Source organism: Chanos chanos, chromosome 14, assembly GCF_902362185.1.
Source record: "Chanos chanos chromosome 14, fChaCha1.1, whole genome shotgun sequence".
NCBI lineage: Eukaryota > Metazoa > Chordata > Actinopteri > Gonorynchiformes > Chanidae > Chanos > Chanos chanos.
In genome coordinates, this window is record NC_044508.1 from 21,866,487 (window position 1) to 21,938,575 (window position 72,089).

General features: G+C 40.6%; 1 protein-coding gene across 1 annotated transcript; it reads left to right on the top strand.

The window, feature by feature from the left end:
* Positions 1 to 19,638: 19,638 nt before the first annotated feature.
* kank4 (KN motif and ankyrin repeat domains 4) lies at positions 19,639 to 39,486 on the top strand. The gene is made up of 9 exons (XM_030791147.1): positions 19,639 to 19,654; positions 19,808 to 22,273; positions 26,982 to 27,075; positions 30,628 to 30,855; positions 33,254 to 33,338; positions 33,546 to 33,765; positions 38,343 to 38,485; positions 38,843 to 39,043; positions 39,327 to 39,486. Exons 1-9 carry the CDS (start codon positions 19,639 to 19,641, stop codon positions 39,432 to 39,434), a joined length of 3,561 nt encoding a protein of 1,186 aa, XP_030647007.1. The 3' UTR covers positions 39,435 to 39,486.
* Positions 39,487 to 72,089: the final 32,603 nt, after the last annotated feature.

A 72,089-nucleotide genomic window follows, 5' to 3' on the forward strand; every position in this document is an offset into this window, starting at 1 on the left:
GAAAAAACACTTTGCTTTACACTTACAATAAACCTAATTCTACAAACCTAATTGCAAACAACTGTACTGTGTGTATGTGTGCCTGTATGTAGTGTGTGTGTATGTGTGTGTGCATATGTCTGTGCGTGCGTGCGTGTGTGTGAGTGTGTGTGTATGTGCCTGTGTTGTCCTTCGGAGGGCACTTATTAACAGATCCACTGACATGAGCAGAAATAGGGTGTGTCTTGAACTTCAAAGAAGATTATCAGAAATTTTATTTTTGGCAAGTCTGTGCATTAACGTACTTCCAAATTCCCTTAAAGAAATCTGTTACTCTGATGTTCTTGAGAAAAATATCTTTGTGCATGAAAATCTGAGTTTGGAGTAGAGAGGCCATGGTAATCCACGGATGGCATAGAGATTCTGTGTTGTAGACATTCTTTGGGAAAGTAAAGCTAAGCGATGTGTGAATTAAAGGCACAGGGGGAAAAATCGAGATTGGTCCATACTTAAAATTTATCAACATAAACCCTTAGCCCATTTACTGTTTGCAGGGATGCCAGAATGTTCTGCAGTCGCCAGGTTTGCTCAGTAACCCTAAGGTCACATTGTGCTGCACTGAGCAGCCTAATGGTGCCAAAACGATTAACCACTCCCACTCACCAAGGGCGTGAAATCCACCTCATTTTATTTGCATTTAACTATGGACTAGAGAGTAGCTTTACAGAATGCTTATGCTAAGATTCCAAATAAAACTGCCTGAGGCTATAGTGGGGTTTTATAGTGAGAGGGCTTAAGACTGAGTGCACACGCAGAAGGTACTTACAGTATAGGGTAAAGACAGTTTGTCCATTTTAGGGCATTAGGGAGAAAAAAAATCTATGACGGGATGGCCTCCCAAGGTGTCTGGGCTCCATGCAGCAACCAGAGCCATTTTTTGTGGTCAGTAATTTGTCACTGGATTCATAATTTAAGAAGGGAATTAAAACTCTCAGTTATATTTCAAATACACAGCATGGTTACCCTGGGTTATGATAGCCATTCAGGAGAATAGGTAGTTTGTAGTATAGACCAGGCAGTTTGCAATACAATAAACAGACTGGCAGTAAAAAAGACATCTCCAGTTTTATCTAAGACAGTTCCCTAACACTGTGCTCAACCTGCACAGAGCTGACTTTGAAATGCCAACAGACAACTGCCAACAAATCAGATCTCACCTTACAAAAACTCAAAACAATCACAACCAGTGAGACACCGTCAGTGATTTGATGAAAACATTCAATGGGACTTCGTCAGGCTGGTGGCAACTCCCCTTAACGTTGGGATTTCTCATTGCATCACATAAGCAGACTATGACACACACAAACACAAACACACATGGCCCTCACCGTATTTACACAAACACACTTAAACACACTGACTACCACACACACACACATGCACAGTTACCAAGGCAGGACCTACATGCACACAGCACTTTGTACACACTGAACACTAATTATATTACCTTTTCCTTACTGTTTTGCCACTATTTTCCTCAATATTTTTGCTATTCTATTGTTGTTTATTCTATTGTTGCTGCAACTGTCAAGGAGCCAAAACCCTCTTATACATGTATAATGAGATGTAACAATAAAAGGAATCTTGAATCTTGAATCTCTAAGCAGAGTCTTCATCCTGAACGTGCTTTTCACCATTTTGATAGACTCAGCATGGACTTCCAAGTGAAACAATGACATTACTTTTTGATCTGCTGGCTGGCATTCATGAACAGATTGCAGTCGTTTAAGAAAGCTGTAAATGATTAAATTTGCAGCAGATTGAATCCCTGAGGATACTGAGGATGAAAGGCTGAAGGCAGGAATTCTGAGGATGACAGGCTGTGGGCAGGAATTCTGAGGATGACAGGCTGTGGGCAGGAATTCTGAGGATGACAGGCTGTGGGCAGGAATTCTGAGGATGAAAGGCTGAAGGCAGGAATGCTGAGGATGACAGGCTGTGGGCAGGAATTCTGAGGATGACAGGCTGTGGGCAGGAATTCTGAGGATGACAGGCTGTGGGCAGGAATTCTGAGGATGACAGGCTGAAGGCCATTGTGAAAGAGGGCACACAGGAATTCTGCTAAACGGTGCTCTGATGTCAAATCAGCATTCAGATCAACACGTGTGTGAAAATACATCTCATTTCAATGAAAAATCACATGAAGTCAAAACACCAGTCTATTCTAACAGACCCATTTGAAGGGATTATTTCAGTCGGCTTCAACTGAGATCAAGACTGATCTGCAGGACGTCATGAAGAGCCATTAGTGTGCCACTGTGTGAAGAAATTAACATTGTAGAGCGCTGGGAAATGCCTCTTGAGCTTTTATAGGAGAAAGTGTAGTTTATTTCAATTTATGTTACTTCTAAGATCTTCTAAAGTCTAATGACATTTACTTAGCTTGAGACATGGCACCCTGTGAACAACATGATTTATGTATCATGCTAATGGTGTGCTTGCCAGTTGCTTGGAGTTGACTAAATGAACAGTAGCCTAATGCACAGGTGTCAAAGCATGTGTTTGTGTGCACAATAACAGGCCCTTCTCTGTTCATGTTATGAGTTGTTATGAGTCGACAAATCTCACTGAAACTGATTAAGTGTATATGTAAAAATAACAAGACATATCTGGAGTTAGCCAGTAGGCAGACTGGGTCAGTGTAAGAGCAGATAGAAAACACAAACTCAAAGTAATAAAATGGTTCAAGAGCTGGAGATGTTGAAGTCTCACCTTGTGGGTGATTGCAGGGTGGGGCCATGTGAAACCAGACTCCTGATGAAGGACCTGGCACATTCCAGTCTGTAGACTTTTCTTGAAGGGCTGTTCTGCCTGGCAACATCTGTGTGGAGCTTGCTTTGCAATAAAAAATACTCCCTTTCTAGCTTGCCTTAGAAAAACACCTGTTGGCATAAATCAGTGACTCATTTCAATGTCGATACCAGATTTGATTACCAAAAAAGACACACCATGCTCCTTTCAGTTTCAGTTTCAGTTTCAGTTTCAGTTTCATTTATTAAAGTTTGAAAAGGTAGGGTGCAGCAGCATAACAACACAGTTTTTAAAATAGTGAAACCTGAAATGCATCAAACATTACAGCCATCATCATCATAAACAGAGGCATGAAATTAAGAATGTAAACCCAAAAATAAATGGGCCATTTAATTAAAACAACTTAAGAGCATGAGGAATAAAAGAGAGTTCATGTATTTTGGTTCTGCTCATAGGCACTACATATTCCCAACGCCAACGAAGTGAGTAAGTGGATGTTGAGACGGCAAGCAAGAAAGCATGCAGGGGACATGAACTATCCTTGAGTATGTTAGTGACGGTGCACAGGGTGGCCTCATCATGCCTTTCACTCAGCGATGGAAAAGAAGAGGATGGAATGCCGCTGATCCTGCAGCAACGTTTTTGTGCCCTCTCCAGCTCCTCGGAGAGGACTTCTGTCAGGCCACCCCAAACTGGACTGGCATACTCAAGGATTGGACGAATGAAGGTCAGGTGTATTTGTCTCAGAAAATCACATGGAAGACCAGCTCTTTTGGCAACACTGAGGTAGTGGATCCTTGACCATGTCTTTGAGAGCATATACTTAATGTGGGCATTCCATGGCAAATCAGATGATATCTGAAATCTGAGCAGCTTAAAGGTGGAGACTCTAGTGATGTTTTGTCCAGAAATTATTAGGGATGGAGAAGAGGGGATATGAACCTCTCTCCTGGCACTGATTACCATATCCATGGTCTTAGCTCCATTCATTGTCTGTGAGAACTTCTGTCCCCATTCAGCTGCAGAATCCAAGGCCTTCTGAGTCAGGCCAGGTAGAGACCCCATCAGGAGTTCTGTGATTGAGAGGTCATCAGCATATTTCACAGGGACAACAGAGAGAGGCAGACATGAATCCAGACTGTTAATGCAAATGACAAAGAGCAGTGGGGACAGTAGCCCCCCGTGGGGGACACCGGCTGGTATTGCACAGGGATCAGACACACAGGAACCCCACTGCACCCTTTGCACTGTATCACTCAGATAGCGCCTCACAATGAGCCAGAGGCAGTGTCTGACAGACACGTCAGCCAGTGTATGAAGCAATTGACAGTGCTTTATTCTGTCAAAAGCACAAGAGAAGTCAACGAAAACAGCATGAATGTCCATTCTGGGGTTGTTATTAAGTGCTTCATGCCAGTGATGGGGCAATTTGGGAACTGTGTCCTCCAGAAGGGCATCCCTTAGGATCCCTTCATACATTTTTCCAACACAACTGACTAATGAGATTTAACGATAGTCAGCTGGAAAACTGGGCTTTGCTTTTTTGGGAACAGCTTTGACCAAAGCTTCTTTGCAGTCAGCTCCAGCTGCCTTCCCTGCATTAACTTTGCGGAGTCTAGTTTTGACCTGCCTGATGCTGAGGAGAGGTGTAGCACCATTCTTCAGCTTGTGAGTAACATCTTCCTCAGATGGAATAGTATGGTCCACTTGGTCCCATAGTGAAATAAAGTGCTTAGCCAGTCACATTCAAGCTGCAAGATGTTGGGGTCTCGAGGAACCACAGCTCACCCATCATCATCCATTCCCATAAGTGCTTTAACAGACTTGAACCACTGTTTTGAGCTAGAGCACAGTAGCACCTCCACCTCATTCTTATAGTATCGCTGCTTGGCTCCTTTGATTTCTGTAGGCAGTTTTGTCACCAGAATAAATTACGTGCTGTCTCTCTTTTATCAGATTTTTTCATCCAGGGCTTGTAATTGATACTGCTTGTAGTGGGACAGGTTTATCTAGGATGGACCCAATAGTGGAAGTGAAACCTTAACATCAGGGTCAGTGGCCTCATAAATGGGGGATATATCAGTAGAGTTCCTAAGCAGGCCCAACTGCCTCATCACCTCAGGTGTGCATTTTTGGCAAGTGATGTACCTTATGGGCTTGGAGAGCCATTTACCAGTATTCGTTATGATGGTTTGATGGTCAGAGGTGCCAAGGGGAGGCAGATGCACAGTTGGAATACATGAAAGAAATGCTGGTAAAATTGAATCAAGTTGACTGGCTTTTCTTGTTGTACCAGCCACAGCTTACTTCAGACCATGTCTGATGTAAACGGTTTCAGCATGCTGGTAATTGTATTCGATGTTGCCAAGGCAACAATCCAGATACTGTGTAATTAGTGTATCTGGTTTGGCTGTCACTGAGGAGCATGGTGGAATATACAGCACAGCAGTGATGATGCAACTTAGCCAATGGGGAAGATATTTAGGTCGCAACCATACCAATAAGGCTTCATACTCATCCTCCTCCAAGTGAGTCAATCTTTTCAGTGTGATGTTATTACAAGCATACAGTGTGACTCCTCCCCTGCTGTCCTCGTGATCGCACAGATGTAAAATGCATCCAGGGAAAGTTACAATAGAGTCTGGAATGTCAGCATTTAGCTAAGTCTCTGACACGGCGAAAACAGCTGACTCACTTATATACTGTATAACTCATCACATTTGTGGTATAGTGAACGCATATTAAAAAGGAGAAATCCAGTCTTTGCCTGGTCATCTGTGGTTCGGTGCCAGCTATGATTTCACAGAAAGTTGGGCATTTACCAACAATTGTGCGTATTGGAGTTATTGGATGAATAACATTTTTTCCAGCTTTCTTACCCCTTGGGTGAGATCTGAATCATAGTTAAAATCAATAAATAAAGCAATAAATAAATAAATGAAATAAAATAAATAAAATCTTGAGCCCAGACTCACACGGCTGTCCTACAAGCGCCACCTAGCGATGAACAAGAACATCTACATAATGACAACATAACGATACATAACATAACATACATAACGATGAACACCTCCACATGAACAAGATTCGAGAGATTACTTTCATCTTTCCATGGGTGACAAACTGAGTGAGAGACAAAGTTACCTTGCTTTGTAGTACAGGCCCCTGGATAAGCCAGTTACCTTGCTTTGTAGTACAGGCCCAAGGATAAGCCAGTTACCTTGCTTTGTAGTACAGGCCCCTGGATAAGCCAGTTACCTTGCTTTGTAGTACAGGCCCAAGGATAAGCCAGTTACCTTGCTTTGTAGTACAGGCCCCTGGATAAGCCAGTTACCTTGCTTTGTAGTACAGGCCCAAGGATAAGCCAGTTACCTTGCTTTGTAGTACAGGCCCCTGGATAAGCCAGTTACCTTGCTTTGTAGTACAGGCCCCTGGATAAGCCAGTTACCTTGCTTTGTAGTACAACCCTCTTGCCTCCATTTCCAAGCACAAGAGCTGCCATTTTACTGGCTTCCATACTTAATGCAGGTAAATCCACATACAAACGTGTATTGTTATTGTTCATTTGGAAGCCAGATTGGATATGTGTCACTTTCAAAAATGAATATGAATAGTCAGACACACACACACACACACACACACAAACAGACACTGAAATTGCTGGAGCCTTTTTGATGCAGGACAAACTTCCTGTCTATTTTTTGTGCTGAATGTTCAGTAAAATAAGAACTGTAAAAGGGAAAAAGATTTTGTTGGTGTCTTTAGATATTCAAACAGCATTGTTTTGCATGTGTATCACACAGACTTATTATTGGGCTCTTTGTTTCGTTTTACTAAAAATAAGCATTACCTAAACAAAGATGGTCCCCTGTGGGCAAATTTAAACAGTTTAGGTTTTTTTTAACTGAACTTTTTGGATTCAACTCAGACCTGGAGCTACATTTTTCTCCATTGTTTGACTCTAAATCGAGTTTGTTTGGGTAGCTGTCCAATGATTACTATTTTGCACCAACTGCAGAAAAGTACTGTTTGGTCAAATTTGGCTCTAATTCAGAGAAAATTTTGCTTTAATTCAGTAGACATTTGTCTGTAGGTGTCATGCATTTTAAATGAAGAAAGGAAGAAAATAGAATAGATTTTTATATTGTTGTTTCTTCATTTCAACCTCTCCTTGCGTTGGTTGTTCTTCTGGGGCTTGGAGTTCCAGGGAGGTCTAGGACCCAGCAACATTGCTGACAAAGGCTGCTACCTTATGTGTTCCAGCAATGTTCCATTCAGTTCCAGGGTATCTGATCACTACTGGGATGTGCCTCTTCAGGTACTCAGTGTTGGCAATCTTCTAGCATCCAGTCTCACCCTGTCTTGTTCTGGGTTGAGTGCTCTAACCACTTAACCACTGTGCCGGCTTGCTCAGCCTGTTTGTCTACCTATAGGAGAGTAATGATGTCTGTGAAGCTCAGTAGGTTGTTTCTCTCAGTTGCCCTCTTCTGGTCCACCATCATTCCTTCACCACATCGTCATCAAGGTATCAGTTTAATCGTGATGTCCCACCCTTCATGGATTTCTGTGTCACCCTATCATCTTCATGAGGCTACATGATATTTTTCTATCGATTAACTGAGTGTAACTGACAGTGCACCCGCACCAGAATCTTCTTCAAAAAGTATTGTGTAAAAAAACACCAATTATTTGCCATGTTCTTATCACCATGAACTTACCCAGCCTTTCCAAGAGAGAATCTAAGTAAGCTAAGACTCAAGGTTTGGCACCATATGTGTGCGTGTGTGTGTGTACGTGTGCGTGTGTGTGTACGTGTGTGTGTGTGTGTAAGCAAGAAGCAATTGCTGTTGTTGTTGTTTTTATGTGTAAAATAATTTCCTTCTTGTATATAGATTAAAGTTTGATGTATACATGTATTATTATTATTGTTAACTAAACTTTTTGAATTAAATATAAATATATCCACACGGTCTTTCAATGGTAGCCTAAGTATACAAAGAAAGAAAGTCCTCAGTTAGTCTGTTTTGGGAAGATCTGTTGGTCTGTATATATCTATCTCAGATCTCAGCCTGCAGGCATTATACTCCACTACATTTCACTAAGTGTTAGAGCCACATTGTATCCTCCTCTCTCCTACTTGGTTGGTATGCGGTTCACAGTTTCCCTTTGTTTTGTATTTTTGTCTTTTATATTGTATTTGTGCAGTACCAGGTTCAGGAGTGAATAGAAATATGCCATCTCAACAGACCTTTATCAGATACACACACACACACACACACACACACACTGCTCTCTTCCTCTGGATATCTGTTCAAACCATTCATAACCACATCCTTTCCTGCCATCTTCTTCTTTCTCTGCTTTCTCTATTGTTCCCAGAGCCTATTCTCTGATTTAACCAGAACCACAGCTCAGTTATAGCTCTTCATCCCTAAGTCTTCCTCTTTACTGGCCTGGACAGTAGTGAAGTACCTAATTCATCTGTGGATGTCTCTCTCTTTATAGTTTGATGCTGGACTGTCAGTAACATGATTATTCTGTGTCTTTGATAATTTCACTACACTTCAGCATTAAAAAGCTTTAAAAGGACATCTTATTATGAAGAAAGTTACAGTAAAATGTGCTTAAAGAGAGCCGTGTGACTAAATAACCAGGTTCTGTGAGAATCTGGATTTTATGGCAGTTAAAAGTGGAGCATATCAGCTGCTCTAAGACATCACAGACACAGACTGTAGCAAATGCGCCTTAACAAGGCATAAGCAAGCTTAGCTTTTAATCTCTGAAATCTCATCAGATCCTCATAGACTCATGTCCTCAAAAGGAGCACATTACACTGTAAACATCTCTGAGTAACATCTGAGGGTCAAAAAATTAAAAAAAAAAAGACAAGCAAGACAAAAGAGAAGTTTGGGGAATGAAAAACAGGTGCTCCACAGTCAGAGATAAGACATTTAATTTACTGCTTCCCCCTTTATACAGCAAATGGCAAAATGCAGTTTACTTTGCTTGAAACAGTGCAGTTGTTCTTTCAAAGAAAGAAGCTAGCTCTGTATGACCACGACTTCTGCAAGGGATAAGACTTTTAGACACTTACGTTCAAACTGTTATAGTGCTATGGCAAAGAAGCATTTACTGCATATTTGTCAGGGCTGTTTTGACTCAGTTACAGCTGCTGTTTGCACCGCATTCAGCACTAAGCATGGTATTGCGTTTCAGTTAGGGTCAATTTCATATGCATTTCACTCTGATCAAGTAACATAATTAATGGAAGCAGACAAAAGGATAGCAGGGCTGTCAATAATGTCCAAATGCACATGTAAAAGATGAAGGACTCATATATCCCTCTTTTACTGTCTGATGAGATGGACTGGTGACCTGTCCAGGGTGTTTCCTCACCTTTTGCCCAATGAATGCTCGGATAGGCTCCAGCACCCCACGACCCTAATCAGGGTGAGCGGCTTTGAAAATGAATGAATGAATGTGTTAACAGAGCTGTGTGAACACATGAGGTCTTCACACAGAGAACAAAGGCAGTGTCTTTCACAACTTTAGTTGGTAGGATGTTGTAGTATGACCTATTTCACCAACAGTGCATTGATAAATGTGCCAGGGTTTCCCTTCAGACTCCCATACAGAAACAGAGTGTACTTGGTACTGCTGTCTGAGTGGACTGTCAGTGAAGATATAACATCCTTACCGTCCAATGCACAAGTGGCACATGTCAAATGCAGCATATGCTTTAAGACCAGCTAAGAGCAGCACAACTAAGAACAGCACAGCTAAACACAACTACAAACTGTCAGGGTTCCTGCATGAACTGTTTTCTCTGTTGCGCCCCTGCTGGTCATTTCTGGTGTTAGCTGTCATTTGCTTTTGTTTTTTTGTCATGTGCTTTTGTTTATTTTGGTTTTCCATGTGCTCTGGCCCCGCCCCTCATTTATTGTGTCATTGTGCTCACCTGTCTCTTGTTGGAATTGTATTAGTCTGTCTATTTAAACCCTGCCTGTTCTACCCTTTTGTTTGTCAGTTCGTGCTGTTTCCCCCCAGTGTGTCATACTAGCCTGCTGTTATTCTGATTGCCTTCTGTATTTGACCTCTGCCTGCTTTTGACTGTTTTTTGCCTGTTGGATGTTGCTTTCTCTGCCTTCCTGTCTTTCCCTGCGCCTGCTTTTAAACATTCTGCCTGTCCCTGGAATTTGCCTTTGTCTTCTGTTTTGGATTTGTTCGCCTGCCTCTGACTGCTCTGTGGTATGACCTCTGCTTGTTTTTTTGGTTTCCGCTTTGTCAAGTGTATTGAAAGATTGTTGCCTGGCACAATAAACATCTTTAATTCATTCATTGGTGAGTCTGCAACTGAGTCCTAAGTTTTCCCTGACAAACGGTACAATTAATGCTAGGTTTCCACACAGCAAGACGCCTTGTGAATTTTGCGCTGTGAAATTTCGCATGGGGGCTGTGGTTGCAAAAACAGCAAGCAAGTCACCTAGCTCAAGTTCGAGTGCTTAAATGAACGTCTACAATGGTCTACTTGCCTCGACCAGAGCCATTGTACTGCTCTGGCCCTGACTTGGCTAATGTAACATGTAAATAACAACCCCTGTTGATGTACACACAAATGGTTGCTTATACGTCTTAGAATCACATACATGTTTTCATGCTACATGTAGCATTTAGCCTCCACTATCTTGGTCAGACTTTTTTCATTACTCCTGCCTCTTTAGAGAACGTCATGTACCAAACACATCACATGCTAAACTGATTGGTTCTCCTGTGGTTCTCATTTGCCTGAAGTTGAAAAGCCGCTATCTCAATTTCGCATGTTTCTGTGAATTTGCACCAATTTCGCAGCATCAGTGCGAATTTCTCACCCATTCAACCTCAATGAGAGCAATGTGAAATAAACCAGAGACTGAAAAGTGAGTTAGGGCAGATTAGAGACTGTTTGAGGGGTTAATGAATGACTCCTTGAAAACAGCAATGATTATACTGCCGAGTTCACATATAGTTCAACCGTGTTTCCAGGCCTGAGAGAGAGAGCGAGAACTGTCAGTTGGCTGTACTGAGAGACCTTTTTTAAAAAAATTATTAAAAAATACAAAGACAGAGAGAGCATTGATATATGGGTAAACTCATCTGAGGCAGCGTCCCTCGTGAGTTCAATTTTCTGAATTCTGTCTCAGATGAGAAAGGAGAAAATTCTTCCAGTTCAGGAGCACCTCCAAGAGTACGAGTGCTATTTTTCCACACTCTTCAGCTTAGTATCATGTAGTTCTACTGTTGGTCTTTTATTTTTCACTCCATTTTTCTGGGCTGAGGCTTTGATCACCTGAACCTGCTCCCCCTCTTTCCTCCTCCCTCTCTGTCTCTCTTTCCCTCTCTCTCTGTCCCTCTCTCTCTCTTTCTTTCTCTCATTGTTTTTTTTTTCTTGCTTCCTCTTAGCCTCTCTGTGTTTGTGTCTCTCCCTTGTTTCATCTTTCCTTTGCACCTAGCTTCCATCTCATTCATGCCCATTTTCTCTGTTTTACTGTCAGGTTGGAGAACAGAGGCAGACATGTAGATGTGTGTTTGTTTTTGATTAAGCAGATGACAAGACAAGCTGAGCAGTTCCTAAACATGACAGGTGAGGGAAATCCCCCCCCCCCTCTCTCTCACACACACACACACGCGTGCGCTTTCTCTCTCTCTCTCTCTCTCCCTCCCTCCCTCCCTCCCTCCCTCTGTGGGCTTTTAGTTCAGCTCATCCGTGTTGATGTGACAGACTGTGTGTATGAGTTTGTTTGTATGTGTATATTGTATGTCCATAGCCTCTGCAGTGCAGGAGTTACTGAGAGACAGAAGAAGCAGCATACATCACACCTTTCCCCTCTGACCACCAATTCAGAGAGAGGATATTTTAGTCAATGAGCCTGTGCTTATATGTCTCTGTGCACATGTGAAAATGATATGTGGTGTTTGTGCCTGCCCTTGTCTGTCTGTATAAGGGTGTCAAATACAGGAAGTCAAACAACTGTCTCTCTATATTAGTGAATGTAGCGTTAGCAGTAGTGATATGAGTGTGGATCTATGTATATGGTGAAGAAGGAAGGTGTTTGGCTTATTTTGGGCTCATACATACACATACAGCTCATTAGTAATGAAAACTGCACCTTTGATTTACTGTGTGAACATGACTGTCTTACTCCCTGGCGGCTGCTCTGTCCAGCTCACATCCACTTCTACAGTGCTGGATCCACAGACTGATTCACAGACATTTCACCACTTGGACTTTCATCAGTGAAATCTTGTGTTCTGACTCTGTCACATACTCATGCACACATTTGCATAGACACACACAAAAAACACAACATGACAGTTGTTGTGTTCCTATCCCTCCTCCAGATGTCTGGAGCTGATTGTTTAGATCTGGAAGATTCCATCAGTGTGGTGAATATTTACTCCCTGTCAAACGTCATATTGTTTCATGCCATTAACAAGGAAGGGACAGGCGAGATGAGCTGCTGTGGAAAACCCCAGAAGAAGAACAAAGACAGTTTGAGAGGAGGGACGGTATGACCACAATTATTGGCTAAGTTATCGACTGTTTACAGAATATATGGTAATGTGTTGTTCCAGTTAAAGCCCATTGTAATTTATATGTCTTGGGAGGTATTATAGCGTGTTTTACATTATATTGTTTATACGTCTGGGCGTGTGTGTGTGCACTTATGCCTGAGTGTGTGTATGTGTGTGTGTGATCCCAAACTGGCAGCTGAAATGGATCTGCTCCACATTTCCTCTCTGCATTCTTTTATTTGATTATTTTAATGTGGTTATGCGGGGACAATTAAATAAGCCATGGTATTCAGTTAAGTTTAGCCCTTATGCCATCCACGGGTTCAACTCATCAGTTGAGTAGTGGGTGTGACTGGCATTTAGCTGCACACATCCTCTGGTATATACTCATGTCTTTTAGATTCTGTATAGACATGATCTAGTGATAACTGAGAAAACAGCCCCAGAAATCTGCTATACTCTTACATTTCCTCCTACTCATATAGTGATCAGTCACTTCAGAATGTATTACCAACTGTCTTGGGGCCTGGGATACAATACCATTGTTTCCCATTTTTACTCACGATAACTAATTTAATGCAATCAGAGGAGGAATTGCATTTTTTTTGCTGAATACATGACCACGTCATCCTGAACTCTTTGAGCACATTTAAGAATGTCTCTGGGTGAAGTGACAAACTGAGCAGTGCAGTGAAAGGGATGGCTGTGAATCGTCTAATGACTGCCTTCATGAGAAAGTTGAATGCAGGCCCCTCATTAAGGTCTTTCCTAGTGGTGTAAAGGCCTGTGGTTGTTCGTCTCTTTGGCTGTGTGTAATTAAGAGAAGGATGCTTTCGACTCTGTGTGCAAAGTAACTGAATGAGGGAGTAAAAGCCTTCCATGTTTCATTTCAGCTCTGCCAAACTAAGACCCTAGAACACTCAGGACTATCTCCACCATCATGGTCATCCCTACTGCAGGTCATGACTCTACGTCTGCAGCCTGAAGAGCGCTGCATTTCCCATTGGCACTGCAGCCTATCACATTTGTCATATGTGCTGGGATCATTGTAAGGGTTGAGACAGACTGAGCTGAGCAGGAACAGAGCTGTATAACTGGGTCTAACTGGGACTGTGCTGGGTCAGTGTCCATCACAAACTTCCTTATGCTCTCCAGACTATGCATATAACTGGCTAGGATAATATCATCGAACTAAAGCTCTTGCTAAAATCATTCATAAACGTAGAATTTATTGTTTTGTAGCCTATATTTGATAAATATGACTTTCTGCATCAGGCTTTTAACTGGAAGATGTTTTCTCCGGTTTGACAGATATGCTGATTGACCAGTACAGTGCTGTTGGTGTGCCATGTTGTTCAGCTTTTTAATTAACCAGAACAATGGAATTACAATTCTAATTCTAACCAACTAAAGCATACCTATTGTTTCTGGATGTGTTCTTGAAACTCTACCTATTGTTAACATGGCTACTGTAGAGGTGTTTTGAGTTGTTTTTTTATTTTGTGTGAATGCAAATATGACAGTGCTCCCCTTCTTTAGTTATGACATAGTATGTGGTTCATTAGTATGTGGTTCATCACTCAAAAATAGTACATGGTACATCACTGAAAGAGCTGGAGACACAGAGCTGTGAAATTCTTTAGGCAAGAATTTCCTGGAATTCAGATTCACTGCGAAGCATTGTGACACAGTAATTTAGTTTCTCATGTAAAGCTTTGGGAATTCAGTGCACATTCTGTCATGCCAACAGTATAGAGAAATTCTGTTTAATGGTTCACTGTCCATATTAGACTTAGACTAACACTAATATCACTTAGCTGTGACCATAACCTTCTTCGAGAACATGAGTGATTGAGTGGTTCTTGGGGGGCGTCCTTTATTTCTCCAATTAAAGGGTGGCAACCCAACTTAACGTATAATAAATAATAACATTAATGTAGCAAGTACAATAATGCTCTTCCAGTTCAGTATCTCTAGATAACTAAGTTCCTGGATCACCACATTCAATAAACTAGGACAATATCTATCATGTACTCAAAGAGTAGGAACGTGAATGTACATGTTTATTACAACAATCTAATTGAAACAACACAGAATGAATGTAATATTGAATAAGTTATGATTTACGTGAACCGAGGCACATTCACAACATGCACACATACAACAGCATCTAAACTACACACAAGAATACTAACAATTTACAACAGACAATCACAACATCCTCTCTACCATCAGTATATATGAATCAGCAACTCCACGAGCAGGAAGTATTACTCATGAAGAGGCATGCTATATCAAAGGAGATGGTCTGAGTGATCTTCTAGTGGAGTTACACACAAAAAGCCAGGGAAGAAAGGAGAGACAAGGGGAAGAAGAAGAAAAGCAGGCCCAGACACGTTCAGGTGTAAGAGACTGGAGTTAGCTTACTGAGGTTGACTGTAGGAGAGTGTGGGCGAGACTTTGTGTCAATGCCGGGAGAGTCTCTGAGTCTCATTTCTGCAGCATTTGTGCTTCGATCAAGATTAAATGTGATTGCTCTAACATTGCGAACGGCTTTGGTTCAGTGACAGACAAACAGCTATTGGTTAATCGGCTGGTAGTTATCTACAAGCCACTAAACTAGAGGTCTTCCACCTTGCCTGGCACTACAGCCTGATAGATTATAAATGCGCCCTCCCCACAGCCTAATCTTCTTATTGCTCTAAAATCATTCATCTTAACAAAAATAATCCCAGGTTCCTTTTTGATACCACATATAAACTTTCCCAGAATCACTCCCCACAATCTAGCCCTTTTACTGTGAATGATTTTGTTGAGTTTTTCTCGCAAAAAATAGACTTAATTCGATATACAGTGATATTCAAATTAGTTTATTAAATCAGACTGCCTGCATGCTCTCTGTCACTGCGGCTGAGATTAAACAGGGTGAGCACCCTTTAACTCAATTTAACCCTCTCTCTCTAGACATGCTGTCCAAATTGGTGCACTCTGCTAAACCAGCCTCTTGCTTTCTTGACTCCCTACCTACTAAACTTTACATAGAGCTTTTCTCAGTCCTCAGCCCAACAATGCTAAACCTTCCAAATATGTCACTTAAACCTGGTGTTTTACCCTCCGCTTTTAAAACAGCCATGATCAGGCCTTTACTAAATTGACCCTGAAGCCTTAAATAATTATAGGCCCTTTTCTAATCTCCTGTTTCTTTCAAAAATACTTGGAAAAAATGGTAGCTGATCAGCTTATATCCCATATGTTCTCTAACAGTCTGTTTGAAATATTTCAATCAGGCTTCAGGTGTTTTCATTCTACTGAAACCGTGCTTAGTAGAGTAACTAATGATCTTTTATTAGCCATGGACGCTGGTGCTACTTCTTTTTTTAAGACTTATTTATTTATTTATTTATTTATTTATTCAAAGAGATGAATACACATACAGAAATATAAACAAGACACACACGCGTGGAAATGGGATATAGACATTACTAACTATAATGGGTGGGTTTACACAAAGTTGTATTTAGATGTACGAGCAGAACAAGTGATAATGGGAAAATGATCATAAAGATTATATATGGAAACTCAAAAGAAGATACAAAACATAGGTAGAACAGAACAAAGAGGTAAACAAACAAAACAAACAAACAAAAAAAACAAAACAAAAGGGTGCTTCAATATCCAGACATATGACATAACTATGATATGGTACGGGGGAGGGGGGACCCATCCATGTAATCTAAGAAGTTTTCGCCCATTTACGCAGGTAATCATCCTGCCTTTTTGCTAGTCTTTAAGAGACTCTGTCATATGCAACGACCCTGTTCAGCAATATATGCCATTCTCCAAGTGAGGTGGCCGAGGCAACTCTTCATTGTTGAATTATACCATTTGGGCAGTATGAAGTTGGGGGGAAAAGCCTCACCCTTAGACCAGTTAATCTTGTAACCCAAGAATCTGGAGAACAGATTTATGGAAGAGAGTAGGGTTGGGATTGAGTTTGCTGGATCAGATACAAAGACTAGGATATCATTAGCATATAAGATCAGTTTGCGTCTTGAAGGGCAAATCAGGATTCCTGGACATGTATCATCCAGACAAATTAATGCAGCAAGCGGTTCTAGGCTAGGGGCAAAGAGCAGAGGCAGAAGAGGGCACCCCTGCCTTGTGCCTCTGTTTACTTGAAAGTAAGGTGATGTCAAGCCATCTATTTGCTAAAATTTTTGCAAGAAGCTTCGAATCACAATTAATCAATGAAATAGCCTATAGCTTTTACAGTCACAGGCATCTTTGTCTTTCTTAAGAATCAAATACATTAATCCACCGACATTTGCTTCAGCAATGCATGAATCGTAGCATTAGGTATATCTTTAGGCACATTGGCGCAAACAGCTAGTGTGGCATCGCCATCTTCAGTCAAGTCTGGAGAGTTTTGTCTAGTCTGATATTGCCTGCTGCAGAAACCATTGTTCACGCATTCATCATGTCTTGCCTCGATTACTGCAGTGTTCTGTACTCTGGCCTCCCTGCCTCTAGTACCAAAAGTCTTCAGCTGGTGCAGAATGCTGCTGCCATAATCCTGACCAGAACAAGGAAGTTTGACCACATTACACTTGTCCTGGTTTCCCTTCATTGGCTCCCAATTTATACAAGGGCAGATTTTAAGGTCCTCTTATTAAAATTTTACATGGGCGTGCGCTGGCCTACCTGACTTAATTACACCCTATAACCCCCCTTGCACCCTGCGCTCTCAAGATTCTTGACTATTAGTCGTTCCAAGAGGCAAAAAGAAGTCCACTGGCTACCGAGCCTTTTCCTACTGCTCTTCCTTCCTCTGGAATGGTTTACCTACAGAAACTAGGGAGGCAAACTCTCTCCATATCTTTAAAACCAGACTAAAGACTTATCTATTTTCTCTAACTTATGGATAGTATAATATTGATTTGACTTTGTTATGGACATGTAAAGCCCATTGAGACTATAAATAGTGATATGGGCCTCTAAATAAGCTATTATTGTTATTATTATTATCGTTATTATTATGATTATAGCACGTTTACAACTATACCATTCATTAAGCTGTGTTTTAACTGAATGCGAAGTGAAATTTTCAAACAATGCAAATACATGAAAAGTCAGGGACAGGAGGCAAATGAGCGGAGTTAATCGCAACGAAACTGCAAGTGGCGCGAAATGGGCGAAATGAACACTTCAGTAAATGTTCAACTCAAGCAAAAATTCGCCTGCTGAAAGCCAGTCACCTTCAAGTAATTTATTTATTTATTTATTTTTTAAATTTGAATACAGGAAAACAAAAATAGGAAGTACAACAATGCTTCACAATAAAAACAAAACAAACAGAAAAAACAATAACAACAACAAGAAGATCAACAAATAAAGTTAAAAAAGAAAAAGCAAAGGGAAAAGGAAAGGAAAAAAGAAGGGAAAAAAGAGGAAAAAAATGAACAATAACAATAATAATGATAATAATAGTTAAATAAATAAATAAATTAAATAAATACATCGTTCTTTGTATATATGTACTTATATATAAGGGTTGAACAGCAAAACATAACAAGACTGACAAGACATGATGGGGCAAAACAGACAGGACCAGACAATCCGGGCTGGTGGGACAAACTGCACACTGTGTTAGGAGGAGAAAATAAATACATAATTAAAAGTGGAAAAGAATAGTAATGTTAAGGGTCACTTGTGGGGAGAGGAATCAGCGTTTAAGGTATTGTAGAAAGGGGGACCAGGTGTCTTCATAGGTTTTAATGTTGTTTTGCTGAGGTGTAAGTTTTTCTAGATTTGAATGGTCTGTTAGTAGGTTGAGCCAGTGAGCTATGGATATCTTAGTTCTGTCTTTCCAGTTCAGTAATATGGTCTTTTTGGCCATGGTTAGCGATATTAATATGAATGATCTGAGATGCTTCGGTGTGTGTAGCGTAGAGACATCGACAAGTAAAGCTATGATGGGGCATAAGGGGATGCTGAGGCTAAGGATCTCAGATAGCTTGCTCATGACCTCCGACCAAAAGTTTTGGACCTTCAAGTAAGGCTAGAGGCTGTGCCCCTCCCCAGGATTCTCTTCAGTCATGTGCAATCTGATTGGTTTAATCAAAAACGCTTGCTGTGATATGGCGCAAAATTAGGATTTTTCAGGCAAGTGATCAAACCCACATGACGAAAGCGAAGCGAAATTTCACTTCACATTCAGTTAAAACACAGCTTTACAGGTTTTATACGCGTGATTATTCTGTATTATTACATGGCTTTGTTGAATACTCGACTCTGGTCAGTTATGGCATTCTGCGGTCTGTTATTTCTGAATTGCAGACCGCTGCTATGAATAACAGGCCATTGCTATGGACACAGTTCTGATCATAGACTATGTCCAATCATATCAGTCTGCAGAAAGAAGTCCAGTAAAATTACTTTTAACTGCAAAGCCCCAGCAAGAAGGAAACGTGGAGATGGACGAGGACAGAAACTTAAGAAGGCTACAGAGTTTTTGTTGCTATGGACGCAGTTCCAACCGTAGAATCTAATGGAAATGGTCATGATATTGTTGCATTATTCATGATTATGTATTTTATGGTTATGAGGTTAGCTTGACTATTTCATTCATTCATTCATTTTCTAAGGCGCTTATCCTAATTAGGGTCGCGGGGGGCCGGAGCCTATCCCAGCGCTCATAGGGCGAAAGGTAGGGAAACACCCTGGGCAGGTTGCCAGTCCATCGCAGGGCAGACACACAGACAAACACATTCACACCTACAGGCAATTTAGCATCTCAAATTCACCTGACTTACATGTCTTTGGACTGTGGATGGAAACCAGAGCTCCCCAGCGGAGAACATGCATACTCCACATAGAAAGGATCCTGGCCGCCCGGCTGGGAATTGAACTCTACTGAATTGCTGTGATGTGACAGCACTACCCAGTGCGCCACCATACCCCCTTTGACTATTTCACATTAGTTATAATTCTACGTCTTCCATTAGTACTTCCAGTTTTATTTACAAGCCTTGGGATCAGGCTTCCCACTTATTTACAGTCAAGTCCCTGTGATATGTGAAACCTCTTATTTACTATGTTTAGAATTAGTCCATAAAATGGTTGAACATAAGGAGACAAAAATAATTTGTCTTCAGCTGTTTATCAGAAATGATGTGTCCACTGATGACTGAAAACTGTTTATGTTCACTTTAGTTCATTTCAGCCTCTCTGTTTTGTTGACAGGCTGCCAAAATATTCATGAGATAAATGGGTCCATGACAGTGAAAAACACAAAGGATGGATAAGAAAAATGGTGAGCATGATACATTGATTTCTGTCATTGCATTATTAATGAGCCAATGAGGCATAAAAATGCTTTATATTTGATCAGTGATGACATCCCAAGTGCCTTCTCTGAAGTCCCTTTAACTGATGTCGGAAAAATACTATATCTACCCTGTTTCAGCAAATGGTTTTCCTACCAAGGCCTCTGATACAGAAAGTCAGAGAAAGCAGCTGCCTTACTCAGTGGAAACACCCTATGGGTTTCACCTGGACTTGGACTTCCTCAAATATGTGGATGACATTGAGAAGGGCAACACAATTAAAAAGCTGCACATCCAGCGCAAGAACAGAGGCCCTAAATATAGTACATTACCACGCAACTTCAGCTTACCAGGACATGGGACTCGACCTGCTATTAAAGACACGTGGGTCAACACCTCCACGTTGGGTTCCAAACCCAAATCAACACGTGTTTCTGAAGCTCAACAAATATTTGAGTTCAGAGCCAGTGATAGCAGCAACAGCAGTCCTACCAGTCACTCTAGAGTACAAAAGAGCAGCCACACTTCCTCTCCGAAGGCTGGGGATGAGACCCAGACTCCAGCTTTGGATGAGCAGCCCTTGGGGCTTCTTGTGAGACCTCACCTTTTTAGGGCTTCCAGCATGCCAGTTACTTTCTCACACAAAAAGGGTTTGGACACAGATGAGCAAAATTCGCATATTCAGGGATCTCAGCATGAAAATGAATCTGATGAGAAGCCCCTCAGGACTGCAAATGTTGGTGACCAAAGAGGCAGCATCCCCCAAGATAGGGCCAGTCTGCACCGGCAGATCACAGCAGCTCTGAAACGTGTTCGTGAACTGGAGGAGCAGGTGAGAACAATCCCAGAGCTAAAGGCCCAAATCTGCATTCTGCAAGAAGAGAGGGGACAGCTTCTTAAGAAGCTTGAAACTCAACCAGTGAGGGAAACGTCCTTTGAAAAGGGAGCAGAGGAAGGTGGAGAACCACAGTTTGGAGCATCAGAAAAAAGTGGACTTCCATCAGCTCCAGATCAGACAGATGCTACTTGTCCTGCTAAGGGGACAAGACCTGATAACCAGATTTGGGAACAGGTACAAAACTCAAAATTAGCATCAGAACACGGAGTGACAAGCAATCTTTTGGAGCAGGAGTCAGAGGAGGTTGGCGAGACATCGGAGGGAGTATCAGGAAAGGAATCTGCACCAGCCCCAATCCCTGTCCCTGTGATTCTAATTGAGAAAGCAGAAGAAACCTCATTAACTTCATTGAGCCCAAATGAGCAAAAGAAATCTGTGGGACAGGACTTTGAGCATCAAAGAGAAGAATCAACAGGTATTTCTGAGCAAGTCATAAAGAAACAAGAGGAAACACTAGAGATGTCTTTAAAGGAAAAACAAATGGAACTCTCAGGAGCCTTTTCAACATTTGAACAATCTGACATTTCCGAATATGAAGTCTCTGGTGAGATTTTGACAAGAGTAGAAAAAGATGATGAAAAAACTGCAAGCAAAGGACCTACCCAAATGGATAAACAGGAGCATATCACTATTCAGGAGCTTCAGGCTAAAATTAAAACCCTAGAGGAAAAATTAAACCTAGCCAGTGGTGTGTTGGAAAGGACCAATGCCTTACTTAAGGAGCAAGTAGAAGAGAACAGACTGAAGGACGAGAAGATCCGCCAACTAAATAAAAAAGCTAATGTATGCGCACAGGACACTTCTGTACACAGTGGAAAATGTGAAATAGAAGTTCCTCACATAATCAAGCCTCCATCTGAGCCTGTAATGACTTGTGATGCATCGGTCAGTACAGATCAGAAATGCCTTTCAGAAAAAGGGGTCTCCACAGATGAGAAACCTCAGACTGCAGACAGCCCCAAATTCACAAACTTGGCATGTTCTAGCACTCAAACAAATGTGGTGGAAGCACATGACATAGAGGTGCTAGCTCAAGTGACAACAGCTGAGAAGAATGTTGGCGAGGTGATAGTTATGTGTGATCAAGCAGTTGACACTGACTTCCAGGGAGCTTCTGGCAATGCTACAGTAGAGGATAAAGCTCTTCAGCAGACAATGAACCTGGAGGTCTCACAAGACAAAATGGGGTTTAAAGATGGTGTCAAAGAAGATGTTGAAAGAGTAGCAAGAGTTGAAGAAGACAAAATCACTGAAAACATAATTGTTTATGGGGAAATTGAGCAGAGATGTATTGGAGATGTTTCTGTCTGGAATTTGCCCAAGGCGAGTTATGTCACCAAGACTATAGCCACAGAGATTATGGTGGAAGAGAATCTGACTCTTGAAAGTGTTGTCAAAGAGAATTTAGATAAGGAGACAGTTGTAAGTAGTCCAGCCCAACAAGACCAAAAGGAATCCGAACCACAGCCCGAGAGACCTACTGAAGCCCCAGCCTCACCTGCAGCTATTGGCCAGGTTGTGAATCGCATTCAGGGGCTTCTGAGTGAGCAGTGGGCCAGCTTGGGCAGTGGGGGCCAGGACGTGTCCAGCTCCCAGAAACAGCCAGCCTTGAAGATCAGCACCATCCAGAGTCACCTGAAAGGGTCTCTTAGTGCCCTCTCTGCCTTCTACTCACCTGTCCAGAAAACAAGGGAAACACAGCAGTCAGGTAAAATTTCACTTCTTCAGCCACTATTATTGGTAGTGGTATTAACCATGTTAACCAACCCTAAAAGGATTTCAAATATGAGTGTTGATCAGCTATTGATTCATATTTATTTTTATGCTCTAGATTTCATGCCATAAGGAAGGCATGTGTTTTACAGAAACTTGCAACTGTTCAGATGCGTAATAGGCTTTTTCTAATGCTGTTGCGTTAGAAAAAGGATGCAAATATAGGCTATTGTTGTATCAGAGATGGCTATAAGATAAGAATTCAGTTACATGTATCAAATAACTGTTCCTTGAAGCTGAGCGTATGTAAACTTATCTTTACAAGAAAGCACAGCGCCCTTGTGTCATTCAAAGTCTTTTACAGGACCAGCTCATTAGTCTGCAGTCTGGTCATTAACATGGTCTGGCTATTATTTGTAGTCCTGTAGAGAGTATATGAAAGATCAGAGAGGTTTTGATGTATGCATTTCTATAAATTTGGAATGGAGCAGTTCTGATGTCCTGAGAACAGCCTGAGGATAGCAGTGACTCAGATATGAGGAGCTGGAACATGTGAAAGAGTTAAATGAGCTGCATTGTTCAGGCTGATATGCATGGTTTTATTCTTCCAGCTCTACTACAGAGGAGAATACTTTGATTATAGAACATTGCTGGCAGTGCTAGCATTCAGTGAACATCCTGTCATCCTTAAAAGGGTCTGGGTCAACTTAAAGTGCTTGCAAAACAGTTGTTTGTAGTTCCTCTTCCATTTCCTTCAGTGACGTGCTGCACAATGGGCACAACACAGTTTCACTAATTCACTGAATATTTACTTGTGCAGTCAAACCCTGTTGTGCATTGCAGAATGCACAGTGTCAACCCAATGGTAGCTTCCTAAGTCTCTGCTGACAGGAGAGAGGCATATCAAACTATTCGATGTGGATAGTTGTGTTGTAAGTGAAATCAGAGGCTCCACAAAGTCTTAAAATACTGTGTTATAAAGTCCAATCTTTGTGGTCTGACTTCCATTAGGTAAATAAAGAAACAAACAGAAAAAATATTAATGTCAATCATGGCAAACTGGAAATAATCTGTACACACTTAAGGTATTACCAATGATGAAAACATTTTGTAGACTTATTGCTTATTGGACTATGATCATGAAGACAGGTATTTTGTGCTCTAGTGCATGTTTGTTGAATGTTTAATATGCAGGAGGAAAAAGTTTTTGTCTTCCCCACCAACCCTGAAATCTAGAGAATAATAGTACTGATTTGTTTATTAGTTCAATGTTATAATAAATATGCAAAATGAAGAATCAAACTATGTGGTCATTATGGGGCAAAAACATGAGCAACAAAGGCACGAAAAACATGCCCCCTCTCCAATACCACCTGTGTTCTATTGCACAAATATAAGCTTTCATATGTCTCTTACCATATCACCTACAGTTTAGTGGTGCTTTAATCCAATTACCCACATGGACATCAGTTTCTGACTGTGTCGGTGTATCTTCCCTCACTGAAGTGCCACATTTCAATTTTGAAAATATTTTTTTTTTTTTTTTTGGAACTTTTTATTTCCTTTTGTCAAGTGCAATCATGCAGCACAGTCACATATTCAAAGATAAAACACAGTACAGTCACATGTTCAGAGAGAGAACACAGGCAGAAATGTCCTAGGAGGTAGTGCATGGATTTCAGCATCCTCTCACTGTCTACATATAGTTCCCATTTTCCGAAGGCAGGCATAAGCAATGACATTTGTCTATGAACACAAAGACAGGAGATAAATATACACTTATCCAAGGGGAGGGAAAGAAAAAAAGGCACCTGCAACGTTCACATTTAAATGAGGAGAAAAGAAGTCCACAGAAATTGTTTCATTACCATATCAACTGAGAAAATATGAAATAATTGGGGACCATTTAATCAAGAATACGTCTGTTTTTAATTGTAACCTTGCGGTAATGTTTTCCATGTAGTAAACATCCTTAACCTTCTCCCTCCATTGTGTTCCTGTGGGGGGCTGTGGCCTCAGCCAGGAGACTGTGATCATCTTCGTAGCGATTAGGAGAAGGACTCTCAGTAGTAATGTCTGACTGTTATCTTCTGCATCTTCTGGTAACATTCCTAATATGAAGTAAGATGGTAAGGGCAATTCTATACCTAAACATTTTTGAATTTCATTTTGTATGTTTTGCCAATATTCTAATAATTTTGGACAGTCCCAGAATATGTGTGTGTGGTCTCCTACCAGGCCACAGCCCCTCCAGCACTGATCCGATGTGCCACTGGATTTTGATGTGACAAGAGTAGTCCTGAAAAATGTAATCTTAACTTTCCATTCAAATTCCTTCCAAATGGGGCTATTTCTTATTTTATGTCCCTCTCTGCATGATAATTCCCAATTTTTATCTGAGATTATGGTGTTCATTTCTTTTATATCCAAACTATCGTCCATTAGTCCCTTTAATTGCTAACATAAAGAAGTGTTTATACTGCAATGTCTCAGCTGTAGGTATGTAATAAAGTCCTGGGCTGGAAGGTTGTGTTTATGCTGTAGGTATCTAATACAGTCCTGGGCTGGAAGGTTGTGTTTATGCTGTAGGTATCTAATAAAGTCCTGGGCTGGAAGGTTGTGTTTATGCTGTAGGTATCTAATAAAGTCCTGGGCTGGAAGGTTGTGTTTATGCTGTAGGTATCTAATAAAGTCCTGGGCTGGAAGGTTGTGTTTATGCTGTAGGTATCTAATACAGTTCTGGGCTGGAAGGTTGTTTTTATGCTGTAGGTATCTAATACAGTCCTGGGCTGGAAGGTTGTGTTTATGCTGTAGGTATGTAATAAAGTCCTGGGCTGGAAGGTTGTGTTTATGCTGTATGTATCTAATAAAGTCCTGGGCTGGAAGGTTGTGTTTATGCTGTAGGTATGTAATAAAGTCCTGGGCTGGAAGGTTGTGTTTATGCTGTAGGTATCTAATACAGTCCTGGGCTGGAAGGTTGTGTTTATGCTGTAGGTATCTAATACAGTCCTGGGCTGGAAGGTTGTGTTTATGCTGTATGTATCTAATAAAGTCCTGGGCTGGAAGGTTGTGTTGATGCTGAAGCTGCTCAAAGGACATCAGGTCTCCTCCTTCAGATAACTGACCCAACATCATTAAACCTTTTTCCTCCCAGTTTTTAAACCTGCATCTAGTCTGGATGGAAGAAAGTCAATATTATGTGCAATCTTCTTTGCTCTAGATATTGACATGGGGAGTCTTAACTTCTTTCTCACATTTGACCATACTGTCAAAGTGATGTTTGCCCACTGATTATTATCTATTTTATTTATTCTCCAGGTATCTTGATTCATAAATGGGATTGTGTCAAAGGGCACATTCAGGCAGTCACTCTGTTCCATCTTTACCCTTACAGTATCTTTGTCTTGAGATATCCATGCAACCATTGATCTGAGCTGAGCTGCCCGATAATATTTTTTCAGGTTAGGTAAATCCAGGCCCCCCTTTTCTTTTGAGCATAGAATTCTTTTGAATTTAATTCTGGGTCTTTTGTTCTGCCAAATAAATTTAGATAACCATTTGTTAATTGTTTTAAATGTAGAAGTGGGGATTTCTATATCCATCTCTTTTTTACCCACCTGTTCTCATAATTGCTCAGTATATCTGTGACTCCCTCTTTTTTCCTTTGTGAAGGTATTGGATCTGGGGGATCTGTCAGAGGATTTCTCATGTCTGAAACAGTAGCAGGAAGACAATTTATAAATCTGATATTTTGAGTTATATGAAATGAAAATGCTAAAAACAAGTAGCTTTATGTCTTGGACACCAATTATTCTTCAGGAAAATGGTGTTACATGAGTGCTTGTGTTATCCGTTTCTGATTTAAGAAGCAATTTTGTATGTTGTGTGGTAGGGCTTGTTGATTTGACATGCCACCACTCATATTGTATTAAACAGTTGTTATGTACATGTTTGTGAATCCATTATATGATAAATTTAGGCCTCCCACTTCCATAATTCTGAGAGTTATTCTCAGTTAAAATGAAGGAAATCCAAGGTGCTTTTTCTACTTTTAATAACATTGTCAGTTTAAAATTTTTATTGTCACCAGCATTTCTTTTTATATTATTGCATATTATAACTTTTTACTTAACCATGATTTATTGCATTATCACCATTAACATTATTAATATTACCTTTTTTATAACAGATGTATTATTAATGTTACATCATATTATTGTTATATTATACTTCATTATTAGTTGCTACAGGGTTCACTGAGACACATGTGAAACCTTCTCAAAGCACTGATTATAAAATACATGTAAAATTAATTCAGAAAGAAAGGAAAAGTGAAAGGACGAGATATATAATGTTAGAATCAATAGCCTTATGATGTCTGATTACTTTGTAAAGTGAGATTTTAGAATATTTTTTATAAGTTACTCATGCATAGTTTGCATACGCGTTCAGTTTTAGTGGAGGTATGTATACATTTTCTAATCATTTTACATCTGGTAAAACCAGGTAATATAGGAATTATCCATCAGGCATATATTCACAGGCAAGGAGAGCGAGGTGCTGAGGAATTCTTCATAAACTGTGGCTTATTCCCGTATGTATTACACTATAAATACTTGTATGTGTAAATGTTTAAGCAGATGCTGGGAGAAACACACAGGTGCTGCCCTGGCTAACACCCTCATATGCTGCCCCTCCCTCAGGCCTCAAATCCATCATGAAAAAGAATGTCTGTCCAGACAAGCAGGATAATGGCGGAGCCAAGAAGAACCTGAAATTTGTTGGTGTGAATGGAGGGTAAGAATTCACATTTTGAGGTACTCTTGTCTTTCTGTCACCTTCAAAAAGTGTTTTATAAATACTAGAGATGCATTTCCACCAGAAAATGTGAGTATGATTGTGCCGCAGCATCAGTTTCATTTCTGACTCATGTACTAGTCACCTTCCATTGCTTCTCGGAACAAAAGACCATTGAATCCAACAATCGACTGCCCCTATAATAAATAAGCGATTAAACAAGGCAAATAAAGAAAAAAAAAAAGGTGGACTGATCAGCTAGCTGCATACAAGCACACTACAAAGCATTAGGTGGGACCTGTAGTTACGCTGTAATGGAATCGATTTTGTGAAAACCATGGGAGTAGAAACGGCACAAACGACCGGATTGCTTGCGCAATCACATAATTATCCCTTAACATCTAATTACTGTCTGTGAAGAGACCATAGCGGTGTGTGTGTAGGTAACTGTAAGGTAGTATGTCTGGTAGCTGGAAGGAGCAGGCATACAGGTAAGTATTGAGGGTAAGGTGATTTTTTTTTTATTTAGCCGTTACAAGCTGCTGGCAGGCGAACAGAGAAAAGAACAACAAATGATACGGAACTGGACACTTAGAAAATTCAAAATAATAAAGAGCTTGTCTTGAAATTTAATTCAGCACACACATATGCACACTCTCAAACAAGAGCAGCCTCTTCCGCGTGGTCTCTGCATCATCCTAATGTAGGCTTAGACCAGTCCATCTCCCCAAAACATTTACAGTCATTCCCAAACATTACTGCAACATAAACTCATCTTCAGCAACATAATTCACAATGGATTGATTATAGAATTCATTGACATTTTAACATTAGAATCTTCCCAACGATATTCATAATTGCCCAAAATTCTATTTGGACATGTGGATGCGTTCAGCCAAAGGATGCATTCAAACCATTTAAAAGCTTGTATCACTCAATGCCCATGTTTGCTATGTCAGAATAAGACTTTCAGCTGTCTGGTAAGACAAAAAAAAAAATCAATTTTCTGTGTCTTCTGACAAGCAATTCCAATCACTGACATGGTGCATACATCAATTAACCTGTATAGTACCTATGGGTGGTTTGTGCAACCCACTTGTGTTTTAAGTAGTCCATACAACATATTCATTTATTATGTCTCATCAGTCTGTGCTGGAAAGTTTCCTTTTCCTAAATGGTGGGTGCAGGAGCAACCACACCATCACAGTAACACAACTAAACCACAATAATTCAAGTTAATTCTCCACATGTTTAACAGTAAATGACTAATGCCAAAGAGGCACTAGAGAGGCCTTTATAAAGGTTGTATAGAAGGTTTCATGCTGTAAACTGAGGAGAACCAGACAGTGTGCTATCCATGAAACAATACACACCCACTTGCTCTACAACACTATATGCTGTCTTCAGTCACGCACTTGGGTCTCTTTATTTTCTCATCTGCCTCTCCCCAGTGTCTGCACCACTCTTTGCCTGTCTCATTGCATTGTTTTGGTAAATAAAAGACTACAAAGATTTGCATCACTTCCTGTCTGATCAGAGCAGACAATTTACAATTTTGTTATTTGGCAGACGCTTTTAGCCAAAGCAACTTACAATCAGTGCATCAGTCGGATTTCTAATACCTCATGAGCAGAGATCACAATAAGACTGAGCGTCAATTTACCCCTTTGTATTGTGCCCCTGGAATACTTTGACAAACACAGATACAAGACAAGTTATTTTTTTTTTTTTAATAAGGAAGGGAGGTTAGGCAGTGGGGGACAGGCAGGTTCTAAAGAGGTGGGTTTTCAGTTTCCTGCAGAAGATGGCAAGAGATTCCACAGTCCTAACTGTATGAGGGAGGTCGTTCCACCACCGTGGGGCAATGGCGGAGAAGAGGTGTGGTCGGGAGGAGCGGCTGCCGGGTTCCCGAAGTGAGGGGACCGTCAGTTGACCAGAGGTCGTAGAGCGGAGGGTTCTAATGGGGGTATACAAAGTTATAAGGGACTGAGGGTATGATGGGGCGGAGCCTCTTGTGGCCTGGTAGGCCAGTACCAGTGTCTTGAATTGGATGTGGGCAGCTATCAGAAGCCAGTGGAGTGCAGTAAGCAGTGGAGTGACATGAGAGTGCTTCGGGAGGTTGAAGACCAGGCATGCAGCGGCGTTCTGCACAAGCTGGAGTGGCCTGATGACGCAGGTTGGTAAGCCAGCCAGTAGAACGTTGCAGTAGTTCAGGTGGGAGATGACAAGCGCTTGGACCAGGAGCTGGGTCGCCTGTTGTGTGAGGAAGAGGCGGATTCTCCTGATGTTGTATAGGGAGAATCTGCAGGATCGAGTTACTGCCGCGATGTGACCGGCAGAGCTGGGATGTTAGATGAACGTGTCTCTGTGGCTAAAACCACAAACACACACATGGACTGGAACATAGAGTGGTTTATAGTAGTGGTTTACTGTTGTCTGCAAAACTAAGTAAATTGCTCCTAAAGCCAAAATTAAAGATCAAAAAATATTGTAAATATGTGCATTTTTGGTAGACTGGGTATGATGAATACTGGATGGTCTTTCCATACAGTGTCTACCCTGTATAAAAAAGGATTTAAGAGGTTTCAACAAAATATTCAGATTGGGAAAAAAAACAAGCTTTTAAACTGTCATATTTGCATTTTCCTCCGTGTTACACAGGTGAGCTGAATAGTCAGTTGAATTGGCTGTTGGTATAGGGTGGTGAACAGTTGTAGACAGCTGTAATATCCTTTGTGGGCTTTGTAATAGCCTTTGTGAATGACAGCTGGTAATTTTAGAGTTTGAACACAGTAAAAACAAAAACAAAAACCACTCTGCCTCAAATAAATATAGCCCAGTCAATATTAATCTCACAGCATTAGTAGGAACATTCTGAACTGGTTAGACAGTCTAAAGTCTTAAATGACAGTTTACAAATCTAATTTCAAGATCACGTTGACTTAATAGTTAGAGCATTAACACAATCCGAGCCGCTTAAAAATGACCTTGTAGTTACATTGTCAGCAAAGAATTTCTCACTCACTCACTCACTCAGTCACTCATTATCTAAGCTGCTTATCCTAATTAGGGTCGCGGGGGTGCTGGATCTCAACACTCATAGGGCGAAAGGTGGGGAAACACCCTGGACAGGTCACCAGTCCATCACAGCTATCCCACAGGACAAAGAATTTCTTAAGTTGCAAGGTCATCATATCTGCTGACAGTTCCATGGTCTCAGTAAATGTGGAGCCATGCACCTCAGCCTAATTCCTCTTCCCAAACCCCAATATTCATTACCTTTGCAGTCCAGCACTAATGAATAATGGGGCTTGGGAAGAGGAACATGGCTAGCATTACACCCACTCACACATATCCTTTAGAAACTGGAAATTCCAGCATTCCTAACTGTTTTAAACCATGCACTGTTACAGCAACACAACATTGGAATCACAACCTGAAACTTTCACATCCACAGATTATTAATATACACACACGCACACACACACACACACACACACACTCACCTTTACAGTATCAGCACTGACTCTCTATGCTGTCTACATTGTCCAGCTACGAGAGCACCTCCAGTGAGGAGTCCAGCGAGGAGGAAAATCAGGTGGAGGACATGGATAGCTCAGAGTCAGAAGAGAAGCAGGGAGAAGAGGGAGTGAAGGCCCTGGAAGAAAAGGGTGGGCCTGGGGAACAGTCTGAGGAAGCTAAGGCCGAGGGTATGGAAAAGCCTGGCGAGGCCACAGACCTCCAGGCTGGCCTGAGTCCACAGGATGAGCAGCCAATCAGGTAAGATGTTGAAGAAAAAGAGGAGGAACATTTGAAGAGTGAAATGCCATTTGTTTTAAAAATATATTTTTCTCCACACTAGGAAAAAAATTAAGATGCCTACAAGAAAAATGTAGTTTGTTTAACTGGTTAGTACATAAAAATACCTTGTGGGGGATGGTGCTAGGGAGTGTAATTGAGAGATAGCAGTATCACTTTTGCATCAGCTTTCTGGACCACTCTGCCTACGTCATGAGGCAAGCTCATTGGATAAAATCTGTCAGGACAAAAGGATTAAATGATTAAGTTTAATTAATTTGCTTAATTTATAAATTACTGTGATGGAGTGGTGACCAGTCCAGGGTGTTTCCCTGCCTTTAGCCCAAAGAGTGCTGGGATAAGCTCCAGCACCCACTGTGACCCTAATTAGGGTAAGCGGCTTAGAAAATTAATGAATGAATGAATTTTGAAATTCTTTTTTCTTTGTAGCTGTAAAGATAACGCAGTGTCAAGAAACTTGAATGACTGGTTCACTAGAAACACCAGAAAAGATATTAACAAGGGGTATTATGAACATTTAAAATTTGTGAAACTGTAGTAAAACCACTACAAAATCTCTCATTGATCTGCAAAAGAACTGGTCCCCAACCCACACAATGGATCGTCAGGTTTTAATTTAATTAAATTAATCTTGACTGTTAAATCCAATTACTCCTTCATTGTCACGAACCATGCTTCATCTTCCAGTGGTGAAATGATAGAGCTCATAACATAGTATATCTTTGAGATACATGTAGTTGTATCTCACACAACTTTGTGACTTTGGCATTTTCTGTAAGAATGTGATGCTTGTTTATGAAACTTTAATCTCTAAGTCTGTAACAATGTCATAAAAACAAGTAGGGAAACCTTATGCATGTGCTCCGTGAAGTCCAAAACACTGGTCAGACTAGTCAAACTGGCAGAGGTCTAAACACAAGCAAACAGACCTACACAAAAAGAGCTAGACACACAGGCCTAGATAAACAGGGTACTGGGAGCCAGACAGACACACTATCAATGTTAAATCACAAGAACAATGTTTGGTACAAAGGGCCAGGCAAAGGCAGAATAAGAGGACAAAGACGGGTTGAACCATGGGAAACAAAAGGTTAACAAATGCATGGAATGGCTCAGAACTGTGACAGATGAAACTATGTGTCAAAGTGTGTCAGTCAAGATCAGACAGAACACAAGTCAGTTATCAGTGGAAACTGGGAAGCAGTCTCTATTATAGTTGGAAGAAACTAGCTTTTAAAAACAGTGAGAGAGGTAGGATGTGATTAAGTTATAAACATCTTGATAAAGTGTGGTATGGTGCGACAAAATGTTCAGAGTATCCAGCCAAAGCATTTATTTCGAGATCACGAATGTATTTATTTTGCGGAGCAGGTAATTTTGGGTCATACAGAGACGTGTTTATGTGTGTGTGTGTGTGTGTGTGTGTGTGCGTGCGCGAGTGTGTGTTTATTTATCTATTTATTTAACCTTGTGCTGCTTTGATATTATTTCTCACTGCCCCATTCAGTGTATTTCTATGTGTACATGCCATAATTTGGAAATTCCAGTCTGTGTCTAAAATTATGACTTTTTTCTTGTAAAATTGCAAATTTATTCTTGTAATATTATAACCTTTTTCTTGTAAAATTACGACTATTCTCGAAATCTCGGATTTTTTTTCTTCCTCAGTGTGACTCTAACACTCTGTCGTTGAATCTAACCACTTCACTTTTATCAACAAGAACTTTGTGTATTCGTTGTGTCCTTTCTTGGCTGTTGGTATTTAATGCATGCATGTAAGTGAAACTATCGAACAGTCTATCGAACAGATTTCTTATTGCTATTGATGAAGTGTCTATCACAGTGCATGTCACTATTGTTTTATTGCCCAAGACTAAAGCTACAGTTAAAACCGAGGGGGCAGCAATTTTATTTGAGGGGGCAAAGCCCCACCCCCCCACCCCCAGACTTGTGAGCAATGACATATCCAGCATATCTGTAAAGTATCAAAGATGTTTGGATACCAAAATGTCAAATACAGGTGTTGTTGTAGATATAGGTTGCCTGCCAGTCTAGATTTAACACTAATGTTTTACATCATGAGGACTTTGGTGTATTATTACATGAATTGTTCAATGTACGAACAAGCTTTAAAGCCTGGCACTTGTATATGTAAAGGTTAATCGAATTAGTAAAACAGAAGTCCAGCTCATTTTAATTAATTTTCTTTTGATAACTCTTTCTCCTCATAGCAACCAGTACAGTGTGCCATTATGAGGTGGGGCATTTTATATAAACACATGAGCTAGATGTTTAAAAATATACTTTCAAAAATTCACAATGTCTTATAGAATACCGTTGTATTATTTTTTTCCTGCAGTGAGGTCGTCGATAAAAACTTCATGGCCGCTTGTCATTACTTGAAGGACCGGATGCCTGAGGTGTCAACTCCAAATAAAGAGATGGCAAGATATCCTTTACACTCAGTGATTCCTAAATGAACATTAGAACATACTCAGCTAAAGACAACCAGCTTGACGAGTGCTTTAATTAATATACAAATAAATTTATCCCAAATTTGTGATTATTTAGTCCTCTGGCATGTCACTGATGATTATAGTCTGCAATCACAGAAGTGCTGAATCTTCTGTTTTCTCCTGTGTGGACCTCAGAGACAGGTCCTGATGATGCTTTACCAGGAATGGTTTCGTGTGTCCAGTCAGAAAGACTCGAAGGCTGACACAGTCACTCTGTATCTGAAAGAAGTGGGGAACCATACTCCCACCCTCCTCCGCTACATCATTAATTTGGCTGATGGCAATGGAAACATGGCTCTACACTACAGTGTATCCCACTCCAACTTTGCTGTGGTCAAACTGCTCTTGGATACAGGTCAGATAATGCCACTGTAATGTATAATAAATACAATACAATATAATTATACATAATCAATAATTCACAATAAAACACAATATGCAAAGCAATTAAAAAAGAATCCCTTATGTTCACTAAGCTCTAAGGCTGTGTTCACACTGTTAGTCCAAATCCAATTTATGTGCATATATGATTGGAATCCGAGCATATGTAGCAAGTCTGAACAGCCAAAAATCACATGTTCTGGTGGACTGTCTGCCATACCATATGGCTTTTTGAAGACACGACAGTGAAATGAAAGAAATGAGTGCAGATGTTTCCTTAATGATAGCTGCATGTCTGTCGATAATGAGCATGCGTTTTCTAGTGCTCCTCTGCTGCAGTAAATGCTTGTCTGTGATTGGACTATTTAAATCATACACGTTCTTTCTGAAATGTCTTAGGATGTAATAAACGTCTCATGATGTTTTCGTTTTGTTTCGTCATATTTTCATCAATAATATAATGAAATCAAATTTACTTCTTATATCGTCATTATGCAGTGTTTCGTCTAGTCATCGTCATCGTCATCGGTGACTAAATTAAAAATCCCTTAGTCAATGAATATTTTCGTCATTAATTTCATTGACGAGATTAACAGAGGTCTACTTACAATTCCATTCCTTTTGCTTGAGCCCAGGAAGCACACATTTAGCAGTATGTTTACCAAAGAGGGACTCAAAACGAGCCATATCCACCATGCCACCTCTTATTGTCCTTTTTTAAATTGTTTCATTTAACTGCACTTTACTTTACAAGCATGTTTCTCAACTGAAGTGCTGTAATCCCTCACCCAAATCACAGACAGACACACAAGCGCACGCGCGCACACACACACACCTGCCTGTGCGCACAAACACACACAAACACACACACACACACACACACACAGAAACACACAGACACAGACATACAGACATGCACAAGCACACACATGCTTTCTTAGATGACATACACACACACACACACACACACATGGGCAGACACAGATACACACACACACACACACACACACACACACATCGTTTCTTAGATCTTACACACGTATACATACACGCACACACAGACAGACAGACAGACACACACACACACACACACAAACACACACACGCTTTCTTAGATGACACACATGCATACACACGCACACATAAACACACATGCATGCGTGCGCACACACACACACACACACACACAGGCACAGACAGACAGACATGCACACACACACACACACACACACACACACACACACACACACACACACACAAATGCATGCACACACGCATGGACAGACACAGATACACACACACACACACACACACACACACTCATCGTTTCTTAGATGTCACACACTCCCTTACATAAGGTCTTGCTGACGATGCTGGACTCGAACCACTCCGTAAAGTCTTCTCCAGCACCTCCAAAAGACTTTCAATGAGGTTAAGCTCAGGACTCTGTGGTGGCCATTTCACGTGTGAAAATGATTCCTCATGCTCCCCTAACCACTCATTCACAATTTGAGCCCAATGGATCTTGGCACTGTCGTCCTGGAATATGGCTGTGCCATCAGGGAAGAAAAAAATCCATTGATGGGATAAGCTGGTCATTCAGTACATTCAGGTACCCAGCTGACTTCATTTTATTGCCACATGACATTACTGAGCGTAGACCTGACCAATTGAGGCAACCCCAGATCACATTGTAACATCGTAACAAGCAAGAATTCCAAAGCCAAATCGCCAGGCGGAATTCTGAGATCAAATAAAACAGGCAAGAGTCATACAGTGGAACTGGACCAATAGAACAGAGGGAGAAAGCCTCTGTAAGTGCATACAGACTCAAAGCCTCTGTAAGTGCATACAGACTCAAAGCCTCTGTGTAAGTGCATACAGACTCAAAGCCTCTGTGTAAGTGCATACAGACTCAAAGCCTCTGTGTAAGTGCATACAGACTCAAAGCCTCTGTGTAAGTGCATACAGACTCAAAGCCTCTGTGTAAGTGCATACAGACTCAAAGCCTCTGTAAGTGCATACAGACTCAAAGTCTGTGTAAGTGCATACAGACTCAAAGTCTGTGTAAGTGCATACAGACTCAAAGTCTCTGTGTAAGTGCATACAGACTCAAAGAAAAGTCGTATCTGTACCAAACATGTTAGTGAAACAATGAGCAACAGATTTGTCAATAATCAGGTGGATTTGCCAATAATGAGGTGGATTTAGACCAGACTGGGACAGACTGAACAGAGAGCAGACTGGAGGCATGTGTGGCAGTTGGACACTAAGTCACAGGCATCAGATATTATATCAGGCCCGCCCCATTAGACCATCCACAGAGACAGACCTGCTTTTGATCTTAGCTGGTCCCTGTCACAAAACAGTTCTTTTCCCTGCAAAAGAAGGCCAATTTGCTATCCATTGAATGTAGTTTTCACTGTTAAATAAATTGCTTTCTTATGTACTGCTCAATAGGGGTGTCACGGTACACAGAAGTCACGGTTCGGTTCACACCACGGTTTAGACATCACGGTTTAGTATGAGTTCGGAAAAAAGCAATGAAAACCCCAAAATCCATAAGTCTAGGTTTCTTTCATTTATTTTGAACAAACAGTAGTGCAAGTTACAGTTTGTTCCACCCAGTGTTGCATAGTCCCCCCCGAGGTCGTTTGTACAGCCTGTTGTGCATAACAGGTGCCACATCTTCGCACATAGGCCACCCTGTATTCTCTGTACGACTGGAGGCTCTGTATCAGCAAATTCTCCTCTAAACACAAGATGAGCTGAGATCATACCAGCTGATGTGTCCTCCCTGATTTCTTGTGTTTTTGCTCATAAATTCAAAACTTGCTCTTGTCTCCTGTTAGTTTATTCCCGTTTGGCAGAATGACACTTCTTTAATCTCAAGCAAATCCTCATCTGCACCATATTTTTGGTTTAATGCTAATATTAATGTTCCAGATAAATCAGATCACCCTTTTGTGCTACCAATATCTGTGGGTTTAGAGAAATGCTAACTGTTCCAATACTTTACCCCCTGTCAGTGGGACTTCTGCTTTCCACTCTCCCTGTCTGTGTGTTAGACAGTTTCCACTCTCCCTGTCCGTGCATGAGAGAGTTTCCACTCTCCCTGTCCGTGCGTGAGAGAGTTTCCACTCTCCCTGTCCGTGCATGAGAGAGTTTCCACTCTCCCTGTCCGTGCGTGAGAGAGTTTCCACTCTCCCTGTCCGTGCGTGAGAGAGTTTCCACTCTCCCTGTCCGTGTGTGAGAGAGTTTCCACTCTCCCTGTCCGTGCGTGAGGGAGTTTCCACTCTCCCTGTCCGTGTGTGAGAGAGTTTCCACTCTCCCTGTCCGTGCGTGAGAGAGTTTCCACTCTCCCTGTCTGTGTGTTAGACAGTTTCCACTCTCCCTGTCCGTGCATGAGAGAGTTTCCACTCTCCCTGTCCGTGCGTGAGAGAGTTTCCACTCTCCCTGTCCGTGCGTGAGAGAGTTTCCACTCTCCCTGTCCGTGCGTGAGAGAGTTTCCACTCTCCCTGTCCGTGCGTGAGAGAGTTTCCACTCTCCCTGTCCGTGCGTGAGAGAGTTTCCACTCTCCCTGTCCGTGCGTGAGAGAGTTTCCACTCTCCCTGTCCGTGCGTGAGAGAGTTTCCACTCTCCCTGTCCGTGCGTGAGAGAGTTTCCACTCTCCCTGTCCGTGCGTGAGAGAGTTTCCACTCTCCCTGTCCGTGCGTGAGAGAGTTTCCACTCTCCCTGTCCGTGCGTGAGAGAGTTTCCACTCTCCCTGTCCGTGCGTGAGAGAGTTTCCACTCTCCCTGTCCGTGCGTGAGAGAGTTTCCACTCTCCCTGTCCGTGCGTGAGAGAGTTTCCACTCTCCCTGTCCGTGCGTGAGAGAGTTTCCACTCTCCCTGTCCGTGCGTGAGAGAGTTTCCACTCTCCCTGTCCGTGCGTGAGAGAGTTTCCACTCTCCCTGTCCGTGTGTGAGAGAGTTTCCACTCTCCCTGTCCATGTTTGAGACAGTTTCCACTCTTCCTGTCTCTATTAGACAGTTTCAGCTTAAGACTGCCACATTGTCTCAGTATCAGAGGTGGTTAGTAGCTGTCCCTGTCAGTAGCCTCAGTTTAGCCCTCTCCATCCGTCATTTATTGTGGAGGCTTGAGTGGTGGGCATAAGCATCACTACCCTCATGTTTCATATAAAGCACCATTGCACATTGTTTCAGTGACAAAACTCCTGGAACATTCCACTCTGGACAACCAGTGTGATGGTGATGCACAAATGATTGAATTCATCATAAGATTAAACAGTGACTACTTTCAATTTTAACAGTAAGAAGTGACACTTTCTTCGTCATGCTTCACTTTAATGATGTTAAAACATATTCCACATAAGTAGTAGCATATGCTTATTCATTTTTATCCACTAATAATAAATTTATTAGCTGAGGAGAGATTAATTGTTTTTATTATTGAGTCTATTCTTATAATTTAAGCATATAATGCATGTAAGTTTCTCTGTTTCCCCTATGTGTGTTTCTCACATTATTTCATTATGGGTTTTGTGTATCAGGTCTTTGTGAGGTGGACCAGCAGAACAAGGCAGGTTACACAGCCATAATGCTGGCTGCTCTGACTGCTGCAGAAGGGCCTGAGGACATGAATGTGGCCCAGCAGCTTCTGAGGGAAGGCAATGTGAATGCCTGTGCCACACAGGTCAGAAACACACCACTGCTTTCAGACAGAAATCATACATTCAGCACTGATATAGATACTCAAAACCTGGCTGCACTTTCATACACTAATGCAGACTGTGTAGTATGATTGAGCTACTGTGCACTCTGAGCCGAAAAGGCTTTAGTGCAGTTTTAAACATTTACCTAAATGTAGGCCACATAGTCAATGAATCAGCAAACCATATAAAACTGATTGAATGTACTTTTACATTCTTCTTCTTTCCTTCCCTGATTTTTTAAAACACTCCCTTCATGTTCTTTTTTGTCCTCTCTCTCTCTCTCTCTCTCTCTCTCTCTCTTTCTCATACTCACTCACTCTCTGGTCCTGATTTTCCAGTCGGGTCAGACAGCATTGATGCTTGCAGTTAGCCATGGTCGCATGGCTATGGTACAGGTGCTGCTGGACTGCCAGGCTGATGTGAACATTCAGGATCGTGATGGTTCGACTGCACTGATGTGTGCTTGTGAACATGGTCACACCGACATTGCCAAACTACTGTTGGACAGACCAGACTGCGACATCAGCCTCACAGATAAAGTAATAGGACGTAAATACACTGACACAGACACAAACACTCATACACACACCTTTAAAAGCTTAACAAAAAGTCATTAATTTTTCAGAGCACATACAGTACTCAAAGTCATTTTGTGAAGAGATTAATTACCTTATTTATCACTTCAGTCATGACTGGATTTCAGTGATAATCAGTTATCACACAGTTAACAGTCATCTTCTTTGGGCAAACATGCTTACAGGATAATATTATGGAAGTGTCAGCATGAATCTAACTCTCTCATCCTTTCCGTCTGTCCACTAGGATGGGCATACAGCTCTATCTATTGCTATGCAAGCCAACCACTCAGATATAGTTGGCCTTCTGCAGACTCACACAGGCGGCACAGGGACCTCTACATCACCTCTCTGAGGCTGAAGGCCACTGCTGCAGTCTTCATCCTGGAGACCACTGCCTCACTACAAATCTCTCTGCTATATGATTAGTCTCTGTGCAGAAGAACTTTACTCTTGTTGGTTAATACTCCTTACTTAGTTAATGTACAGCAGAGAAATCATGAGCAATGGATCTCTGTCACTTAGATAAGGTTACCACTGGACATAGGCAGACTGGGGTGGGTCAGGTTTTCTGGTCTCTGTTTTGCTTTGGGATTAATGTCGCTTTGCCAGTGCATGGTACCAGCTTGACTGGTACTTGATTTTTTCGATTTTCCATTAACCAAATGTAGTACCTAGCACCTTGTACCTGTTTCTTTTTTGTATCTACTCCATTGTGATTCCAAGGGAGCTGAGTAGGTATCAAAACGTGATGTGAAAACACTGCAGACTACCGATTGGTCAGATTGAATTGTCACTATTATGCAACACGCAACACAAGATATCCTCAGACATCCTGCACAAACCCACCATTTTTAAAAAGCCAAGCTGCTATAGTGACTGCAAATTTTCTATCCACTGATGAATTCTCGATTCACTAAACTATTATAACGGCAGTCCACAAAGCCACACTGTGGTTGGTTGAAGCGGTACAGACATCCCTTGGATTGGTGGCTGACGAAAAAATCCAGCAAGAGCTGGATAGGGCAACACAGAAGATGACATCATGGTAGTTTCTTGTGGCGTCACCAGCTACATTGAGGGTGTACTAACTGCAGTGGAACATGACCGAGGTACCAGGTGTAAAAAAGGGAGTAGAGTCGAGTCAAGCCGGCACCATGCAGTGGAAAAGTGATATAAGTTCCCATGCTAACTCAAATTAGCAGTTCACTGTGCCTGTCTGAAGTCTACTCAACTTCTAGTATCACAGAGATCAGATCATGGGTAATTCTTCCATGCCTCAGCTATTTCTTTTCTCAACTATTGCTGTTCCTTCTTATCCAGCAGGCCATAACATGCAGATTGTATACAGTATGAATGTTACCCCATCAATTCAGTCAAATAACTGAGTGCTGGCTCTGTTTCCCCATAATCTGATAAAGACCATCCTCTGCTGCACTATGAGTGATAGCCTTTATTTATCTTGTTATCTTTATCTTAAGTGCAACACAAATAAAAACTTGATAAACAAAGAAGTACTGGCAGACGGTCCTGGCAGAATGAGACCCCAAAAATGATTTTTGTTTTGAAAACTGCTGTAAGAATATAAAGAATGTGTAACCCTTATAGTCATTCAGAGAGATACACTGGACAGTTTGTTAGGTCCTCTCAACCACTTGGTTCACTACTCAGATATTCCATATTGGCATATTTATGCTTTATTTTTTCCCTTCCTTTTATTCATTCTTCGGCCATCATGTTAAAATTGTCAATCTGCTTGTTAGACTGAGAGGGTAGAAAGATCAAAAGAATGATGTATAATGTCCTGCAAATCCACAGATGTTCATGGCAAACACTGCTTCTGGCACATGTTCAAGCAGTGTACATGTAAAGCATTTAGGAAAAACAGTAAAGTTTAATATTCGTGTGTCTAATAAAGCAGATGACTTCTGTAATGCATATGCAATGGCTAGTTTGTAATTTTATCCAGCATTTCCAAGACAGCTGTGTGTCAGCAATCAGACCATAAATTAAAACATTATTCTACACAAGTAAAAATTGTATTTATTGTTGTTTTAGCACAAATGTAAGATATTTTATATTTTGCAAGTCAGCTTCAATGCTCCAGTAGTATCTGGCACAAAAAGAGTGATCAAATATGTAATGACATTTTACTGACTGTCGACTATATTTCTCTCTCTATATATATACTATACTGTGAAAATTTTGAATTTACCTTTTTAAGTATTTCAAAAGTATTTTTTTTATATACATACTGGTATAGGCATGAATACAGTAAACTATAGGAACAGATTTTCTGTGTGTGGTAAGAACAGCCAATTTCTCTGTCGGTGTACCCTCTTAGTCTTCTCTCTCATACTGTTGGAAAGACAGTCACAGTGTTTTGACATGCAAGCTGTTCACCTTTCTCATTCTTCTCCATTCTTTTTTTGAGGATAAAAAACTGTAAAAATAATAAAAACAAACAAACAAACAAAAAACTATGAACCGCATAGACTTTGCCTCTGCATTACATCTATGGATAAATCAGTAAAACTTCAAATTTAATCAAAGCATGTGAGGTTATGTATCTCTCAGTATGATTCATGTTAAAATGATGAACTGTTTACAAAGAGGAAATTTCTGAATAAAACACTGAACAGTGCATGATTAGGATTGTCTGTTTTTAGCATGTAATATATTAACTGAATAAACAAGAGGAATCACTCACATCCTGGTACGGACAAACTGGGATGGAGATAAAGCATCAGGATTTTACCAGCCCATCAGCAACCCACAGGTTTGACTCTGACAGTTGGAGGGTAAGTGGTTTGACGTTTTCCATCAAACCACTGTCTCCTTCCTGGGATACGTGATTGGCACTGAGGAAGTTAGGATGGAGGAAAAGAAGATCATGGCAGTTACAGCGTGGCCAGAACCCACCGCCATAAAAGAACTCCAGTGCTTCCTGGGTTTCGCCAACTTCTACCGCCGTTTCATTCGTGGATTGAGCTCAGTGGCCCCCCTCTCAGCCCTCCTTGAAGTATAGCCTAGAAAACTGTGCTGGAATGACGCTGCCAGGGCTGCTTTCCGCCTGTTAAAGTGTAATGGTCACCCATTAAAATATATATAAATATATATGTTTTAATATGTCTATTTTTTCCCGTTCCCTCCTTGTGTTCTCATTTAAATGTCTGTTTATAAAATTGTCTTAATAATAAACAGACAGTCGGAGGATGGGACTTTCAGACAGCGAGCATTAAAAGAAAAAACACGGGAAAAGGACTAAGGTCCCATCTATTGGCCTGCCAATCAGTTGGAGGTGTTGGTGGGATGGGACAAGTTTTTTTAGGTACTGGCAGCAGGTTAGGTTGGGAGGAGGCAGAAGCGGCGCAGGCGAGAGGCGGCATCACCTTTTGATCATGGTTGGACAACCTTTGTGTTGATACGTGTCGCACATGAGAAGGATTACTGTTTTTGTTGGCGTGGACGCACGCAAGCGATCTTTTTTCACCTTTTGGTCTTTTTTCCTTTTTTTACCTTTTGTGGGGCAAAAAAATCCTGGAAGCGGTCGCCAACCTGGTACAGACGGGTGAGACACGGGGTTTTTAAACAGGACCGCCGAGACCCATTCGGAGAGGTGTAAGCGTATCATTGGTCGGTACGCTGCCGCGAGTGAAACTATTAAAAAGACCTGTGCGCTTTGCGAAGCTAGGACGTTCTATGTATATAGTGGACTTCTTGGTGGGGATCCGTGGGATTGTATATAATGTAAATCATGAATTTCTGTTGGGGAATTGTGTTGTGTGATTGTATGGTGATGTCTGTTTGTCTGTCTGGTGCACTTTATAAATAACATTTGCAGTCTTTAGTACGCTCTTTTTCTTTCTTTCGGGATAAATGTATGGTGGGGGATTTATCGATCTGTGAACGGATTAATTCAAATCTGTTGTGAGTACGGGCAGTTCAACGGAGGTTTGTGTGTATAGTAATATGTATTGTGTCCTTACTGCGATTTTAAAGAGGACGGCATAGTTTTGTTTTTTTTTATCGCCAGCAGCTGTCGTATAGGCAAATAGTCCGCCCAGACCTTTTATGCGTTTGTAGCCCCTTTCTATTCTGAGAAATAGAGAGCGTTCGTTACAAAAGGAGCGTTCCACCTCGGCTCCCATCCTAAAACTGCCCGAACCGAAAAAAATGTTCATTGTGGAGGTGGATGCCTCCACACTGGTGTGGGCGCAGTTCTGTCGCAGCGTCATGGTGAGCCATCTAAACTTTACCTGTGTGCTTTTTTTTTCTTGAAAGCTTGTAACAATCAGCTATCCAATAGCTATCCACGGGTTAAAATTAATTCTCTTTAAGATATGATTGACGTTTCTTTTTAATTGCGGCAAATTCGGATTGGTAAATAAAATAAATATACAACATAGAAGATGCCGTTTTTGAAGTATATTGTCAATAACCCACCATCAAACACAAACATAGATCCAACGCCTATCATTCACACACAAACCAAATACAGTTCTTAAAGTTCCGGTGGTAAAACGCTAGCTGCGCTTTATGCATCCGTGCTCCTCTTGCTCACCATGTAGAAAGTCATTCAGAAAGAGCGTGTAATCCAACGAAATATGAAAAAAGGGCAACCAAAAATTACGCTAAAAAAAAGAGTCCCAAAAAAACAACAAACAGCCAAAAAAAGATATTCCACAACCGAACCAGCAAAAAGGAAAAAAAAGAACAACCTCACTGGTTTGGCAGACCAGGGATCGGAAGAGCTTTAAGAAAACCTTCCCAAAAGGGCGATTTAATTCTTTTTCACTTTCATTTATTTCAAGTGCACTTTTCGATCTCGGCGTTCAGGTGCCCCGCAGACTCCCTGAGTTTCTCTTCGCCTCTGTCCTCCCTCCTGCTACACCCGCGTTTCCTTTTAAAAGCTGACAGGTGGGTTAGCTGACAGGTTTGACAGCCAGCTGATTCACCCAAATAAAGCAGATGAAAATGGAACGAAAGACCAGAATAAATTAAAACAACCATAGGCAATACACGTATAGGATGGAATGTTATATTATATGGATTACCTTTATCGTGGTCAACCATTATACTGTGAACCTCGAATTAAAAGGAATCCTAAAACCCATATGTGAAGGTGCTACAAGCTGTCCCCAGCTGAGAGGAATTATGACGTGGGCAACCGTGAGCTGCTGGAGGTGAAGTTGGCACTCAAGGAGTGGACACACTGGCTAGAGGGATCTCAGGAGCCATTCATCGTACTGACCGACCACCGACAGCTGGAATATATCAGAGCAGCAAAGCGGCTGAATCCACATCAAGCCAGGTGGGCCCTCTTTTTCTCCAAATTTAATTTCTCGATAACCCTCCGCCCAGGATCTAAGAACGGGAAAGCCAACGCATTGTCACGAATCCTCGGATTGAGTGAAAGTCCTGTCGAAGATAAAGCCATCATCGCCCCATCATTGATTGTTGCTCCCATTCAACAGAACATAGAGGAAGATATTCGAAGGGGACTCACCAGGGAACCCGCACCATCTAACCGACCCATGGACAAAACGTACGGCCCTACGGCTCTCCGTGACCAAATGATCACCTGGGCCCATACATCCCTCTCCTCCACTCATCCTGGTATCACACGCACCATTCAACTCCTTACTGCTAAATATTGGTAGCCCACCTTGGCCTCTGACGTGCGAAAATTCATTAAGTAGTGCTCTGTCTGTGCCACTACCAAGCCCCCGAGGGAGGTTCCTGCTGGTAAACTGTTGCCTCTACCCATGCCGCAGAGACTTTAGCCACACATTGCAGTAGACTTTATTACAGACCTCCCTCTGTCAGACGCTAACACCGTGGTCTTGGTAGTGGTAGATCATTTTTCAAAAGCCTGTCGCCTAATACCATTTGCTTCTCTACCCTCTGCTCTCCAGGTTGTGGATGCCCTCTTTCACCATGTTTCCTGCTGTTTTGGCCTTCCAGAGGACATGCTATCTGACCGTGGCTCCCAGTTCACTTCTCGAGTTTGGAAAGCATTCGTGGAGAGACTGGGTGTCACGGTGAGCCTCACATCCGGTTACCACCCGGAGTCCAATGGCCAGGCAGAGCGGACCATCCAGGACCTGGGGAGGTTTCTCGTCCACCTCGTAGGGGGATGTACAGCTTACTCCTTATTTATTTAAATCCCTTACTGTACTCTTATTCTTATGACTAGTGTCTTACTCTTTATTTATTTAATCCCTTATTTTACTCTTATTCTTACTCCTTATTGTCTTACTCTTTATTTATTTAAATCCCTTACTGTACTCTTATTCTTATGACTAGTGTCTTACTCTTTATTTATTTAAATCCCTTACTGTACTCTTATTCTTATGACTAGTGTCTTACTCTTTATTTATTTAAATCCCTTACTGTACTTTTATTCTTATGACTAGTGTCTTACTCTTTATTTATTTAAATCCCTTACTGTACTTTTATTCTTATGACTAGTGTCTTACTCTTTATTTATTTATATCCCTTACTGTACTTTTATTCTTATGACTAGTGTGCTCTTATTGCTGAGTTGACCTGTTTCTCTCGTCTCATACATTTCATTGTACCATTGACCCTGTCTTAACCTACATTTGACAAATAAACTCTCTTAACTTAAACTGTAAAACTTTCACGCTTCCTATTACATACTGAAAAAACATGTATTTGAGCTGCAGAACCACTTTTAGTGTCATCTGCAATGTTTGTGTGAAAGAAAGCTTATTTGGCCTGTAAGAGATGCATTTGGAGTGAAGCGTTGCACAGACATGCTTATCTCAGCGAGAAACGTCTTTTTAAAAAGTAGAAACACACTTTAGCAGAAAAAGTTGATTTGAGAAAAGTTGGGAAGTGCAAGAACTAAGCTGGAAATGTAAATCAATCAGAAAAAGTGTTTTTGTGTTATTTGCACTGTCTTCTTTTTTTTATGAATAACATGTTTGAACTGTAAAACATACACTTTGGGTAAACACATTGAAACTTGCCAGTACATGCTGAAAAAACATGGATTTGAGCTGGAGAAACATTTTTTGTGTCATCTGCAATGTTTGTGTGAAAGAAAACTTATTTGGCATGTGCGAGTTGCATTTGGAGTGAACCCTTGCACAGAAACGCTTATCTCAGCGAGAAATGTCTTTTTAGTAAAGCTTTTACAGCTATCATAGACACTTTTGGCTTTGTCCAATATGTCCACGAACCAACTCATTTCTGTGGCAACACTTTAGATCTTAGTCTAGCTCGCGGACTAGATATCTCTCACGTTGTCGTCTCTCCTTACTCCGCTGCCCTCTCAGACCATTTTCTTATTACTTTCCAAGTAACTCTTCCGTTCACGCCAGTTGTCTCTACCGCGATTCGTAGCTGCCGTAACATTAATGCTTCTGTGACCGGTCTGGTCTGACACTTTTAGAACTCTGCCTTGTGTTGTATATTTTGCATAATAAGAAGACAGCCTCTGGTTAACCAACCAAGGGGCAGGATTTATTCTTTCCTGGTCACAGCGTCCAGCCGAGTGTGTGACACACAAAAACAGCAGTACAAAACCTTGAAACGATCGTCTATATGTACGTGTCTCTCTCCTCATTACAGCGTCCAATCGGCTGAGGAGAAACCCGCAAATTTACAAAGTAACGTCACAAGATGTCAGAGGTCACACCACAAAAGTACAATAAATAAAATAAAAGCTCCCCAAAAGAAATACATATTAATAAGCATGTGTATACAGAAAAAAACAAAGTGCATACAGAAACTGAAAATGGATTGGTGAAATAAAAACGTATTATATTTACACATCGGCTGCACTTGCGCCACTGCTGCGCTCGCTGATCTGCTTCCTACTGCTCTCAACTCTTTCAATGATCAGCAAAGATCTTTGAATGACTTGGCGGACAGTATAATTTCTACCCTTCGTAATGTACTAGATATGGTAGCACCATTAACTATAAAAAATAGGCGTAAATACTTAACACCTTGGATTAATAGTGAAACCCACGCGCTGAAGCAGGTGTGTAGGAAATTGGAACAAAACTAGAGATTTTGCACGACAGCCTGATAGATTACAAACGCACTTTCTGCACAGCCAAATATGCGTATTACTCGAAAATAATTAATGTTAACAAAAATAACCCCAGATTCCTTTTTGATACAGTATCTAAACTTACCCAGAATCACTCCCCTCAATCTAGCCCTTTTACTGCTAATGGCTTTGTTGAATTTTTTTTCGCAAAAAATAGACTTAATTCATCGTAATATTCAAATTAATTTATCAAATCAGACTGCCTGCACGCTCTCCGTTACTGGGCCTAAGATTAGTCAGGATGTGCACCCTTTAACTCAATTTAACCATATCTCTCTAGATGCGCTGTCCAAATTGGTGCTCTCTGCTAAACCAGCTGATCCCCTACCTGCTAAACTTTACATAGAGCTTTTCTCGGTTCTCGGCCCAACAATCTTAAACACTCTAAATATGTCACTTAAGTCTGGTGTTTTACCCTCCGCTTTTAAAACAGCCATGATCAGGCCTTTACTTAAAAAACCCAACCTTGACCCTGAAGCCTTATTACATGCCTAGACAGGTCTAATCTCCTATTTCTTTCAAAAATACTTGAAAAAATTGTAGGTGCTCAGCTGATGACCCATATGTCCTCTAACAGTCTGTTTCAAAAATTTACCCCTGTCCTGGCTTCCCTTCATTTGCTCCCAGTTCATGCAAGGGCAGATTTTAAGGTCCTCTTATTAACATATAAAATTTTACATGGGCTTGCGCCTTCCTACCTGTCTGACTTAATTACACCCTATAACCCACCTCGCACCCTTCGCTCTCAAGATTCTGGACTATTAGTCATTCCAAGAGTTAAAAAGAAGTGTGCTAGCAAACGAGCCTTTTCCTACCGCTCTCCCTTCCTCTGGAATGGTTTACCTACAGAAGTTAGGGAGGCAAACTCCCCCCATACCTTTTAAATTAGACTAAAGGCTTGTCTGTTTTCTTGAATTTATGCATAATATAATTTTGATATGACCTTGTCATAGACATGTGAAGCCCTTTGAGAGAATAAATAGCGATACTGGGCTCTAAATAAACTTATTATTATTTTCTACAGTAACACTTTTCCTACTGAATGTATGTACAGGCGTGAACAGGCAAGTTTCAATGGTTTTACCTAAAGAGAAAGTTCTACGGTTAAAACATGTTTTTCATCACACAGACACTGCAAATCACACAAAAACACCTTTTCTGACTGATTTACAACATTTCCCACTTAGTCCATGCACTTTCTCAACTTTTCTCTTACACTGACACTGTTTCTACTAAAGAGTGCTTCTGCTGGTTAAAAAGACCTTTCTTGCTGAGTTAAGTGTTTCTGTGCAACGGTTCACTCCAAATGCATTTCTTACAGGCCAAATAAGCTTTCTTTCACACAAATGTTGCACATGACACAAATCGTGCTTCTCCAGCTCAAATATATGTTCTTTCAGCATGTACAGGCAAGTTTCAATGTTTTTATCTAAATTGAAAGTTTTACACTTAAAACATGTTTTTCATCACACAGACACTGCAAATCACACAAAACACCCTTCCTGACTGATTTACAACATTTCCCACTTAGTTCTTGCAATTTTCCAACTTTTCTCTTACATTGACACTTTTTCTACTAAAGAGTGCTGAAAGAACATGTATTTGTGTCATCTGCAATGTTTGTGTGAAAGAAAGCTTATTTGGTCTGTAAGAGATGCATTTGGAGTGAACCGTTGCACAGAAACACTTATCTCAGCAACTGTCTTTTTAACAAGCAGAAACACATTTTAGTAAAAAAGTGTTATTGTAAGAGAAAAGTTGGGAAACTGCAAGAACTAAGCATTAAATGTTGTAAATCATTCCAAAAAAGTGTTTTTGTGTGATTTGCAGTGTCTCCGTTATGAATAACATGTTTGGTAACACTTTATTTTAAAGGTTCACATGTTAGCCATTAACACATGACTAATAAATGCCTGTATTAGTGTCCAATAAGTTAAGTGTTAAGCATCATTAATAATTTATTAAGGATGTATTCATCAATTTCTTATCATTGATGAATAAGCCCTTTATTCTTGATATATCCTTAATATCAGACTAATAGGTCTCAACTTACTGGTACATAGCAAGTATCAAAACAGACCATTTATAGGCTCCTAATATACTGTCTAAATATGTTATTTATAGTACCAGAGTAAGTGTAAAACAAGTATTCATATTGACAAACTATTTCATTGCACAGGCTGTGGTGGGATACAGCCCTTTACATCCAGGAGATGGGTTCCCTGTTCTAAAGTGGAAATTGGTTCAATGACAACAAGCACAGTACTATCATTAACGCCTATGAATTATGTCATTATTGATCCAGCACAGGTTCCCTATTCTAAAGTCAGGGTTTACCTCCCCCTAATAAAAATGACATGATGAAAACTCATAGGCAATAGACATTAATAAATAGCCAATATCTCAGTATTACCTAAGAACAGGTTCCCTGTTCTAAAGTAAAGGTTGTTTTCTAATTACAGTAATAGAAAGATCAAATCAGTTATTGGAAATTCTGAAATGTGTAATACAAAACATTAACAAGACAGTTTTTGATAACATTCATGTGTTCATAATTGCACCATAACTGCACCATAGCCAAAAGGTGGTCACACAAACACACATAAATGTCAGCTTCCATGGTCAACTGCATAATAATAATAGTTTTGGACTTGCAGGGAAATCAGTTCTTCAAAACACCATGAGAAATGTGTCTCTGTCTCAGCTAAGAGTGTATTCAGATCATTATGACATTGGACTATAGCTTTGTTTAAACACAGGGATCTTTCCTGAAAACCTTAAGCTTCTGTCAGATCCTGGCAAGTGTTCTGAAAATATAGGACAGTATGATTGTCACAGACATACTTTCATCGCTTCACAGAGGGTATTTTTTTTTATGTCATGTATGAGCATAGCAAGAGGGCCATCTTTATGTCTCATTCCCCGCCAGTACGTCCATTCAATCACATCCAGATGATCTTTCAGCGCATTCTCAGATCTGTTTCCTCTCAGTCTCCATATGGAAGCTTTGCAGAGCCCCCAGAATCTTTCAATATTTTGAATGTGTGCTCCAGTGTCAGGGCCAACAAAAAACTCCTCCATGCATCTGAAATAACAGTGGCTCCATGTTTAATGTACTTCTGTACAATAGGCATGAGTTGCTGAGTTGAACAACATCTTACAACCCTCAGAACAGGTCTTCTCTTTTCCTCTCTGACATCAAGCATCCCAAATACCCATGAGGCAGTGTCGTCCCCTGTTAAACTATTCAAAAAAAAAAAAAAAATCCACGTCCAGTTAAAATGGACTCATGGAAGAAAATGGAACTCACAAACCTTTGATTTAACTCAATTAATCAGACTGAACAAATGACATCACTATACCTTTCACTTATGGCCAAATTTACAACACGATTTCCTGTCTTCTCCCAAGTCTCTGGTCACCCCTTCATCTTACTCTTTTCATTGCAGCCTTGCAAACGCTATGCAGCCGATGTGCAAGCTTTGTCAATGTAGTGGAGCTTCCAGTAATGCCCTCTTGCAGCATATCTATTTGTCGCAGACGGAGACCCTGAGCAAACCTAAGAAACACAGCTCACATTCAACTCCATTACATACAAAAATCAATTAAATCTTCCAGTGAAACCTGCTCAGATCTTTTACTTATACTGCCATTAGGCAAAAATACGGATGATCTAAAACAAATAACTTGTCACTCACCTGTAAATGAAGTGCGTCCACGTCTGCAGACTAATGTCGGACTGAGCAAATAATGAACCACTGCAGATGCTCCTGCTAAAGCATTTCTTATGGCAAGCATCACGGCATACCCTAAGGAGTACAAATCGTAAGACTATGGAATTATACATGTGTGATGTCACAGTTAGGCTGTATGTCACAGGGCAAAGGTTTGCATGTGCTTAATTTGAACTGACAAAAGGTGTAAAGCTAAGAAATGCAATGTCATCAGCACAATATCTTGGTATTTTTACAAATGTTCCTTTATGTTACTGATGAATTTGGGTCCACTGGTTGCAAATGTTCAATTCTAGAATATAATATTAGTCCTAATTTATCTTAGCTAATGTTACCATTGTACTTTTACAGTAACATCAGACTACATTAGTCACAAAAGTTAGCAAAACAGCTAAATATCCTGGTCTCTCAAAAAGCTCAATACAACAATAAGCTGGATAATGTGCTATAGCGCGCATTAAATAGGCCTACTACATCTATTAACAATACAGACATAACTCAAAAGCACATTACCATTTTGGCTCCTTCCCTCCGTAGGACTCCGTATTTCATTACGTGGTGACAAGATGGGCATCTCATGAACCTTCTCAAGAGGCCTAACTGCATAAGGTACCTAACAAGCCTCTCGTTTGTCCTGAAAGATGGTTTGAAGAATATTTCTCTTAAAAAGTTATCCATTTTCCCCCAGCTATGGACAGAAAACGACCCAAGAAAAAAATACGCGTGGGGTCGGAGGTTCATTCAGGGGTCGACCGATCAGATTTGATCTAAGTTAACGTATGTGGTTGAGCTGGTCAGGTTTTGCCTGGTAGCCTAGTTTCTGTCCCGCCTGGTACCACGGAAAAATTAGAGCTTGCTGCATCTTTATCGATCATAACTTTGGATATGGTATGTTGTGACTTTGTATAGGTCTTGTAACTTTTGTTAGCAAAGATTAGCTGTATGCAAGTTGAGAATTCAGTCAGGCTTATTAGCAGAATTGACTACCTTAGCTAATGTTAGCCATTAGTAATTTGGCAGATTTAATGTGCCAACGATAGCCAGTTTAGGTAGAGTAAGACGTGTTTAAACACCACACATTCTTTCTACAGCCTAAACGGAAAATAAAAACACACACCGTGAATCCTATGGAGAAGCTAGAAGGTGCAACTCCACCCACTGTGTCACTTGCTATGGACGAAGGAGCTCTCCCATGGCAAGCTGCAGCAGCCAAGGCTCTGATGCAAGTGAGTTGTCTGCAATGTAGGAACATTTTAAAGTTTTTTACATGCTGTTTGAATCAAATTTATTTTGGCTACATTGATTTACAAGCTGCGTATAAGAAATAAAACTACCTTTTAACAAAAAGAAACTTTGATCACATCTTACATTAAAAGAGTTTGGCCTGGCTATTTTGAATTTATTATTTCTTAATTTTGTTGAACGATGTATCCATTGTAGGTTTGGTGTCAGTGACCCTGTGGATGGAATTTCTTCAGGAGAAAATAATATGGCAGAAGAAAATGATTGAGTTGGAAAAGGAATGTCATTTCCTAGGGCAGCAACTTGTGGGAGAACAAAAAGAGAAGGGTAAATATATTTTAGAGATGATTGTTTGTTTCAACTTAATGTTAACCGTTTAAAACTAGAGCGCCGGTCATCTGACAAAAAAATTTTGATTCTTAGATTTGTGCGTGTTATCGCCTAGCATCTATAAATTTTCAAAGTCACACCGGTACAAGCTAGTTTAAAGCTATTTTGCTCCTATTTGTGTGAAACTGCTGCCAGCCTCATGTTCGGCCATGTTGTTTCCTGCCGCTCAAGGTTGCAATTCTATTTGCAATTCAATTATATATATACATACATACATACACATACATATATAGCCATATATGGCCATGTATATATGATTGGTGATCAAATACACCAATAAACAGGCCAGCCTCAGGCACTGACACTTTGTACTGATTACATAGGATCTAAGAAACCTTAAACACCTGTCTCCTACCAGTACCATTGGTTAACCTCATCTTTGCTTGTGTCATTGAATAACAATCAGGAACATGGCTAAAAACAATAAAAATATGAATACTCTACATGTAGACCTAAATGAGGTATTCTTGATCATTTCTTTCAGTTTTTAAATGCAGAAAAGAAGCTGAAACCCGTGATGATGTGGATGACTCCTCAACCAGTTTCGGTGAGTCAGACCCCCATCTTGCAAATGTGCCCTCTGAAAGGTCTTTTAGTGTTTTTGAAATTGCTTTACCTTTATGGGTAAATGTAGAGGAGAGCACATTTATCATGACTGCGTATGTATGTTTATTTTGTAAAAGTTCGAGGTCCACAAGAGGTGATACAGCGCTATCAGCAAGTCCTTAAAACATTTGGGAAGGTTCGCACAATGACCGAGGCATTCCATAGGCATAACATCGACAGAGGAACCATTGCTGCCACAGCCCCCATTGCCGAAATTGCACATTGCTGACCCCAAGACCTACAGCACCCTAGAATTTGACCCAGCAGTAGAAACACTGCTGGGTTTTGCAACAAGATGTGCCAGTCATGTAACACCAGACATCAAAAGGTCAATCGAGGATCTGAAAGCTAGAGGGCATTTGCTCCCAATTATGCTTAAATACTAGGACATGCAGTCTTTGAAATTTCTTCATTGTTCAATAACAAATTTCTTACAAAGTGTGTGCAGATTGGTTTAAATTTGCAATGAATGATACTTTGAATGTTTTTCCTGTAATTTGTAATGGTGTTTGCATACTGTTCTATGTACATCTTTTATGAAGAATAGAAGTTTTATACAAAATAGAACTTTTTATGTTTCAGAAGTATGTAAATGTATTTACATGTTCTCAGACAATGTGTGTATGTTTTAAAATAAACATTCTGATATTTAATGCATATTGTACTTTGATTTCATCCTCTTTACTCTGTCTTCACGCTATCAGCCTTTACATTAGAATGGGTAACCTACTTTGAAGTAATAATGAGATATTGGCAGTTTATTAAGGAAAATGTGTCTTTATTTCCTGAGTTGCTCTAGAATACTGTTTTCATCATGTCATTTTTATTAGGGGGAGGTAAACCCTGACTTTAGAATAGGGAACCTGTGCTGGATCAATAATGACATAATTCATAGGCGTTAATGATAGTACTGTGCTTGTTGTCATTGAACCAATTTCCACTTTAGAACAGGGAACCCATCTCCTGGATGTAAAGGGCTGTATCCCACCACAGCCTGTGCAATGAAATAGTTTGTCAATATGAATACTTGTTTTACACTTACTCTGGTACTATAAATAACATATTTAGACAGTATATTAGGAGCCTATAAATGGTCTGTTTTGATAATTACTATGTACTAACTGGAGAAGCACGTTTTGTGTCATGTGCAACGTGTGTGTGAAAGAAAGCTTATTTGGCCTGTAAGAGATGCATTTCGAGTGAAGCATTGCACAGAAGCGCGTAACTCAGCGAGAAAGGTCCTTTTAAGCAGCAGAAACATTCTTTAGCAGAACAAGTGTCAGTGTAAGAGAAAAGTTGGGAAAGTGCAAGAGGGAAGTGGGAAATGTTGTAAATCAGTCAGAAAGGGTGTTTTTGTTTGATTTGCAGTGTCAAATTCTCTTTTAACTGTAAACCTTTCATTTAAAGTAAAAAGAGTGAAACTTGCCTTCACATGCTGAGAAAACATGCACTTGAGGTGGAGAAGCACGTTTTGTGTCATGTGCAACGTGTGTGTGAAAGAAAGCTTATTTGGCCTGTAAGAGATGCATTTCGAGTGAAGCATTGCACAGAAGCGCGTAACTCAGCGAGAAAGGTCCTTGTAAGCAGCAGAAACATTCTTTAGCAGAACAAGTGTCAGTGTAAGAGAAAAGTTGGGAAAGTGCAAGAAGGAAGTGGGAAATGTTGTAAATCAGTCAGAAAGGGCGTTTTGTTTGATTTGCAGTGTCAAATTGTCTTTTAACTGTAAACCTTTCATTTAAAGTAAAAAGAGTGAAACTTGCCTTCACATGCTGAGAAAACATGCACTTGAGCTGGAGAAGCACGTTTTGTGTCATGTGCAACGTGTGTGTGAAAGAAAGCTTATTTGGCCTGTAAGAGATGCATTTAGAGTGAAGCATTGCACAGATGCGCGTAACTCAGCGAGAAAGGTCCTTGTAAGCAGCAGAAACATTCTTTAGCAGAACAAGTGTCAGTGTAAGAGAAAAGTTGGGAAAGTGCAAGAAGGAAGTGGGAAATGTTGTAAATCAGTCAGAAAGGGTGTTTTTGTTTGATTTGCAGTGTCAAATTGTCTTTTAACTGTAAACCTTTCATTTAAAGTAAAAGAGTGAAACTTGCCTTCACATGCTGAGAAAACATGCACTTGAGGTGGAGAAGCACGTTTTGTGTCATGTGCAACGTGTGTGTGAAAGAAAGCTTATTTGGCCTGTAAGAGATGCATTTCGAGTGAAGCATTGCACAGAAGCGCGTAACTCAGCGAGAAAGGTCCTTTTAAGCAGCAGAAACATTCTTTAGCAGAACAAGTGTCAGTGTAAGAGAAAAGTTGGGAAAGTGCAAGAAGGAAGTGGGAAATGTTGTAAATCAGTCAGAAAGGGGGTTTTGTTTGATTTGCAGTGTCAAATTGTCTTTTAACTTTAAACCTTTCATTTAAAGTAAAAAGAGTGAAACTTGCCTTCACATGCTGAGAAAACATGCACTTGAGGTGGAGAAGCACGTTTTGTGTCATGTGCAACGTGTGTGTGAAAGAAAGCTTATTTGGCCTGTAAGAGATGCATTTAGAGTGAAGCATTGCACAGAAGCGCGTAACTCAGCGAGAAAGGTCCTTTTAAGCAGCAGAAACATTCTTTAGCAGAACAAGTGTCAGTGTAAGAGAAAAGTTGGGAAAGTGCAAGAAGGAAGTGGGAAATGTTGTAAATCAGTCAGAAAAGGTGTTTTTGTGTGATTTGCAGTGTCAAATTGTCTTTTAACTGTAAACCTTTCGCTTGAAGTAAAAAGAGTGGAACCTGCCTGTACTTGCTGAGAAAACATGTACTTGAGGTGGAGAAGCACGTTTTGTGTCATGTGCAACGTGTGTGTGAAAGAAAGCTTATTTGGCCTGTAAGAGATGCATTTCGAGTGAAGCATTGCACAGAAGCGCATAACTCAGCGAGAAAGGTCCTTTTAAGCAGCAGAAACATTCTTTAGCAGAACAAGTGTCAGTGTAAGAGAAAAGTTGGGAAAGTGCAAGAGGGAAGTGGGAAATGTTGTAAATCAGTCAGAAAGGGTGTTTTTGTTTGATTTGCAGTGTCAAATTCTCTTTTAACTGTAAACCTTTCGCTTCAGGTAAGAAGAGTAAAACTTGACTTTCCTTAATGAGAGAACATGCACTTGAGGTGGAGAAGCACGTTTTGTGTCATGTGCAACGTGTGTGTGAAAGAAAGCTTATTTGGCCTGTAAGAGATGCATTTCGAGTGAAGCATTGCACAGAAGCGCGTAACTCAGCGAGAAAGGTCCTTTTAAGTAGCAGAAACATTCTTTAGCAGAGCAAGTGTCAGTGTAAGAGAAAAGTTGGGAAAGTGCAAGAACGAAGTGGGAAATGTTGTAAATCAGTCAGAAAGGGTGTTTTTGTTTGATTTGCAGTGTCAAATTCTCTTTTAACTGTAAACCTTTCGCTTCAGGTAAGAAGAGTAAAACTTGACTTTCCTTAATGAGAGAACATGCACTTGAGGTGGAGAAGCGGGTTTTGTGTCATGTGCAACGTGTGTGTGAAAGAAAGCTTATTTGGCCTGTAAGAGATGCATTTCGAGTGAAGCATTGCACAGAAGCGCGTAACTCAGCGAGAAAGGTCCTTTTAAGTAGCAGAAACATTCCTTAGCAGAGCAAGTGTCAGTGTAAGAGAAAAGTTGGGAAAGTGCAAGAAGGAAGTGGGAAATGTTGTAAATCAGTCAGAAAGGGTGTTTTTGTTTGATTTGCAGTGTCAAATTGTCTTTTAACTGTAAACTTTTCATTTAAAGTAAAAAGAGTGAAACTTGCCTTCACATGCTGAGAAAACATGCACTTGAGGTGGAGAAGCGGGTTTTGTGTCATGTGCAACGTGTGTGTGAAAGAAAGCTTATTTGGCCTGTAAGAGATGCATTTCGAGTGAAGCATTGCACAGAAGCGCGTAACTCAGCGAGAAAGGTCCTTTTAAGCAGCAGAAACATTCTTTAGCAGAACAAGTGTCAGTGTAAGAGAAAAGTTGGGAAAGTGCAAGAAGGAAGTGGGAAATGTTGTAAATCAGTCAGAAAAGGTGTTTTTGTGTGATTTGCAGTGTCAAATTGTCTTTTAACTGTAAACCTTTCGCTTGAAGTAAAAAGAGTGGAACCTGCCTGTACTTGCTGAGAAAACATGTACTTGAGCTGGAGAAGCACGTTTTGTGTCATGTGCAACGTGTGTGTGAAAGAAAGCTTATTTGGCCTGTAAGAGATGCATTTCGAGTGAAGCATTGCACAGAAGCGCATAACTCAGCGAGAAAGGTCCTTTTAAGCAGCAGAAACATTCTTTAGCAGAACAAGTGTCAGTGTAAGAGAAAAGTTGGGAAAGTGCAAGAAGGAAGTGGGAAATGTTGTAAATCAGTCAGAAAGGGTGTTTTTGTTTGATTTGCAGTGTCAAATTCTCTTTTAACTGTAAACCTTTCGCTTCAGGTAAGAAGAGTAAAACTTAACTTTCCTTAATGAGAGAACATGCACTTGAGGTGGAGAAGCACGTTTTGTGTCATGTGCAACGTGTGTGTGAAAGAAAGCTTATTTGGCCTGTAAGAGATGCATTTAGAGTGAAGCATTGCACAGAAGCGCGTAACTCAGCGAGAAAGGTCCTTGTAAGCAGCAGAAACATTCTTTAGCAGAACAAGTGTCAGTGTAAGAGAAAAGTTGGGAAAGTGCAAGAGGGAAGTGGGAAATGTTGTAAATCAGTCAGAAAAGGTGTTTTTGTGTTATTTGCAGTGTCAAATTGTCATTTAACTGTAAACCTTTCGCTTGAAGTAAAAAGAGTGGAACCTGCCTGTACTTGCTGAGAAAACATGTACTTGAGCTGGAGAAGCACGTTTTGTGTCATGTGCAACGTGTGTGTGAAAGAAAGCTTATTTGGCCTGTAAGAGATGCATTTCGAGTGAAGCATTGCACAGAAGCGCGTAACTCAGCGAGAAAGGTCCTTTTAAGCAGCAGAAACATTCTTTAGCAGAACAAGTGTCAGTGTAAGAGAAAAGTTGGGAAAGTGCAAGAACTAAGTGGGAAATGTTGTAAATCAGTCAGAAAGGGGGTTTTTGTTTGATTTGCAGTGTCAAATTGTCTTTTAACTGTAAACCTTTCATTTAAAGTAAAAAGAGTGAAACTTGCCTTCACATGCTGAGAAATCATGCACTTGAGGTGGAGAAGCGGGTTTTGTGTCATGTGCAACGTGTGTGTGAAAGAAAGCTTATTTGGCCTGTAAGAGATGCATTTAGAGTGAAGCATTGCACAGATGCGCGTAACTCAGCGAGAAAGGTCCTTGTAAGCAGCAGAAACATTCTTTAGCAGAACAAGTGTCAGTGTAAGAGAAAAGTTGGGAAAGTGCAAGAAGGAAGTGGGAAATGTTGTAAATCAGTCAGAAAGGGTGTTTTTGTTTGATTTGCAGTGTCAAATTGTCTTTTAACTGTAAACCTTTCATTTAAAGTAAAAAGAGTGAAACTTGCCTTCACATGCTGAGAAAACATGCACTTGAGGTGGAGAAGCGGGTTTTGTGTCATGTGCAACGTGTGTGTGAAAGAAAGCTTATTTGGCCTGTAAGAGATGCATTTCGAGTGAAGCATTGCACAGAAGCGCGTAACTCAGCGAGAAAGGTCCTTTTAAGCAGCAGAAACATTCTTTAGCAGAACAAGTGTCAGTGTAAGAGAAAAGTTGGGAAAGTGCAAGAAGGAAGTGGGAAATGTTGTAAATCAGTCAGAAAGGGGGTTTTGTTTGATTTGCAGTGTCAAATTGTCTTTTAACTTTAAACCTTTCATTTAAAGTAAAAAGAGTGAAACTTGCCTTCACATGCTGAGAAAACATGCACTTGAGGTGGAGAAGCACGTTTTGTGTCATGTGCAACGTGTGTGTGAAAGAAAGCTTATTTGGCCTGTAAGAGATGCATTTCGAGTGAAGCATTGCACAGAAGCGCATAACTCAGCGAGAAAGGTCCTTTTAAGCAGCAGAAACATTCTTTAGCAGAACAAGTGTCAGTGTAAGAGAAAAGTTGGGAAAGTGCAAGAGGGAAGTGGGAAATGTTGTAAATCAGTCAGAAAGGGTGTTTTTGTTTGATTTGCAGTGTCAAATTCTCTTTTAACTGTAAACCTTTCGCTTCAGGTAAGAAGAGTAAAACTTGACTTTCCTTAATGAGAGAACATGCACTTGAGGTGGAGAAGCACGTTTTGTGTCATGTGCAACGTGTGTGTGAAAGAAAGCTTATTTGGCCTGTAAGAGATGCATTTCGAGTGAAGCATTGCACAGAAGCGCGTAACTCAGCGAGAAAGGTCCTTTTAAGTAGCAGAAACATTCTTTAGCAGAACAAGTGTCAGTGTAAGAGAAAAGTTGGGAAAGTGCAAGAACTAAATGGGAAATGTTGTAAATCAGTCAGAAAGGGTGTTTTTGTTTGATTTGCAGTGTCAAATTCTCTTTTAACTGTAAACCTTTCGCTTCAGGTAAGAAGAGTAAAACTTGACTTTCCTTAATGAGAGAACATGCACTTGAGGTGGAGAAGCACGTTTTGTGTCATGTGCAACGTGTGTGTGAAAGAAAGCTTATTTGGCCTGTAAGAGATGCATTTCGAGTGAAGCATTGCACAGAAGCGCGTAACTCAGCGAGAAAGGTCCTTTTAAGTAGCAGAAACATTCTTTAGCAGAGCAAGTGTCAGTGTAAGAGAAAAGTTGGGAAAGTGCAAGAACTAAGTGGGAAATGTTGTAAATCAGTCAGAAAGGGTGTTTTTGTTTGATTTGCAGTGTCAAATTCTCTTTTAACTGTAAACCTTTCGCTTCAGGTAAGAAGAGTGAAACTTGCCTTCACATGCTGAGAAACATGCACTTGAGGTGGAGAAGCACATTTTGTGTCATGTGCAACGTGTGTGTGAAAGAAAGCTTATTTGGCCTGTAAGAGATGCATTTCGAGTGAAGCATTGCACAGAAGCGCGTAACTCAGCGAGAAAGGTCCTTTTAAGCAGCAGAAACATTCTTTAGCAGAACAAGTGTCAGTGTAAGAGAAAAGTTGGGAAAGTGCAAGAAGGAAGTGGGAAATGTTGTAAATCAGTCAGAAAAGGTGTTTTTGTGTGATTTGCAGTGTCAAATTGTCTTTTAACTGTAAACCTTTCGCTTGAAGTAAAAAGAGTGGAACCTGCCTGTACTTGCTGAGAAAACATGTACTTGAGCTGGAGAAGCACGTTTTGTGTCATGTGCAACGTGTGTGTGAAAGAAAGCTTATTTGGCCTGTAAGAGATGCATTTAGAGTGAAGCATTGCACAGAAGCGCGTAACTCAGCGAGAAAGGTCCTTTTAAGCAGCAGAAACATTCTTTAGCAGAACAAGTGTCAGTGTAAGAGAAAAGTTGGGAAAGTGCAAGAAGGAAGTGGGAAATGTTGTAAATCAGTCAGAAAAGGTGTTTTTGTGTGATTTGCAGTGTCAAATTGTCTTTTAACTGTAAACCTTTCGCTTGAAGTAAAAAGAGTGGAACCTGCCTGTACTTGCTGAGAAAACATGCACTTGAGGTGGAGAAGCACGTTTTGTGTCATGTGCAACGTGTGTGTGAAAGAAAGCTTATTTGGCCTGTAAGAGATGCATTTCGAGTGAAGCATTGCACAGAAGCGCGTAACTCAGCGAGAAAGGTCCTTTTAAGCAGCAGAAACATTCTTTAGCAGAACAAGTGTCAGTGTAAGAGAAAAGTTGGGAAAGTGCAAGAAGGAAGTGGGAAATGTTGTAAATCAGTCAGAAAAGGTGTTTTTGTGTGATTTGCAGTGTCAAATTGTCTTTTAACTGTAAACTTTTCACTTGAAGTAAAAAGAGTGAAACCTGCCTGTACTTGCTGAGAAAACATGTACTTGAGGTGGAGAAGCACGTTTTGTGTCATGTGCAACGTGTGTGTGAAAGAAAGCTTATTTGGCCTGTAAGAGATGCATTTCGAGTGAAGCATTGCACAGAAGCGCATAACTCAGCGAGAAAGGTCCTTTTAAGCAGCAGAAACATTCTTTAGCAGAACAAGTGTCAGTGTAAGAGAAAAGTTGGGAAAGTGCAAGAGGGAAGTGGGAAATGTTGTAAATCAGTCAGAAAGGGTGTTTTTGTTTGATTTGCAGTGTCAAATTCTCTTTTAACTGTAAACCTTTCGCTTCAGGTAAGAAGAGTAAAACTTGACTTTCCTTAATGAGAGAACATGCACTTGAGGTGGAGAAGCACGTTTTGTGTCATGTGCAACGTGTGTGTGAAAGAAAGCTTATTTGGCCTGTAAGAGATGCATTTCGAGTGAAGCATTGCACAGAAGCGCGTAACTCAGCGAGAAAGGTCCTTTTAAGTAGCAGAAACATTCTTTAGCAGAGCAAGTGTCAGTGTAAGAGAAAAGTTGGGAAAGTGCAAGAACGAAGTGGGAAATGTTGTAAATCAGTCAGAAAGGGTGTTTTTGTTTGATTTGCAGTGTCAAATTCTCTTTTAACTGTAAACCTTTCGCTTCAGGTAAGAAGAGTAAAACTTGACTTTCCTTAATGAGAGAACATGCACTTGAGGTGGAGAAGCGGGTTTTGTGTCATGTGCAACGTGTGTGTGAAAGAAAGCTTATTTGGCCTGTAAGAGATGCATTTAGAGTGAAGCATTGCACAGAAGCGCGTAACTCAGCGAGAAAGGTCCTTTTAAGCTAGCAGAAACATTCTTTAGCAGAGCAAGTGTCAGTGTAAGAGAAAAGTTGGGAAAGTGCAAGAAGGAAGTGGGAAATGTTGTAAATCAGTCAGAAAGGGTGTTTTTGTTTGATTTGCAGTGTCAAATTGTCTTTTAACTGTAAACTTTTCATTTAAAGTAAAAAGAGTGAAACTTGCCTTCACATGCTGAGAAAACATGCACTTGAGGTGGAGAAGCGGGTTTTGTGTCATGTGCAACGTGTGTGTGAAAGAAAGCTTATTTGGCCTGTAAGAGATGCATTTCGAGTGAAGCATTGCACAGAAGCGCGTAACTCAGCGAGAAAGGTCCTTTTAAGCAGCAGAAACATTCTTTAGCAGAACAAGTGTCAGTGTAAGAGAAAAGTTGGGAAAGTGCAAGAAGGAAGTGGGAAATGTTGTAAATCAGTCAGAAAAGGTGTTTTTGTGTGATTTGCAGTGTCAAATTGTCTTTTAACTGTAAACCTTTCGCTTGAAGTAAAAAGAGTGGAACCTGCCTGTACTTGCTGAGAAAACATGTACTTGAGCTGGAGAAGCACGTTTTGTGTCATGTGCAACGTGTGTGTGAAAGAAAGCTTATTTGGCCTGTAAGAGATGCATTTCGAGTGAAGCATTGCACAGAAGCGCGTAACTCAGCGAGAAAGGTCCTTTTAAGCAGCAGAAACATTCTTTAGCAGAACAAGTGTCAGTGTAAGAGAAAAGTTGGGAAAGTGCAAGAAGGAAGTGGGAAATGTTGTAAATCAGTCAGAAAGGGTGTTTTTGTTTGATTTGCAGTGTCAAATTCTCTTTTAACTGTAAACCTTTCGCTTCAGGTAAGAAGAGTAAAACTTGACTTTCCTTAATGAGAGAACATGCACTTGAGGTGGAGAAGCACGTTTTGTGTCATGTGCAACGTGTGTGTGAAAGAAAGCTTATTTGGCCTGTAAGAGATGCATTTAGAGTGAAGCATTGCACAGAAGCGCGTAACTCAGCCAGAAAGGTCCTTGTAAGCAGCAGAAACATTCTTTAGCAGAACAAGTGTCAGTGTAAGAGAAAAGTTGGGAAAGTGCAAGAGGGAAGTGGGAAATGTTGTAAATCAGTCAGAAAAGGTGTTTTTGTGTTATTTGCAGTGTCAAATTGTCATTTAACTGTAAACCTTTCGCTTGAAGTAAAAAGAGTGGAACCTGCCTGTACTTGCTGAGAAAACATGTACTTGAGCTGGAGAAGCACGTTTTGTGTCATGTGCAACGTGTGTGTGAAAGAAAGCTTATTTGGCCTGTAAGAGATGCATTTAGAGTGAAGCATTGCACAGAAGCGCGTAACTCAGCGAGAAAGGTCCTTTTAAGCAGCAGAAACATTCTTTAGCAGAACAAGTGTCAGTGTAAGAGAAAAGTTGGGAAAGTGCAAGAACTAAGTGGGAAATGTTGTAAATCAGTCAGAAAGGGGGTTTTTGTTTGATTTGCAGTGTCAAATTGTCTTTTAACTGTAAACCTTTCATTTAAAGTAAAAAGAGTGAAACTTGCCTTCACATGCTGAGAAAACATGCACTTGAGGTGGAGAAGCGGGTTTTGTGTCATGTGCAACGTGTGTGTGAAAGAAAGCTTATTTGGCCTGTAAGAGATGCATTTAGAGTGAAGCATTGCACAGATGCGCGTAACTCAGCGAGAAAGGTCCTTGTAAGCAGCAGAAACATTCTTTAGCAGAACAAGTGTCAGTGTAAGAGAAAAGTTGGGAAAGTGCAAGAAGGAAGTGGGAAATGTTGTAAATCAGTCAGAAAGGGTGTTTTTGTTTGATTTGCAGTGTCAAATTGTCTTTTAACTGTAAACCTTTCATTTAAAGTAAAAAGAGTGAAACTTGCCTTCACATGCTGAGAAAACATGCACTTGAGGTGGAGAAGCGGGTTTTGTGTCATGTGCAACGTGTGTGTGAAAGAAAGCTTATTTGGCCTGTAAGAGATGCATTTCGAGTGAAGCATTGCACAGAAGCGCGTAACTCAGCCAGAAAGGTCCTTTTAAGCAGCAGAAACATTCTTTAGCAGAACAAGTGTCAGTGTAAGAGAAAAGTTGGGAAAGTGCAAGAAGGAAGTGGGAAATGTTGTAAATCAGTCAGAAAGGGGGTTTTGTTTGATTTGCAGTGTCAAATTGTCTTTTAACTGTAAACCTTTCATTTAAAGTAAAAAGAGTGAAACTTGCCTTCACATGCTGAGAAAACATGCACTTGAGGTGGAGAAGCACGTTTTGTGTCATGTGCAACGTGTGTGTGAAAGAAAGCTTATTTGGCCTGTAAGAGATGCATTTCGAGTGAAGCATTGCACAGAAGCGCGTAACTCAGCGAGAAAGGTCCTTTTAAGCAGCAGAAACATTCTTTAGCAGAACAAGTGTCAGTGTAAGAGAAAAGTTGGGAAAGTGCAAGAAGGGAAGTGGGAAATGTTGTAAATCAGTCAGAAAGGGTGTTTTTGTTTGATTTGCAGTGTCAAATTCTCTTTTAACTGTAAACCTTTCGCTTCAGGTAAGAAGAGTAAAACTTGACTTTCCTTAATGAGAGAACATGCACTTGAGGTGGAGAAGCACGTTTTGTGTCATGTGCAACGTGTGTGTGAAAGAAAGCTTATTTGGCCTGTAAGAGATGCATTTCGAGTGAAGCATTGCACAGAAGCGCGTAACTCAGCGAGAAAGGTCCTTTTAAGTAGCAGAAACATTCTTTAGCAGAGCAAGTGTCAGTGTAAGAGAAAAGTTGGGAAAGTGCAAGAACTAAATGGGAAATGTTGTAAATCAGTCAGAAAGGGTGTTTTTGTTTGATTTGCAGTGTCAAATTCTCTTTTAACTGTAAACCTTTCGCTTCAGGTAAGAAGAGTAAAACTTGACTTTCCTTAATGAGAGAACATGCACTTGAGGTGGAGAAGCACGTTTTGTGTCATGTGCAACGTGTGTGTGAAAGAAAGCTTATTTGGCCTGTAAGAGATGCATTTCGAGTGAAGCATTGCACAGAAGCGCGTAACTCAGCGAGAAAGGTCCTTTTAAGTAGCAGAAACATTCTTTAGCAGAGCAAGTGTCAGTGTAAGAGAAAAGTTGGGAAAGTGCAAGAAGGAAGTGGGAAATGTTGTAAATCAGTCAGAAAGGGTGTTTTTGTTTGATTTGCAGTGTCAAATTGTCTTTTAACTGTAAACTTTTCATTTAAAGTAAAAAGAGTGAAACTTGCCTTCACATGCTGAGAAAACATGCACTTGAGGTGGAGAAGCGGGTTTTGTGTCATGTGCAACGTGTGTGTGAAAGAAAGCTTATTTGGCCTGTAAGAGATGCATTTAGAGTGAAGCATTGCACAGAAGCGCGTAACTCAGCGAGAAAGGTCCTTTTAAGCAGCAGAAACATTCTTTAGCAGAACAAGTGTCAGTGTAAGAGAAAAGTTGGGAAAGTGCAAGAAGGAAGTGGGAAATGTTGTAAATCAGTCAGAAAAGGTGTTTTTGTGTGATTTGCAGTGTCAAATTGTCTTTTAACTGTAAACCTTTCGCTTGAAGTAAAAAGAGTGGAACCTGCCTGTACTTGCTGAGAAAACATGTACTTGAGCTGGAGAAGCACGTTTTGTGTCATGTGCAACGTGTGTGTGAAAGAAAGCTTATTTGGCCTGTAAGAGATGCATTTAGAGTGAAGCATTGCACAGAAGCGCGTAACTCAGCGAGAAAGGTCCTTTTAAGCAGCAGAAACATTCTTTAGCAGAACAAGTGTCAGTGTAAGAGAAAAGTTGGGAAAGTGCAAGAAGGAAGTGGGAAATGTTGTAAATCAGTCAGAAAAGGTGTTTTTGTGTGATTTGCAGTGTCAAATTGTCTTTTAACTGTAAACCTTTCGCTTGAAGTAAAAAGAGTGGAACCTGCCTGTACTTGCTGAGAAAACATGCACTTGAGGTGGAGAAGCACGTTTTGTGTCATGTGCAACGTGTGTGTGAAAGAAAGCTTATTTGGCCTGTAAGAGATGCATTTCGAGTGAAGCATTGCACAGAAGCGCGTAACTCAGCGAGAAAGGTCCTTTTAAGCAGCAGAAACATTCTTTAGCAGAACAAGTGTCAGTGTAAGAGAAAAGTTGGGAAAGTGCAAGAAGGAAGTGGGAAATGTTGTAAATCAGTCAGAAAAGGTGTTTTTGTGTGATTTGCAGTGTCAAATTGTCTTTTAACTGTAAACCTTTCACTTGAAGTAAAAAGAGTGAAACCTGCCTGTACTTGCTGAGAAAACATGTACTTGAGGTGGAGAAGCACGTTTTGTGTCATGTGCAACGTGTGTGTGAAAGAAAGCTTATTTGGCCTGTAAGAGATGCATTTCGAGTGAAGCATTGCACAGATGCGCAGTAACTCAGCGAGAAAGGTCCTTTTAAGCAGCAGAAACATTCTTTAGCAGAACAAGTGTCAGTGTAAGAGAAAAGTTGGGAAAGTGCAAGAAGGAAGTGGGAAATGTTGTAAATCAGTCAGAAAGGGTGTTTTTGTTTGATTTGCAGTGTCAAATTCTCTTTTAACTGTAAACCTTTCGCTTCAGGTAAGAAGAGTAAAACTTGACTTTCCTTAATGAGAGAACATGCACTTGAGGTGGAGAAGCACATTTTGTGTCATGTGCAACGTGTGTGTGAAAGAAAGCTTATTTGGCCTGTAAGAGATGCATTTCGAGTGAAGCATTGCACAGAAGCGCGTAACTCAGCGAGAAAGGTCCTTTTAAGTAGCAGAAACATTCTTTAGCAGAGCAAGTGTCAGTGTAAGAGAAAAGTTGGGAAAGTGCAAGAACGAAGTGGGAAATGTTGTAAATCAGTCAGAAAGGGTGTTTTTGTTTGATTTGCAGTGTCAAATTGTCTTTTAACTGTAAACCTTTCGCTTCAGGTAAGAAGAGTAAAACTTGACTTTCCTTAATGAGAGAACATGCACTTGAGGTGGAGAAGCCGGTTTTGTGTCATGTGCAACGTGTGTGTGAAAGAAAGCTTATTTGGCCTGTAAGAGATGCATTTCGAGTGAAGCATTGCACAGAAGCGCGTAACTCAGCGAGAAAGGTCCTTTTAAGTAGCAGAAACATTCTTTAGCAGAGCAAGTGTCAGTGTAAGAGAAAAGTTGGGAAAGTGCAAGAAGGAAGTGGGAAATGTTGTAAATCAGTCAGAAAGGGTGTTTTTGTTTGATTTGCAGTGTCAAATTGTCTTTTAACTGTAAACCTTTTCATTTAAAGTAAAAAGAGTGAAACTTGCCTTCACATGCTGAGAAAACATGCACTTGAGGTGGAGAAGCGGGTTTTGTGTCATGTGCAACGTGTGTGTGAAAGAAAGCTTATTTGGCCTGTAAGAGATGCATTTCGAGTGAAGCATTGCACAGAAGCGCGTAACTCAGCGAGAAAGGTCCTTTTAAGCAGCAGAAACATTCTTTAGCAGAACAAGTGTCAGTGTAAGAGAAAAGTTGGGAAAGTGCAAGAAGGAAGTGGGAAATGTTGTAAATCAGTCAGAAAAGGTGTTTTTGTGTGATTTGCAGTGTCAAATTGTCTTTTAACTGTAAACCTTTCGCTTGAAGTAAAAAGAGTGGAACCTGCCTGTACTTGCTGAGAAAACATGTACTTGAGCTGGAGAAGCACGTTTTGTGTCATGTGCAACGTGTGTGTGAAAGAAAGCTTATTTGGCCTGTAAGAGATGCATTTCGAGTGAAGCATTGCACAGAAGCGCGTAACTCAGCGAGAAAGGTCCTTTTAAGCAGCAGAAACATTCTTTAGCAGAACAAGTGTCAGTGTAAGAGAAAAGTTGGGAAAGTGCAAGAAGGAAGTGGGAAATGTTGTAAATCAGTCAGAAAGGGTGTTTTTGTTTGATTTGCAGTGTCAAATTGTCTTTTAACTGTAAACCTTTCGCTTCAGGTAAGAAGAGTAAAACTTGACTTTCCTTAATGAGAGAACATGCACTTGAGGTGGAGAAGCACGTTTTGTGTCATGTGCAACGTGTGTGTGAAAGAAAGCTTATTTGGCCTGTAAGAGATGCATTTAGAGTGAAGCATTGCACAGAAGCGCGTAACTCAGCCAGAAAGGTCCTTGTAAGCAGCAGAAACATTCTTTAGCAGAACAAGTGTCAGTGTAAGAGAAAAGTTGGGAAAGTGCAAGAGGGAAGTGGGAAATGTTGTAAATCAGTCAGAAAAGGTGTTTTTGTGTTATTTGCAGTGTCAAATTGTCATTTAACTGTAAACCTTTCGCTTGAAGTAAAAAGAGTGGAACCTGCCTGTACTTGCTGAGAAAACATGTACTTGAGCTGGAGAAGCACGTTTTGTGTCATGTGCAACGTGTGTGTGAAAGAAAGCTTATTTGGCCTGTAAGAGATGCATTTCGAGTGAAGCATTGCACAGAAGCGCGTAACTCAGCGAGAAAGGTCCTTTTAAGCAGCAGAAACATTCTTTAGCAGAACAAGTGTCAGTGTAAGAGAAAAGTTGGGAAAGTGCAAGAACTAAGTGGGAAATGTTGTAAATCAGTCAGAAAGGGGGTTTTTGTTTGATTTGCAGTGTCAAATTGTCTTTTAACTGTAAACCTTTCATTTAAAGTAAAAAGAGTGAAACTTGCCTTCACATGCTGAGAAACATGCACTTGAGGTGGAGAAGCGGGTTTTGTGTCATGTGCAACGTGTGTGTGAAAGAAAGCTTATTTGGCCTGTAAGAGATGCATTTAGAGTGAAGCATTGCACAGATGCGCGTAACTCAGCGAGAAAGGTCCTTGTAAGCAGCAGAAACATTCTTTAGCAGAACAAGTGTCAGTGTAAGAGAAAAGTTGGGAAAGTGCAAGAAGGAAGTGGGAAATGTTGTAAATCAGTCAGAAAGGGTGTTTTTGTTTGATTTGCAGTGTCAAATTGTCTTTTAACTGTAAACCTTTCATTTAAAGTAAAAAGAGTGAAACTTGCCTTCACATGCTGAGAAAACATGCACTTGAGGTGGAGAAGCGGGTTTTGTGTCATGTGCAACGTGTGTGTGAAAGAAAGCTTATTTGGCCTGTAAGAGATGCATTTCGAGTGAAGCATTGCACAGAAGCGCGTAACTCAGCGAGAAAGGTCCTTTTAAGCAGCAGAAACATTCTTTAGCAGAACAAGTGTCAGTGTAAGAGAAAAGTTGGGAAAGTGCAAGAAGGAAGTGGGAAATGTTGTAAATCAGTCAGAAAGGGGGTTTTTGTTTGATTTGCAGTGTCAAATTGTCTTTTAACTGTAAACCTTTCATTTAAAGTAAAAAGAGTGAAACTTGCCTTCACATGCTGAGAAAACATGCACTTGAGGTGGAGAAGCACGTTTTGTGTCATGTGCAACGTGTGTGTGAAAGAAAGCTTATTTGGCCTGTAAGAGATGCATTTCGAGTGAAGCATTGCACAGAAGCGCAGTAACTCAGCGAGAAAGGTCCTTTTAAGCAGCAGAAACATTCTTTAGCAGAACAAGTGTCAGTGTAAGAGAAAAGTTGGGAAAGTGCAAGAAGGAAGTGGGAAATGTTGTAAATCAGTCAGAAAGGGTGTTTTTGTTTGATTTGCAGTGTCAAATTCTCTTTTAACTGTAAACCTTTCGCTTCAGGTAAGAAGAGTGAAACTTGACTTTCCTTAATGAGAGAACATGCACTTGAGGTGGAGAAGCACGTTTTGTGTCATGTGCAACGTGTGTGTGAAAGAAAGCTTATTTGGCCTGTAAGAGATGCATTTCGAGTGAAGCATTGCACAGAAGCGCGTAACTCAGCGAGAAAGGTCCTTTTAAGTAGCAGAAACATTCTTTAGCAGAAGAAGTGTCAGTGTAAGAGAAAAGTTGGGAAAGTGCAAGAACTAAGTGGGAAATGTTGTAAATCAGTCAGAAAGGGTGTTTTTGTTTGATTTGCAGTGTCAAATTGTCTTTTAACTGTAAACCTTTCGCTTCAGGTAAGAAGAGTAAAACTTGACTTTCCTTAATGAGAGAACATGCACTTGAGGTGGAGAAGCACGTTTTGTGTCATGTGCAACGTGTGTGTGAAAGAAAGCTTATTTGGCCTGTAAGAGATGCATTTCGAGTGAAGCATTGCACAGAAGCGCGTAACTCAGCGAGAAAGGTCCTTTTAAGTAGCAGAAACATTCTTTAGCAGAGCAAGTGTCAGTGTAAGAGAAAAGTTGGGAAAGTGCAAGAAGGAAGTGGGAAATGTTGTAAATCAGTCAGAAAGGGTGTTTTTGTTTGATTTGCAGTGTCAAATTGTCTTTTAACTGTAAACTTTCATTTAAAGTAAAAAGAGTGAAACTTGCCTTCACATGCTGAGAAAACATGCACTTGAGGTGGAGAAGCGGGTTTTGTGTCATGTGCAACGTGTGTGTGAAAGAAAGCTTATTTGGCCTGTAAGAGATGCATTTCGAGTGAAGCATTGCACAGAAGCGCGTAACTCAGCGAGAAAGGTCCTTTTAAGCAGCAGAAACATTCTTTAGCAGAACAAGTGTCAGTGTAAGAGAAAAGTTGGGAAAGTGCAAGAAGGAAGTGGGAAATGTTGTAAATCAGTCAGAAAAGGTGTTTTTGTGTGATTTGCAGTGTCAAATTGTCTTTTAACTGTAAACCTTTCGCTTGAAGTAAAAAGAGTGGAACCTGCCTGTACTTGCTGAGAAAACATGTACTTGAGCTGGAGAAGCACGTTTTGTGTCATGTGCAACGTGTGTGTGAAAGAAAGCTTATTTGGCCTGTAAGAGATGCATTTAGAGTGAAGCATTGCACAGAAGCGCGTAACTCAGCGAGAAAGGTCCTTTTAAGCAGCAGAAACATTCTTTAGCAGAACAAGTGTCAGTGTAAGAGAAAAGTTGGGAAAGTGCAAGAAGGAAGTGGGAAATGTTGTAAATCAGTCAGAAAGGGTGTTTTTGTTTGATTTGCAGTGTCAAATTCTCTTTTAACTGTAAACTTTTCGCTTAAGGTAAGAAGAGTGAAACTTGCCTTTCCTTACTGAGAAAACATGCACTTGAGGTGGAGAAGCACGTTTTGTGTCATGTGCAACGTGTGTGTGAAAGAAAGCTTATTTGGCCTGTAAGAGATGCATTTAGAGTGAAGCATTGCACAGAAGCGCGTAACTCAGCCAGAAAGGTCCTTGTAAGCAGCAGAAACATTCTTTAGCAGAACAAGTGTCAGTGTAAGAGAAAAGTTGGGAAAGTGCAAGAGGGAAGTGGGAAATGTTGTAAATCAGTCAGAAAAGGTGTTTTTGTGTTATTTGCAGTGTCAAATTGTCATTTAACTGTAAACCTTTCGCTTGAAGTAAAAAGAGTGGAACCTGCCTGTACTTGCTGAGAAAACATGTACTTGAGCTGGAGAAGCACGTTTTGTGTCATGTGCAACGTGTGTGTGAAAGAAAGCTTATTTGGCCTGTAAGAGATGCATTTCGAGTGAAGCATTGCACAGAAGCGCGTAACTCAGCGAGAAAGGTCCTTTTAAGCAGCAGAAACATTCTTTAGCAGAACAAGTGTCAGTGTAAGAGAAAAGTTGGGAAAGTGCAAGAACTAAGTGGGAAATGTTGTAAATCAGTCAGAAAGGGGGTTTTTGTTTGATTTGCAGTGTCAAATTGTCTTTTAACTGTAAACCTTTCATTTAAAGTAAAAAGAGTGAAACTTGCCTTCACATGCTGAGAAAACATGCACTTGAGGTGGAGAAGCGGGTTTTGTGTCATGTGCAACGTGTGTGTGAAAGAAAGCTTATTTGGCCTGTAAGAGATGCATTTAGAGTGAAGCATTGCACAGATGCGCGTAACTCAGCGAGAAAGGTCCTTGTAAGCAGCAGAAACATTCTTTAGCAGAACAAGTGTCAGTGTAAGAGAAAAGTTGGGAAAGTGCAAGAAGGAAGTGGGAAATGTTGTAAATCAGTCAGAAAGGGTGTTTTTGTTTGATTTGCAGTGTCAAATTGTCTTTTAACTGTAAACCTTTCATTTAAAGTAAAAAGAGTGAAACTTGCCTTCACATGCTGAGAAAACATGCACTTGAGGTGGAGAAGCGGGTTTTGTGTCATGTGCAACGTGTGTGTGAAAGAAAGCTTATTTGGCCTGTAAGAGATGCATTTCGAGTGAAGCATTGCACAGAAGCGCGTAACTCAGCGAGAAAGGTCCTTTTAAGCAGCAGAAACATTCTTTAGCAGAACAAGTGTCAGTGTAAGAGAAAAGTTGGGAAAGTGCAAGAAGGAAGTGGGAAATGTTGTAAATCAGTCAGAAAGGGGGTTTTGTTTGATTTGCAGTGTCAAATTGTCTTTTAACTGTAAACCTTTCATTTAAAGTAAAAGAGTGAAACTTGCCTTCACATGCTGAGAAAACATGCACTTGAGGTGGAGAAGCACGTTTTGTGTCATGTGCAACGTGTGTGTGAAAGAAAGCTTATTTGGCCTGTAAGAGATGCATTTCGA

Excerpts from the sequence above, each read along its gene's own strand:
- kank4 (XM_030791147.1), top strand. Across the intron at positions 22,274-26,981 it reads AAGGGAAACACAGCAGTCAG|GCCTCAAATCCATCATGAAA; the intron begins GTAAAATTTCAC and ends CCCCTCCCTCAG. Across the intron at positions 38,486-38,842 it reads TGAATGCCTGTGCCACACAG|TCGGGTCAGACAGCATTGAT; the intron begins GTCAGAAACACA and ends CTGATTTTCCAG.